Genomic DNA, 63,386 nt, shown 5'->3' on the forward strand with positions numbered 1-63,386 from the left:
AAAGAAATAGAAACAAATTATATAATTCTAGGAAGGAAACCTTATCAAATCATACTATGTTCAAAAATATGTATATGTTTATATTCTCTATCCCGAATTAGGTCAAAGGAAATGAGTTAACATATTTTAACCCTTTTATAGTACATTCACTATTTTGGGACATATAAACAGCTTTATTATTATTATTAATTAATGATAATTTATTTGTAATAATTGTACTAGCTAAGATGTAAGAGTTAAATATAATAATAATATAAAGTCTAGTAGTAAGGCTGTTATCCTGACATGGATTTAGTATATGTCAGTACATGTCGGTATATGTCAGTATATGTCGGTACATGTCAGTATATGTCAAATGTAATGTCTCAATAAAATATGATATGACTTCTAGCAATATCAAGTGTCTCAACTAGTAAAAGACTATAATGACCTCATCCTATCAAAAAACCACATCTATATGCAAAGAATGACTTCAAGACAGATCAAGTATCAAAATCACATTATTCTAAGGTGACTTTCTAAATTTTTGACATAACTTAAATAGCATATCAAAAAGGATGGTGGCATGAGTAGCCACACGCATGTGATAAGCATATGATTACATTGTCCTATAAGTATCCTTGTGTGGTAGAGTTAATAGTCTATTAATGTTTATTAGTCTAGAGCTTACTAATGGTTTCTATGCTAGGTAAGTAATGATGTTTACTAGAGCTTACTAATGGTTTCTATCCTAGGTCACTGTGGTAATTACTGATGTTTACTAGTTTTAAAACTTACTAATAGTGATTATAGCAACCAGTCATTATCTTACTCTAATGTTCTCGTAAAGTTTTGTACTAAAGAAATGATAATTAGTTTATCTATTATAGTTTAGTTTGTTGTCTCACAGATATGTTTACGAAATTCCATCAAAATATGTAAGAACACAGTGATGTCTATCATTGTTTATGGTTATGAATGACAACATAGCTTAGATGTCCATTGAAATGGAACGAGGATAGGAAAAAAGAGGAAAAAGGCAAATAACTCTATACAAAGGTGTGATAGAGAGAGAGATGTTATCAATAGCACACACACGATCGAGTGAGCACTTATCAACTGTAATAATCTACTTACGCAATGTAAACAAAACCAGATAATATAAGAGTGATTGTACACACTAAGTAACCTGATCCTGACCTCCCCCTTACAACTAAGAAACATTAAAATATATCTTAAATTAATGCATTAAGTTACAGCTGCAATTTAAATCCAAATGTCAAAAACTAATTAATATAATTAACAAATATCAGTTGAGTAGCATAGCGAGTCCTATACTGAGAGGTCATATTGTCCCTCTCTTTCTCTCTCTTTTGTGGATATGTTTGTTGCAAAAAATTGCTGTGTTTTGACTAGTGAGTATCAGGGCTTAGTAAATAAAAAACGAAAATTGTTAGTAAATATTTTAACGGTTGAATAAGCACACATAGTAGCAAATAACATATAAAATATATTACTATTATGTATACATGTAAAATAAAAAACAAAAAAAAAAGAAAGACTTTTTTCTTAAAAGGGATCATATATCAGTGACACAAAAAGACTAGTGATATCACCTGATATTTCCTAGAACTCATCACCAGCATTGATTGACACTTAAATTGTGTTAAAATGTAAGGTGACAAGTGGTAACAATTGAGACTATTCAAGCATATCTACCAGCTTTTAAGATTTTGCAGCTAATGAACTCTTGCAAACAACGCAAATAATCCAGGTAGCAATATTATAACGCACACATATTAATATATATAATATTACATAATGCAACTTGCACTGACTAACATGTAGAAAAAGACGGTATACTCACCTGTACAGTACCTATTGTCGATTCACGACAGCTGATACTCTAGATGAACGCAAATAAACACTACTTTTTCCTGCTGATCGAGTAAAGATACAAGTGTCTCTTCATGATCTCACAATTTTAAAACTTTTGAAAAGCACCACGACCACGCCAAAATATTAATTAATTATTATAATTATTAAGTTAATAATTCATTATTGTAATTTTAACCCTTTGTAGTCTGTTGCCATAGCAACAACAGCAGGATTTGCCTTGTACAGTCAATGGAGGGTGAGGAAGTATCATTGTAATGAATCACAAGAAGATGTTAACAGTGAAGGTGAGCTAAATAGTTAATATTTTAATAATATAGTATTGTTTTTGTCAGTTTTTGAACACAGTGAAGTGGGCAACAGTCTTGAGAGTACAGTAAACTCTGATGATGATAGCACCTTTACAGTCATAGCAGTCAGGAATCTGAGGGACAGACTACCTCTACTTCATTAAATGAAGACAATTTATCTAAAATGACTAAACAAGTACATTTGTATACATGTATTTGCACTAACTTTATATTGTTAGGAACAAGTAGAGTTTTTAAAATTAACATCTCGCATTAATCAACTTCGTAGCAAATATGAACGAGAAAGATACCAGCTAAAGCAAACTAGGTCAGTAATGGTTTGTAGTAGTAATTTATTTACATCATGTTAGTATCGTGTTAACATTATATTAACATTATGTAGGTAATTGCGTCAGTATAAATGGTAATATCATGTTAACATTACATTAACATTATATGAATAGATTTGTTAATATGGTGTTAATATCATGTTAGTTACATCTCTGACTAATTTTTCAACCCTAAAGGGAAGAACTATTCCAATGCAGAGAACATATCAAATACTTCAAAGGAATGTCAAGAAAACGAGACAACTCTAGAAACTTTAAATGAGCAAGGTTACAAGTAAGTGTATGTTTGTTTACATCTGTCATGTGACTGTCATGTGATTCTTTACCGTCTCTGAGTCTAGTTAATCATCGATTGGATAAAATAAGGCTAGAATTGTCAACTGAGAAGAATGTTGAGTATGACTTAGAAGAAAAAATAGCAAAACTGGAGTAAATATAGTTTATTATTTATTAAGTTAAGTGTATTTTGTTAATAGATTAGCTGTGTAGAGGCTCACTGACCTACAGTCGATATGACAGTTTGCAGCCATCACTACAAGAAAAACAATGTTTTCTACAACAACAGAAGACCAGACAGGCTATGATGAGAGTCCAGAGTCAAACTAGACAACTAATAGAGGCACAGAGAATGGAGACAATGAAAGAAAAAGATTTGCAACATTTGTTGAAGATAAAAGAAGACTTAGCAAATATTTCTTTAGAGAAAACTAACCAAGCTCAAGAAGATAGTCAAAAGTTCTTACAAAAGAGTTTTGCAAGGTTTGATGTGTAGAATTGTTGACTTAGATCAACATGTCGTGTGTGCGTGTCTCTCTCCTAACAGTGACTCTTTTGTCACTCATTATTGTATATTTCAGGAGAAAAGCCAAAGATGAGATTGAAAAGGAGAAACATCAGAGGTATATGGAGCAAAGAATGAAGGCATTGCTTAGTTTGAAGAAGAACATTGAGTCTAGTCAAGTTAGTTGGACTACGAGGATTTACAAGATACTTCTCTCTCTCTCTCTCATTTAGAGTGCACTTCAAGCTCACAATTACTGGAGAATGAAAAACAAAGGAGAATAAAGATACAAGAGAAGGAAGAAGAGAGAAAATTATTCTAGAAGGTGGTAATCCAGATGAAGTTTTGCTACGAAGAAAAAGACTTCGCCAGCTAGAGAAAGAGAAACAGTCAGTTGATAATGACAATACCATATTTTATTATAGTGAATGTTTGTATCTCTAGAAACTTTGAACAGAGACAGAAACAAAAACAAGTATGATTCCTCCATTCATATCTATAATAGTTACATGTTAATAATTGTCATTGTTAAGTATTTGTTTCTAGGTTTGATATAGTGAGTCGAATTGTTGAAGAGACCAAGAGACAGGAAAAATTGAACAAGAAAGCCTCTCAATCTCATTGGCAGGGAAGAATGGACGCCAACAACACATCAGGGAAACCAAAGGAGGTCATTTTTGATTACATTTTACTACATTACACTTAATTATTCATCCATTAATTACTATATTGTTCCATTAAATTGCCTGTACATCCATTTATTTAAACCACTACACTCAATGATTCATCCATTAATTACTATATTGTTCCATTAAATTGCCTGTACATCCATTTATTTAAAATTACACTCAATTATTCATCCATTAATTACTATATTGTTCCATTAGATGACTACTAGAAAAAAGAAAAAGAAAATAGAGAAGATAGAAAACTGTTATTGGAAGAGGACAATGATACTTACCAATCATCACCATTCCACCAATAGAACCAGTAGTAGACCAACCAATGACTACATCAGTAGACACTATGTATGTTATAATATTGACTAATAATGTCTTAACTGTCTCTAACAGTGAGAAGACTCTCTTACAACCAGAGATACCAGGTCTATGGGAGAAGAGAGATATTGATAATGAGAACAACAAAAAGGAGACGCACAAACAAACAAAATGGAAAAAAAAGTATAACAATAAATAATAATTGTTGTCCATCATCACTCCATCCATCCATTTGTCCATTCATCCATCCATCCATCTGTCCATTCATTCATCCATCCATCCATCCAGGCTATTATGGAGAAGACTCTTAGTAAATTGAAGAAAAGTGTCATAGTAACACAAGTTGCAGCTGGAAAGGAATTCAAGGTCAAAATAACTCTACAATAAAATATATTATTTTATTATTATTTATTTGTTTATAAATTAGGGACAAGGATTCTCAGTAAACCAGAGGAGATCATATTTAAGTAAGTACAACGTCCATCCATTCCATTATTTATCTATTCATTCAAACTTTATACATTCATCTATTCCATATTAGGATTTTGACGTGGGAAAGGTTTTATAGAAAGAGAGTTCAGTTAACAATGTATCATATACAGTTAACCCATATCAAACTCCATTGAAGTCAGTGAAAACTTGAAAGATTTTATTCAGATTGGTAAGTCAAATAAATGCTACAATATTTACACAATCTTTCATTCTCAATTAGATTTAATCCTCCAGGGAGCAATGTCAGTGGTCTGACTTGTCCTATGATGGTGACCTTTGAACCTAAAAATCAACAAGATATTGTAGGATCTATAGATCTATTATCACAAACTGTCCATTCTCTATATCTGTAGTTTGTACTACCAAGAAATGTCTGGTAACTAGCGCTATCTGTCTATCCATCCATTTTCCATCTATTGATCCATCCATTCATCCAATTTTAGGTATCCATAGAAACACCACAAATTTCATTTGTTCAGTCTGTATGGAGAAACAGTCAAGAAATCTATCACAGTTCATATATAGGGGGTTACCCACACAGTTCACACTCGTCCCTATACTAACACACCATTTTCTCATCAAACGGTAAGATACCTTAATCTATTCTCTCAGAAGATAAAAAATTCCATTATAAATTACAAATACATGTACAATTATACATGCAATTGATTACAAAGATCATAATAAGCTACCCATTTAAACAGGGTAGTAAAAAGGGGATCCCTGGAACTTATTATTTGTGGCCTGCAACCTTTCATTCAATGACTATGTGTTGTCCCCAGATCACCCCAGCTGAGGCCACAGAACACCTCTTTTATTTAAGTCAATTTTTTTTCGTTATGTATTGTGGGACAACCAACTGCTTTAGAGTATGAAATCATTACCAAGAGAGGAAGTGACAAACTTTTATAGTGCAAATATATAACTACAATATTCTTCTTATGCCACAGATGCACACTAATAACAAACTGCATCTGTACTAACTTTAGTTACAAACAACCTTGCACTTCATAGAATAGTCACCAAACAACCTGTGCACTTCATAGTCATGGACTTTAGATAATAAACTTATCTAAACATTTCTTTACATGATTAGGCAATAATAAAACTACATATTCATTAAAATACAATGGTCTCTGATATAACTAATGCAATAGAGTTTATTATAAAGATTTACAATAGATTTTATGCTTACAGATATTAAGATAGTAAAGCTTTTATATAACAAAAGGGGGATCACTCGGGCTTTAAGCTTTTATATAACCAAAAGGGGATCACTGGGCTTTCGTAGGGTTTTCTGCTTTTTTTTGTGGATTTCAGTTTTTTAGCTGTATCTGTAGGTAGTTACAATTGCCATGTGACTGCTGACAGTCGACGCCACAAACACAATTTAGATTACATGTACAGATACCTTTTTTTTACCTTTAACACAATTTTGGATGGTTTATGTGTTTTTTTGGTCCCAGCTCTCCCCCAAATAGACCTTCTAATTTTTGATTTTTATAGCTACTGCCAATTTTGTTTTCATGCTTGTGGGTTTGTTTGATATGCTATATTTAATGAAATTCATGATTGATTCCCATTAGTGAATATAGTTACAGACATGAAACAATACCACCAAACTGCTATAATTAAAAATATAGAGTTATATTTCACCATACCAATTCCTTCATCCAGTCATCTGTCTAGTCTTAAATTTTAACACGAACATTTTCATTTTACAGACATCCCCAACAAACCCAGACAGTTCCATGGTCAATCTAAAAACTCCATTATCCAATGATAGTCAAGGAATATCTTAAGCACTGTAGAATATGCCACAGATGAGAAGTTAATATCATTGGGGGCACTAGAGAAAAACAGTCACTCAGTCAATGATTAAACTCACTTATACCAGTAAAGTTCAGTTTGATAAAGAACACAAAGAACTGGGAAAAAGAGAGAAAAAGTCGTGGAAAGGGTTCTAAAATATCTACTCCAGAACAGGCAATGGATTAGGAGACACTAAAGGAAGTATCTCCTCCCTCTTCATATCTAAAGATACTTTTCAGACTATCAACAGAACAAGGTGATATACAAGGTCTCTACTCTAACTGAACTACAGGATGATAATACTGGTCTCTAGTACCAGAACCACAAGATGATACATTAGTTTACTGAATGATGATTCACTTGTCTCTGTTGGTATTTGTACCTAATGACGACACCTGAGTGACAGTGACTCATACTATTAGTATGGAGTCTGTAGAAAAACCAGCAAAATGTCTTCCTATTGCTATTAACTGTAGGAGAGGTAAGAATTGGATGAATGGATCAATGGATAGATAAATGGATGGAATCAATAGAGCCTAGAGATGGATATAATATGTTTGTAGGATGGACAAATTTAATATCAATTTTTACAGATTGATAAAGATGATCTTCAACCTTACACTTCTTGTACAATTGAGCTACAATTCACTCCAGAGTTTACCGGAGAGTACAAGTCTCAATTTAAACTGATCACATCTGCTGAGCCAGTAAAAAATACGATACCCTTTAAAACTAACAAATCATTATTACTTTGATAGATTATCCATTACAGCCACTGGTAATGGGATTGTGTACCTATTTATACTGAGAAAGAACGGTACACTAAATTTATTAAACCTCTAAAGAAGCTGTCCTTTTTTTCTAGTCATTAGATCTTAAAATAGGTTAGTGACAGACTATATCAAGACTCCATTGTATTATTAACAGGTCTGCAATTATGTATAGGGTATTTTTACTCAAGAGGTGGAAACAGACAGAACAGACAGTAACATTACAGATAGACAACAGACAGCCATGAAATAAATTTATATGACTGTTCTATATACAGTCTTTATACAGTAGTACTTAATGATATACTTTTTCACACGATCTACTGTAGCTCTACAGCTAGCCTTCTCGTTCCTCCTTCACTTCAAAATTATATGAGATATTACCAAGACATGGTCTAGTTCAAGCTGAGTCATCATTTGGATCTCAACTTAAGTTCCTTCCTCACCGGCTGGTATCTTTGATGATGGAGAGATGTTCTTTAAGGAAGACAAACCTGGATTTCTACAAGTTTAAGCACCTATCAGCATTCATGTAAACTGGACAGGTATGTAGTATAAGACATTATGGATTATCAAGCCCACTGGTTGGTTGCCTATATTCTCTGTAGATACACACCAGTATTATTTACAGTGACTACAGTCCGTAACAGACTCAGATATTGAACTATCACAATCAGTTTGGGAGTTGGATACTGCACAATATATGAGTCACTAATAGCCAGTATAGAACTTACCAATAAGAGCTGTCTACCACAAGACTTGGTTTTGGTTCATCTACCTAGGTAAGTTTTTTTTTTAAGTGGTCAATTACTATTCAATAAGTTCATGGTAACTTTTAAGATTTAATGCTTTTCTTTGTCTAAAGGGATTCGGTACAACCTAATGATGGATTTGGTACTCTCTTACCTCATGAAACTATGTCTCATTGATGTCATTTTTACTCCTGATCAACCATATCAAATATTCATGTGCATATAATCTGTAAAACTGAATCAATAAGTCAGTTCATATAGTAGGAGCTATAATAAAATAGATCATATTTAAATTTTAATGCTTTCCTACTTTAAATTACAATATCAATTGTTTGGTGATGTAACAGTAATGTTCTATAAATAGTATCATTCTAAATTTTAGCATTTAATAAACGACTGACAATAGTTTTATAATACATATCTTTTGACTTCTAGACATAATGTATATACAGTGTTTAATAAACTACTAATAATTATAAAACAATTATTATGTACCAGAAATAGATCTGTTACTTTTTTCAATAGAGATTTCAAGTTGTCCTGTAATGGAATTGGAGTTTCTACCAACCATTACAACTTTCTCATTCAGCTATCACATTTGCAGCCACACCCCTTAAATGGCTACCACAGTGGCACCACATTGACATGTCATAAACCCTCCACTATCTCGTACAGACAGGCTGTTATAAGAGGCATGGCTCCAACACAGGGTCCGCGGATGTTTGAATTTTTTGTGTCCCCCCCAGGTTTTTTACCAGTCCCTCAGTATCTCCTGCTGGGGAATAGTCAAGCCAGGAGAGGTATCTATTATAATAGCAACATTCAGTATGAACCTCCTATAAGGACTTCCTACTATAAGGAATTGTAATCAACATCCTGATTATGATTTTACTAAGATAATATCCCTTTAATTAGAAACAATTAAATTTTGATGTCCCCCCCCGCCCCCCCTTATATTTCAATGCTTTGAGGGTTTCATAGTTTCCACAATCATTGTAATTATAAATAGTTCATTGTATTTAAATTATTACTTCCTATTTTAACAAATACTTCCTATTTTAAATAATACTTCCTATTGTAAACACTACTTCCTACATTATAGTTGGTGATAGTTGATGTATCATTCCATCCTTATATCAATCCTCAAAACAGTACAAGATAAAGGCGTTAAATTAGCTGTTAGTTTAGCTGAGAAACTAACTAAAGAAGAGAGAATATAACAAGGGAGGAAGAAACCATCAGGTAATAAAATGTAATAGCTAACATTATAGGTACATACAAAGACCCACATAACACTAGAACTATAGGTAGAGTAGTGTGAGTTATTGATTTATTAAATATTATGAATAGTACTATCTAATACTAGAAAATTAAACAAAACCTTGTGGATCAATGACTTAGTTTGTCTAATAGATGCCAAGATTAATTTACTATTTCTCTTTTCCGAAATCTCAAAGGGTCGTCAAGGGGCAGTCGATTGAGTAATAATGCAACTTTAGCCTCTAGAATTAAAGGAAGTATGGCTTCTTCCAGTGCTCCCAGAACTCATTCTCAAACTCAAGGACAGAATGATGAGATTGAGGATGAATCAAAGATTTCATCACTGCCCAATCCACCCTAATGACAGGGTAAGTACATAACTTACATTTATTGTTCAACAAAACAATTTCATTGAATTCAAATGTCGTGGGAGAGTCAGAGTTTTTTTAAACGGATTATTTTCCTAATCAGTTCACAAACCGATAAGTATAGGAACGTGTTTTTGCCACAAGAGAAGTGTAATAGACTTGTATTACGTATATTGATATCACGAGGACAAGGACTAAAAATGTAATTCTTTAACATCTTTTGCGTTGTCATATATCTCTAGGAAGGTACTAAAGGTTTAGAGGGATAAGTGGATCTGGATTGACCATAGTATATATCTCCGTCATTGTAGTCAATGGATCGGCTTCCATGGATTCCAATATATAGATCCATCTTCACTACATAATGATAATTGGCAGGTCAGGGGGTTACATCATCTCATTCATGTAGTCGTGAAAGCATTGGCCAAAGTTCACTCTCCTAAATTCTCCATCATTAGGTCCTGTCATTGTTGCTATATTATAACTAATGAATGTCAATAACACAATGTGTTCAAATAAACTTTTACTTTCTTCATACTCATCATTTTACTTTCATTTCTTGGAGTTCTTATTTTCTTTAGATTGTTATTTCTTCTCCAGTTCATTTATAACTCTCATTTCTTCTACAATATAATAATTCATATCAGTACATTACCAGAGTCTAATATTACCTGTTTATTGTTTGAACTAGTTCCACTTAGATATTTAGCTGTTAGTCTGTCAGCAGGGATTCTTCTTTGATCTTTTTAAGAGCCTCTATTAACTACTACCAGCTGACATCAGGTTTAACTTTCAGCCAGAGACTATCATTTTTGTCTTACACACTCCTATGGCATTTGTTGCAAAATATGCTCTTCAATTTGATCCAATTGAGCTATATCAAGTCTTAAGTGTATACCCAATGAATGCCAATCATTGACATTCTCTATTTAATGCACGAATATCTCTTATGCCCCGGTTCTGAGTCCACAAAAATGAAACATAAATTATTGTAGAAGTTCAGTTAAACATTAACATAAGGTAGAACTAGTCTCATTAGTAGCCAGATCATTCCTCCTATGGAAGAAAAGGGTCTGACTACAGAAGATAGAAATGACTAAATTTAGGAGAAAATTGTGATACTTAAATGGATGACAAAAATAAAATTAGAAGTCACTAATTATTAAGAAAGAAATAGGTCTTACTTTTCACTTTTTCAGACAGCCCAGTTTTATGAAAACTATCCCTACACATTCAATTCCTTATCGTATATGGTAATTGTTTATAATATACATGTACTGACATGTAAGTTGTTGTAATAGAAGTTTCATGTATAATGTATTTAAATAAATCAATAATAATAACTCTAACATAATGTATTGATTGTGCTATAAGCTCCCTCAAATAGATACCCAGACACACTAGTCTCATTTCTGAGACTATTTATAGTAGTGGATGTGGTAGTCTGGGAATGAGACTATGAACACCATAGACATCAGAAAGACAATGTTCCCTGGTTTTTGCTTTTTAATCTTTAGAATCTTCATTTCTATTAACTCATCCCAATATAATAAATTTATCTTGGAATACTACTACCTTTAAATCATTATGCTAATTATTGTTATCTTCCACTGTAGCTACTCAAGATCTCTTAGAATCAGACATCGGTCTTCAATAAATCAAGGTGATCATGGAGCACATAAGAATTAAATATGCATTAGCAATTAATTAGGTATGGCTTGTAATAACTCCAAACTCATATAATACTCAAACAATATTAGATATATGAATCAAAAGATATGACATCACCTGTGTTCATTTTAAATTTAATACCTATTAACTTTTTTTAGACTTAGGATTCAACGGTTACAAATCACCAGTGGATTCATTTTCATAGTAGGCTTATTTACATAATGTAAATGTTAAGTTATGGAGGGTGTTTTGACACAAGAGAGTGTAATTAGGAATAACCACTGTATTACGATAATTGATGTAAGAGGGGACAAAGACTATAAATGGACATTGATTTAACATCTTTCGGCTTGTTATATACCTCTATAGAGGTACTAGAGGTTTTTAGAGGGATAGTGGGATCTGATGACCACGTAATATCTCCTTCATTGTAGTCTAATGGACCACTTTCCGTGGAGTTACATTATCTAGATATCGTTACTGTCACAAGTCAAGGGATGGTTCGTCTTTTCATTCGCTAGGTTCCGTAAAGCATTATGCCAAATAGTTCACATCTTCTCATTCTTCATCATTAGGTCCTGTTCATGTTTGATCTATATACAATGATTCAATATACAACAATGTGTATACAAATAAATTACTTTCTTCTACATACTTTGACATTTTCCCTCAAGTTCTTCTATCTTTACTTTCACTTGTTGGAATTCTTTTTCTTTTAGATTGTAATTTTCTCTCCAGTTGTATTTATAACTCTCATTTCTTCTAAAATATATAATTCATATCAGAATTACCATAGTTAATATTACATCTGTATTGTTGAAATGGTTTCCATTAGATATTTAGCTGTTAGTCGGTCAGCAAGGATTCTTCTTTGATCTTTTTAAGAGCCTTTATTAACATATACCAGATGGCATCAGGTTTAACTTTCAGCCAGAGATCAAATCATTTAGTTTTACAACCTCCTATGCCTATGTTGTAAGATATTGCTCTTCAATTTGATCCAATTGAGCGATATCAAGTCTTAAGTGTCTACACCATTAGCCATCCTTGACATGCATCTATAGCTTCAAGAGAGACTCTTAGCTCTGGTTTCTAAATACAAAGAAGCAAACAAATCAATTTAATGAGAGTTGGTCTTAATGTATTACTGATAAATGACCTATGATAGAACAAATACAACAGAACTTAGATCTTTAATATATTCCTGAAAACAGGACTAATTTTAGTAGGTAATATTAATAACATGATTTATTTTGACAAGACATACGTACTTACTTTTCAGCCATCTTCTTACGGTCAGCAATCTATACAATTAATGACATTCCTTATTTGGTTTATCCTAATAATTTGGGGAATAGCACGAACAATTCCTTTATTTGGTCCATAATAATAATATCCAATGTAATTATAGGTACAGTTACAAATTGTATTTATCTATAGAATGTATTAATGATTATATTTGTTGTTTGATTACTTCGATCTGATTTGTGGTGTGAGGCATATAACAGGGTAACTGAATAAAATTGCGACATGTTTATTCCTTTTTATACAATACACTAATTGAAGGAAATGGAAAATTTCTACAAGTAGGATTATAAATAATCTTTAGACAAGGTTTTTTTCAAGTAGGAACAATCTATTTGAATTACACCACGTTTCCCCATCAGTGACCTTAATGGGGCAAACTATAAACTTTGGTAATGTAAAGGTTGGAAATATATAATAATATAAATAATGATATAATAGTTAATATAATATAATATTATAATAATAAAAATATGATAGATATAATAATATTATAATTTAATATATATAATAAAATAAAAATAATATAATAAATAATTAATTAATATGATATTAATATAATATATATATAATATAATAAATTAAAAAATATATAATAATTTAATTTTATGAAATATTAGGGAGAAAATACAAAACAAATCTTAAAAAAACATTCACAAATCCGAAGTTTGTTAATCAAAATGAAGACAATACTTTTTTGTTCATTTTACTCCTTACACTTGTCTTGACCTCAAGAAGGTTAAATGAGAGCACTACGAAATTTGTTTGGGGCCTTCACTCAATATACACATTTGCTCCAAGCATTTGAAAAAGTAAATAATTCTAAATAAAATTAATCTAATGTCTTTATTAGTAATGGGAATCTTAAAATTCTATGGAATTCCTAACGGACTACTCTTATGGAGAAGGGGTTGTCCGTAGTGGAGGGTCCAGGGATGGTCCCCATTGTTTTGGGTCATTTATGATGGGGAGATATGCAGAAATTACAACTGTAAAATCGAAATTGTATTTTTTAAAAAATGGGAGGCTTTGACCCACTAACGAAAGGGAATGAATGGAGGATGGAGGAGGGGAAGGGAAAGGAAGAAAAAAAGCCCAGGAGAATGGGGAAAATGAAATTAGGCCCGGAGGAAACATATAATAATATTGTTAGAAAAGGGAGGAAAAACTTATTTAAAATAATTTTGGGGCCTAACATGGCAACCATTGACGGAACAAAACCGGAAAAATTCACCGGTAATTTTTTAATAAGGGTTTAGTAAAAATAAATTATTTTAAATAGGTTCCAGGTTGAAAATTTCAATTTAGCCGGCCCAATTTTTGTTCACAGAATAAAAAAGTCAAACAGAAAATATAAATCATGCTTTAATTTATTCCTCCTTTCCTTAAGCATACAAATTATGCCAAGGACCTGGAACTAAATTTAGTATTAGGGGGGAACTGGGACGTACATAGAAGACCCCGATAAGGAAAAAATTTATTTTTAAAAGGGTTTGTAAAAAAACCTTAGGATAGTGAAAAAAGACTATTTACCCAAAAGAGAATAGTATGTATTGGGAGGGAAACCCCAGGATTAGGGAAACAAGCTGACTTTAGTCCCACGAAGGAGAGATTAAAAAACGTCCATTTTCCCCAAGAATTGTTCGATTAATAAATACGAAATTTTATTTAATTTAAAAAAAGAATTTTAACAAAAAAAATCCAATGTTTCATCTTCCCACAACCACCCTCCTCTCCATTGGGGGTATATTCAAACAAGTACAAATCAAGACCAAAATAAGGAACGAAAAGTTAGATCCTCCCAAACCCAAGCCAACACTTCAAAGGGGGCATTTAAAACCCATTGTAAAAAGGGTAAAGAAGAGCACAAGTTCCATACTAATTTTTTAAACTATTGAGAAAAGGGTGATAAATAATATTAATAAGTAATGATAAAAATCATTAGCCCGGGAAGCAGGAGGACTAGGTGTAATTACCCCTCACCTAAAATTTACAGTAAGCAAAAATTTAAAGAGCAAAATTTGCAATTATTTAACCTTTATTTAGGGAGGAGGATCAAAAATAACAAATTGGATTAAAATTTAACCAAACAAAAAACCCTGGAAAAAAAAATACAAATACAAAAATTTAATCAATTTTATACACCCATCCCAACAGCCCTTCTAAAGGGAAACAAACAAATAAGGGTAAATCTTTAACAAATTACAGAAACATTAAAACCAACATTACCAATTAAACACCAAATTTAAGGAATATTAAAATAATTAACAAATTTAAATACAAGAAAGAAAGAGAAGGCAAGCAAAAACCACAAACCAAAACGGGCATAAAAAGGGGGGGGAGATTTTTCTTTGGGATATTTAAGGGGCACAGCCCGAGGGGGGACGCCCATTGTAAGGGAAGGCGGAAAACTCTTACTGGATCCAACCAAAGGGACCTTTTTCTCTATCAGCCGACGTTTAGGGACAATTAAAGGGACGACAACCAGGGAACAAATCGTTAAAAAAGGGGCAAAAACAGCGCTTTGGGAAACCAACCAACACCAAAAGGAACCGCGAAGGACGTTATCCAAGCAACAAGGGATATTGTTTAAGCATGGAAAAAATTTCCCCCCAGAGCATGGGGTAAGAAACCTTAAAAACCTTCTGGCCCTTTCACCTTTTCGGGCTGCACGCCAAGAACCCCAGAAAAAAGGGGGGGACTCGGGTTGGTCAGTTTAGGACTGGTTTATAAATAAGGGGGCCACCCTTTAAAAAAAAAGGGGAAAAGGGGGGGGAACAAAACTTTTTAGAACTTTTTTGGAAGTGTGAACGATTTTTTAAGCTTTGGGCAACAAGACTTGAACTTTTGTTTTCAAGAAAATACGATTGGACCAAACCAATGTCCAATAGAGAATTTAATAAATTTGAGCCCAAAGGGAGTAGTTTTACCAGGCCAGTATGGTATTTCGGGCTTACCAGGGGAGAAGTTTAAAAACAAAAAGGGGAAAAAGTTTCTTTGGGGGGAAAGGAAAGAGGAAGGAGGTGTACACTTTGGGCATCCTGTTTTTATTTTCCGAGGTCACGCAAAGGGTTTGGGACCCTAACTGGCACTGGGTTTTTTTATTCAAACATTACAATTTTTTTAAAGGCTTTAATTGATCCACATTTTTCGGGCATTTTGGTGGGGAAAAAGTAAGAGGGCAACTATCCAGAAGTGAAAGGTAAAAAACCAAACCCAACATACGGGCGGAACGTATTTAGTTTTGCTTATATAGCAAAGAAAATTGTAAATACCCACTTAAGTTGTGCAAGGAAGGAGGAGGAGTATTAGTTCTTTAACCAAACTTTAAAATAAAAAAAAGTTTTTCCTGAATAGGGGCGTTTGCTAAATAGCCCACCTACTTTTATGATGGTCTTAATGTAATACAAAAATAAACGCAAAAAAACCTTGGAAAGAAAAAAGAAGGATCAAGAACCCAAAAAACCCATCAAAAAGTACGTAAGTTGGTAACACCCTTAAATACCCGGTACAACGGTAGCTATTGGAAATGAGAAATTGTCTTGCAAATTGGAACTTCAAATTTATTACCCAGCACTTTTTAGGTTGGAAACACTCAATTACTTCTAGGCATAGCTTTCAATAAAATCAAGCTTACTATAGTTATTTCCCACATTCGGGATGATGATGAAGTACATTAATGACAAGTTAAAAGCCATAACCTGCTCCTCTCATTTTCGGGAAAATGATGTAGACAGTGCGGAAGTACATTGCATTTTCAGTAAGATAATGTTATTTTTATTTGCATCTATAAGAATTATTCATTTCAGGAGGGAAAAGGAATTTTAAAGGTTGGGATTAGGGTTAAGATTCCTTTTATTGACTACACTATCACCCGGAAATGATTTCTTTGTGGAAACCTTGTCATTTATATACAAATAGGAAATTTGTTAAGTTTTTTCACAAAAAAAAAACTGTAGAAAACCCCTACGCTAGACATGGAAGCAAATCTTTTTGTCTGTCTCTAATCATCCACGGTATTAAATGGATAAGGGTTCAATGGGAAACTTCCCCCTCATGAACCACTTATTTAACTGACCCCCATTGATAGGAATGTCCTATCAGAATCGTAGTGACTCAAATCACCGCATCTATAAAAGGAGGACCGTTTTGTTTTGGTTCAGGCAAAGTAGATAGATCCACTGAATAAGAAAAAGGATAAAGAAAGGGCCGATAAATGGATTAAAAAACTACATAGAGATACAGCCTCATTCCCAATATCAAGGGACTTGGGAATGAGAATGGATATCTCACATGGTCTTCCATCTAATAGTGGGGTTAGCCATAGTAGGGACATATCCTGAGGTGGGTTTTGTACCCTTGCAAACTACAAAAGGACTCGATACTGGAGTTACGACTACTACGAGGTTTAGCACATGAGACGAAGAAGAAAAAAGAGAGAGAGCTGATGAAATAAAAGATTGACATCTTTTCCTCGAAAAATCTAAACTCAATAATCAAATAGAGAGTTTTTATTAGTAACTTGTTACCTTGGCAACAATGTTCCACCCATTGTTAGTACATGTGTTGTTATGTTCAATGCCTATATGTAAGACAAAAGTGCATTCGATCATGGTACAATGTACATGTAGATATGATGCATGTAATATGAGATATGGTACATGTATATGTAAATATGGTACATGTACATGTAAATATGACATGTACATGTAGATATGTACATGTAATTATAGTACATGTACATGTGTAGTACATGTGTATATTTCTTTACTGCAAGTAACAATTGTGCTTGTATATATTCATCTAAATCATGTAGACCAGTAACATCAGGAGCACCGTCAACAAACCACTAAGTCAGCTTTAGATCCTTCAAAATGGTGAATTATTTCCTTAGCTGTGGATTCCTAGAGAACAGTCCATTCATAGTCCGAGAGAAAGGGAGCAATGTGTTACCTTCGTAATATCTCCTTGGATCTGTATGATACCTGGTAATGGAGCCATCTGTTGTAAATCTACTGCTACAATCTTCACAGTCTCATCTGTAACAGAGCTATCATATATATATTATATAAGTGTTTACATCTATTTGCCTGATCCCTTACTTAAGTTTCTCACTCAGTACTTGACTCCAGCTACCAGGAGCTGCACATAAAGTCTACAACTCTTTTTACACCTAAGAGAGAGAAATTACATCAAGAAAAACTAGGGTCGTGTTTACCATGGAAGAGATTGAATCTCTTCGTCGATATGCAAACAATTTGAAAGCACTGCGAGCTCGATAGCCTCTCTCCTTTGGCTAATCGATAGTAAATATCTCTTTTATCTTTCGACGTTTTACCCATGAGTTATATTAAATTAATGGGCGGAGCTAGCATAATCTAATTATTATGGAGGAAATAATGCTTCATGATAAAAAATTAATTAAATAATACAAAAGAATTTATAGTAAAGTTAACAAAAACACAAAATACACGTTACTATGGTAATGATAAAGTGATAACATCACACTTCTATTGATTTATCTCCTGGGTTCTTTCTGTGATAGGCATTTTTAGTCGCTCAGTTTTGTATGCCACACATATATCTGAAAAAAAAGAAGTGAAACAAAACAATATCAATTTGTTTTTTACAAGATACTTACCTCCTTACAGTCTTCAGCTTTTTCCTTCTAAAATCTCTTTCTTTTACTCCAAGTGATTTCAAAAAGTCTGATTCTAACATTCCAGCTTGACTCTTGTGATCATGTAGACATCAGGATAAGAGATAAAGAGCTCCAAATTGACAGCAAAGCTAAAAAATATATTTTTAATATGATTATATTTCTATCTTTAGAAAACTCTTCATCAATATTTACACAGTGCCCATAGGATAGCTATCATTAGTAACCTCTAGACTAGTAAACATCAGTACTTTACCACAGTGACCTAGGATAGCTACCATTAGCAAACTCTGACTGTTGAACATCAGTACTTACCACATTGGGCTAGGCTACATAATAGTAAGTGTGAACATCGTACTTACTACAGTGACCTAGATAGCTACCAGTTAGTAAGCTCTAAGACTAGTGAAACATCAGTACTCTACCACACGTGACTAGAACTACTATTAGTAGCTCTCAAACTAGTGACATCAGTACTTATCACAGTGACCTAGGAAGCTACCATTAGTAAGCTCTAACAGATAGCTACTATTATTATTAGCAAAACTTACCAGCCATATCTACTGGAATGGGCCTGTCAGGTCTAAAACTGGTATGCCATTTTATTACCGCACCACCTTACATACTGGTCCTTCATAACGTAACATTCCAGCAAATGCAACTGGCCACATGTGAAACCACCTTAGTGTAACCATCGAGAGAGAAAGAATAGAAAATGTATTAAAATGGAATAAATTTATTGAAATCACCTCTTCAAATAATCTTCAAATCATAAGTGTTATCGTCATCTCCAAAAAAAACCACACCCTTTTTCAACCCTTTGAAACTAAAGATTGATAATTGTCACGTATCCACTTTAATCCTTTATTCCTTTGGTCCACACCTCGATACCACCCCCTCCTTTCTTACGAGATACAAAGGTAGTTGTCTTCTCATTCAAATGTACAGACTGTACTGTACAATACTCAAGAACATTAGTTCTAAGACTGGTCTTAGTAGGTAGAGTCTTCAACACAATCCAGTAAGTTTAGGTACTAACATTAATGTCTGACACAAGTGTATCATGTCAGCTTTTTGTGGTTACCGTTTGTATCGTAGGAGTGATCATAAATATTGTAGGTAGATCCACATTGGTTGTATTCATAGGGTGCTTTGATGGAGTTTGGCTGGTGAGTTGGAGTCAAGATTATCCTCTTGTTTATAAAGTAAGTATTTAGATCGTCATCTATAATAATAATAAAAAATATGTCATTATCTAATGAGATTAGAAATATATTAACTGAGGTATACAGAGTACAGACAATAAAAATTTATGATAAAAAAATTCAAATCATTAAAAACATAATTTTTACACAGACTAGTATTTGTATTATTAATTTTAGCAAGTTTAAATGATCCGTAAGATTTATATGTGTCAATGTCAATTACAAAATTAATTAATTATGTGTGGCTTAGAAATTAACATTTGAAAAATTGGGAATGCTTTAAAATAGAAAACATAATAAATACATTACTACAATCTAAAGTGTCAGTAAGAAACACTACGTATTTTATAGACAAATAGTATTAAATTATTGACTTTAACCTTAAAGTCCCGTATTCTAGATTAATTATTCATAGCTCCAAATTAATACAAAACATAGTCTATTATAAATTCTATTACCTGATGATAATACTGTCCTCTTGTTGGGATTTAGACACTTCATCACACACCGACAGGAAGTGATTTCTTGACTTTTGGGAGTTGTATGTTCGATATAAGGTGAGGACGTTGATATCCTTCGTAGAATTGTGAACGTGAAAAACAAGATGGTCATCGTCATGCCAAAAATTAAAGCAGTCAAAAAGAGAGGGACCTGTGATCGTATAAACACCATGACTATCACCTCTAAGCACGTGAATAAGTCTCGAAAGAGCTTCCAAGCGCCGTACCATAAACGGCCATGAACCGTGACATCCTAAGTAGTAAAATATCAGACAACCCCGCCCACATCGTAATTAGGTTTTATGATAATAGGAATAATAATATAAATAATAATATAATAATAATAATAACAAGTGACTATTGTTTTGCTATTTTGTCAAACTTCTATAGTTTTTATCTCCTGGATTTTTCCAGCAAAACATACATAAGGTTTCTGCAGTTTTTGTATGCCAAACATAGATCTGAAAATGGTCATTTAGAAACATATCATATCTTTTTATTAACAACACTACTTCCTTACCATCTTTAGCTTTTCCTTCTAAATGTACTTTTGTCACTCCCAATGATCTTAGAAAGTTTGACCTCAAGATTTCCTGCTTTACTTTTGGGATTGATGTATACATTAGATGATTAGAATAAAAGGTCCAATTGATAGCGAAAAGCTAAAGAATGATAGACGGATCATTTAAATTTAATCTACACAAATGATATTATATTTAGTATAATATACTAAATGTACTTATCACAGTAGTGATTAGTAACCACAATACTAGTGAATATAAATACTTACTACCATAGCTACCTCCTCCTATCTTTGTGATTAAAAAGCTCTATACTATAATAAATCTTTTGATTAAAGCTCCTAACTAATAATCTCTTAACTTACCAGCCATCTCTACTGGAAATGGCCTGCTTGTCTAAACTGGTATGCCATTTTATTACAGTACCATTTCTACAAACGGTTCCTTCATAATATAACATTCCAGCAAATGCAACGGCCCTATCGAAACTACTTAGTGTAACGCATCTGAGAGAGAGAATAAGAGAATGTATTAAAATGGAATAGTTTATTGAAATCACCTCTTCAATAATCTAAATCATAGTGTTATCGTCATCTCCAAATAAACCACCCACCCTTTTTTCAACCCTTTTGAAACTAAAGATTGATAATTGTCACGTATCCACTTTAATCCTTTATTCCTTTGGTCCCACACCTCCGATGACCACCCCCTCCTTTCTTACGAGATACAAAGGTAGTTGTCTTTTCATTCAAATGTACAGACTGCACTGTACAATACTCAAGAACATTAGTTATAAGACTGGTCTTAGTATAGAATCTTCAACACAATCCAAGTAAGTTTAGGTACTACATTAATGTCTGACACAATTGTATCATGTCAGCTTTTTGTGTTAACCGTTTGTATGTAGGAGTGATCATAAATATTGTAGGAAAAACATATCATTGGAGTTTGTGGGTGCCTGGAGGGGACGGGGTTGGTAGGTGGAGTTAAGTTGAGTGTCTTCATACATACATTTTGATCACATGATTTGATGTGGATAATGACTGAAGTCAGAAAGAGTGCCATCATTGTATTTCCTCACAAATGATGCAATAAGTGAGAACCTTTGGTAATATACTCACTTTGATCCTGCATTAGCTGCAATGACAAAAGACGCAAAGTCGCAAACATTATCTTTGTATAATGTATTTATGCATAGAGTTCACACTTCACAGTATGAAATTTAAATTCTACAATTTCATAGGCTAACTACCTGTTCATAACTACATTGAAATACTGGTTCTTAGTTTAAAACTACTTACCACGAATTAAAGATACTTTTTAAGGTCACATCATTATTACTGACAAATCAGCTGGTGAGGAGTTAAAATTACTTTAGCCACGCCCTTCTTAACGAGAGTGTTAAACAGTGCATAGGACCAGAGACTAATACAGAGTTTCAAGTTCTTGTCTATCACGTGATCAGTGTCATGGTAGAAGGTGACATTATCGTATTTTCATCTGTTTATGGAATTTTATTGGTAATTTTCTTGTACAGAACATGATACAGCTAATCACACTTGTTATTATTATAGATATTTATTATTCTCCATATTGTAATTCGATGGCAGTTACGACGATGAAATTAAGACATTATAGTCAATATGTCCCCGGTGACAAATCATTAAGAATAAAGTAAGAGATAAGAAGGTACTATTACGTTAATGTTAAATTAGAAGTGGGTGTGGCCTACTTATCTTCATACATCCATTTGTCACCTATTTATCCATTATCTGTCCCATTTATCCATTCATTGTCATGCATCATTTTACTTCTTTATTTTATATTTTTCTAGCGGATGAGAGAAATCATTACCTCAGACTTACAAAGAGTTTTCTCAGCTTACCTCTGACTTTCTACTGTGTGACCACACCCTTAGTCCCTCCTCTTTTGGAGGTGAGAAAGGTATGTTTTTGTTCTTTTTTTCTTTGATAATTTTATGTTTTATATGCTATAAATATTAGCTCCCACTATGTACTCTACTGAATATAGGCTCCTAGTAATTACTTTACTGAATATAAAGCCACCTGTTTTTACATAAGCACACCATGATTACAATGGCAATACCATCCTGCCCACCTAAATAACCTATGCAACAGGAAACCTGGCTTTATCTTCCTTTGTGTTATAGTCAGCTTTGATAATGACCTCATGAGGACTCTAATGGTATTCCCAGACCAGTTGTCCCAAGAAGAGATAACTCTTTTAATATGCCACTGGTTATTGATGTTATATACAAGTCATCATAACAAATGATAGTATGATAGTGTAAAGGATTTTGAGTTAGTTGTGTTCTCATAGAGGCTGTGTTTAGTTTTGATAGTGGTTCTATTTTTATCTATTCTCATGATAATACTTTGTAAAATACAGTGTTTTGTGGTTGACTTATAGAATATTATATAAACTGGTGAGATGTTTGATTATTAGAAAATCAACATCACAAGTGAAATGTTGTTTTAAATATATTTAATACTTATTTGTTAACTTTTATTAATATTTTCATATACTGTTATACAGGGGATGAAATTCCAGAACATTGGTATCGTAATGAAATCATTTGACATCGCTGCTGAATTGGTATGGATGGATAGATGGATAAATGGCTGGATACTTATATTGTCTCCTGTAGTTAGTTGTCATGTTCATGTACTGGGTCCCCACACATCCTCTCTCTTCTCCAACGACACTTCCTCTTCCTCGATTTCTTTCTCTGTTACAACAAAGAGGTGTGATCAGTGGTAGCCATGACAACAGTGTATTGTGTGTACTGACCTCTATAAAAGTGCTAGATATGATTTAAGAGTAAGTTGTGACATATATAGGGTTGTTCTTCCTGTGTCATCAATCCATCTGTCCATCAATCCATCTGTCCATCCATCCATCCATCAATCCATTCTGTCCATCCATAATTGATCAATCCATCTGTCCATCCATTGATCAATCTATCTGTCCATCCATTGATCAATCCATCTGTCCATTAATTGATCAATCCATCTGTCCATCCATTGATCAATCCATCTGTCCATTAATCCATTCGTCTGTCCATCCATTGATCAATCCATCTGTCCATTAATCCATTCATCTGTCCATATAATACTAATAATTTATATATCTTTGAAAATATTTGTTTATAACTTTATCTAAGTTTCTATGACAACACGGATAACATATTTCCTTATCAGTTTTGTGTGTACCTAGTACTACAAGAAATACATCTTATCTCTGATAATGTAACATTAACTATAATTATGTTAACTATATATGGGCATAGTATAATAAGTTAATTGAATTAGAATACTCATTTATTGCATTCAATAGTACCAAATATAGATAATACACAGGAAATTTCTACAAGATTAGAGTTTGGATGAAGTCATAATTACATATTATAATATATACAGACTTCTGTTTATTCTGTTTATCAGCAAATACAGTTAATTAACTTATAGTTAATTAACTATTGCTGACTGATCACTTCTTATTAAGCTATTTATAGGAGTATTGTTGATACCTTTATAGATAATATAGATAGATAAATGGATTAGGAAACCTATCAATATATAATTGACAGGTGTAATTTTGATACTAAAATGACTATGTTGCTTTGATATTAATATTTCAAGTATAATATTAATAAAATATAATATTATATATATTATATATATATATATATATATAATATTATATATATAAAATATATATATATGTATGTATGTATGACAATTTTTTAATGATAGAGATCATTATCAATAGTTTCCTTCAATTTTAATAACATCCCACAATAAATGCATTAAAATTGATTTTCCAATCATAGCTAGAATTCTGTGCCAAGATCTAACTAACCATTGTATCCATAAAGCCTGCCCTTTCCTAGTAGAATCAATGCCTTGATATAATCTGGGTATTTCCTCTGTGGTTTAATCCTCAGTATCAACAGATTTCTCTCAACAGAGGGAAACTTTGTGAGGTTGCTTTGAGGTTTACTTAGATAATTTGTTTTCTCCTCTTATGATAACTCTAATGTGTAATAGTTATTATTAAGATAATAGTTGTGGGTACTTAGTTTATATTATATACGAGGATATATTGAGGAGGTGCTTCCTTTTTAGTGATTATTTCTCTGTATTACTTGTTGATTTTATCATTATTTTGTTCTCTCTCTCTCTCTCTCTCTCTCTGTCAGGACTTTACTCAGTCACATTTCCAAGAGCTTGAGAAACATTTGGACACACTCTGTCAAACGTTAGTTAGTCCTCCATTTTTACATAAATATATCACATGTAAAGGTTAAGTAAAAAAATATTAAAATTATAACCTTTCAATCATGATACAATTTGAATGATTATACAAGTTTCTTCTTTGGTACAGTACTCTTACTAATATGTAGAGTGTGTGTGTAGGTAGCCAAAGCTTTGCCTTTATAAGGTGATTGATGAAAGGTGAGTTATTAACAGTTATTATACAAGGTAGTTGAAACTCTTCTAACGGAAGTTCATGATACTATGGACCTAATGATCTGGCACTCATTTTGTTGAATTTACTAAGTGTAAAGTTCTTCTAGGATTCATTGTACTTTAATTAGCATTATTTGTATATAAAACTTGTATTCATAGTTTCTCTAGTTACCCATTTGAGACTACAATGAAAGATCTGTTTCCATGGCAACTGTACCATGATCTTCTAGGTACTATTGTAATTATAAATCCCTGGGTATTTCTGGTCTATAGAGGTGTTATAGTGTTGTGTTGTTTCTTATACATTTATGAGGTTTGGTAATTAGTCAACTTGTAGTGATGATAGCTATTGTTTGCCTCTTTTCAATGCTTTTGGGAGTGATTAATATGTATATTGTGACTTGACTCTTTAGTTAAGGACATATGTGTTGATGTTTTGTGATGGCGTAAGGTAAACTAACCCATTTTTTACATGGCTAAGTTTGTCATTTGACTGTCTGTTTTATGTTTTTGTCATTTCATTCATTGATTATCTATTATGCTTTGATAAATAATATTGCTTATTCGTCTATAATTTCATTCATCTATCTATCTATTCATCCATCTGGTCCATTCATCTATCCATTCAGCCCACTAACCATCCTTCTATTTTGTAGTATATTGTCATCACATCCTCATCGCTCTTTCACTCCTGCTCGATCAACTCCTCATACTCCTACTACACCTCAAGCCACACCCACTACATTATGGCATGAGAGGATAAGTGGAAAAGTCTCATTAGAACCTCTCATTCAAGAAGAAAGAAAAAACACCAAGTAAGACTGTAATCTACTGATCCATTTTCCACTGTTTATTGATCTATCAGTTCATCCATTCATTCAAGTTATCTATATGTATATTTTTACTGTGTTAGGTGAGAGACAAGTGCCAAAGATTTCCATCACTTCCACTACATCATCAACTTCTGGAGGACGTAGAGATAGCAAGGGTCGTCGTCCAATGGATCTTGAACTTTCTCCCCTTGTAATCAGAGGAGAAAGCCACAGTCCTTCTCCTGGTATTGTAATTTCACCTCGGACTGGGTCTCATGTTCCCATGCCAGGGACTCCAGTTTGAGATTTTGATATTGAACTAATAGTTTTTCTTCACACTCTATGTGTTATGTGACTTTATTAATTGTTAATGATTTTTTTTATTTTTAATTATGCTTCATTCATTTGTTTGAGTAATTTAACTTTTTGTTTTTAAAAAATAATTTAAAATTTTGCAAACATTCAAAAGCACACATTAGAAAATGAAGAGAACATTAACAGAAAAGAATTTAAAAAGACAGTGGGGAAACAACAATTGTAGAAAATAAAACAGGTTACTTTATAATCAAATAGCTATTAATTAACAAAATTAATTCAAACAAATTCCAAAAACTATAACAATAGGTAATGATTAAGAGTTAGTTGTAAATTGAAAACAAAATTATATTTTAATATAACAATCGGAAGTAACAGGTTTTTCAAAACAATAGTATTAATATGATGAGCTGAATTCTAATCGAAAAATTAGCCCGTTCGAGCCATGAAAAAAAACGCTCACATAGTGAGCAACAAGTAAATTATAAACATAAAAAATAAGTAACTATTAAAATGTATATAGTGAGGGTGGGTGGGGTTACTAAACGTAGGATGGGAAGGAAAATTAAATGGAAATGGTCCTTACAATTTTAAAAAAGTCCTGTTAATTAGTCACATGTAGCTAAGGTGGGTGTGGTTTGGTCGAATTGAATGCATCAGTAACTAAAGTAACTACTATTTAACACTGGAACACGGAGTTTAGGAAGGATTCAGCTCTCATATCGGTAGGACTGGCCTGTCGTACGTCCACCACATCGGGACAGAACTGAACAGGTCCTGTGAAAAGGGAAAGGGAAGGCCATAGACTTCAAGATCATGTTTGGCCTGAATATGGGTCACCACGACAAAGATACAATTTTGGGTGATAGGATGCTGGGCCCCCATGCTTGTCCTAAGCTAAAAATGACATGGGGATCAGGCTGAGGCCCTCGACGGATTGAGTATTGTTCTAGGGAATGTCGGAAATGGGTACTGTAGTCAAAAACTTTGGTTCTCCTCTCTCTCTCAAGTGGAGTACTCGGTTGATAGTATGAAGTGCCACAGAAAACCATAGTGTTTTACAGAGAGGTGTAACAAAAATGTCGTTGTCATGCATCTCGACAAGAAGGCCACGGTTCATTGAGTTGAAGATCTCACTAGCTTGGGGAGTGGGGTGCTCAGGAGGAAGAGAGATTTGCTCAGCTTCAAGAGGTCCAAAGAGAGATTCAAAGTTTGCAGCTTGGTCATCATTGGTGGGTAGCTGGAAATTGGGTCCGTAAAATAATCGACAACCTTTAGTGCACGTGATATTTTTTGCTCAATACAGCCACAGAACCATAATAAATGGTGACATTGAGTTGGTTTGGAGGAGGGGGGCTCAGTGGAGGGGAACGAGGAAGGGGTGAAGTATCTTCGAGATCCCCTATGAGGTTGACAATATCTTCATCTGTTTGTTGCTGCAGTTGTTGAATTAATAACACTTGATGTGCAGGTTGGGACTGATGCTATAGGATCACAACAGGATGAGACCGAAGGAATTCCACCACAAGGTGAACCAGAGAAGCCTTGCATTTCAGGAGAGGGACATACTTGGTTAGGGGATCCAACAGGTGAGCCAGTTGGTTCAACTAAAAGAAAAAAAAACAAAGATTAACGGGATATAAGAAAACAAAACATTTACAAGCGAATTACAAGATATTGTACAAGCTCTTTGTAAGGTATGGACTTACCAACAACTCCTCCATACCCACTGTCTGGTGATTCCTCTCTACGAATGGTCAAGGAAGTAGAATTGATTGAGGTGGTTGGAAGACAGGTCCCAAGGGACAGCTGATGGAGCAACTGGAAGCAGTAACAGCTGGAGAATATGCTTGAGAATATGGTAAAGAGGTGAGGGATGGAGTGCAGTAATATCCACCAATCTATAAGAGACAAAGAAGCCTACTGTAAATAGATTCCTAATAGCAGCAAAAAAACATGATGAAACTGTACAAGTGACATTCCAACTCCAGGCTTGTCTAACCATTCAAGGGAGATTGGGGAGATACCTCTCTGTCTGATTCCATTTGGGAACAAACAACGTGTAAGGCTTCCAAGCAAAATAGAAAACTAGGCCAAGCTCAGATTACATTTTAATATAATTATATATACTTCCTTCATTTTTATCAACATACCTCACTAGAAACACCAGTTGAAGGAATGCAGTTGGCCATTGTTGGATAAGGAAGACGAAGAGACATGTTGGGTTGGTAGTGGCAGGTTGCTGAGGTATAGGCCTCAGACTGCAGAGAGGTAGGATAAGTGCATGTTGTCGGCCATGCAGCTGAAGGGATACTTGCAGCTCCCATAATAGTTGATGCAGCTAGAGGGAGGAAGGAGTATTTCAATAGTATTATTGCCAAGCTCTTTAGTAATTTGTTAACAGTGCAAGCAGTGGCAAAAGCACTCCAATTCTCATAGCAACAACACTTAGGAATTGAACTCACCTGCAGTAACAACTGGATACCCAGTAGGATAGGGTTCAAACAGAACTGCGCAACGATCTTCGCCTTCTTTTGGGTGGGCGAGTTCTGGGGAGAACTTTGTAGACTCGGCAATCTTCTGTCTGAAGATCTTTGAGCTCGATTATGTCTTTGAGCCCATTAATGGCGCATCTGAAGTTTATCTTCCAAACAGTGGGATCGGATTCGTCGCGATATTTTCCCGAGTGTATAGCCCATTCTTTGAAGAGAGCCGCGTCTCTTTCCCGATTGTAGCCCCTTTTCTTGGCATGAATCCAAGGCACTTTAAAGATCGTCTTTTCGGGATCTAGCCATTCCAAACCGGGAAACCTCTTGCTGTTAATCATGCGAATAAGCCAGTCTCTCATTCTTTCTGGCCTTTCCGGTTCTTGTTCGTCACTGCTGCTACCTCTACCTTGCGAACTTGGCGATGCAGCTTCATTAGCCATTGCAAATGTCTGCTTAGATTCAAAATTTCTTTGCACCAAAAGTAACGTGTGTTTTTCCTATTGCTTGTCTTTCTTACAAGCAAAAAAGCTGCTTGTTGTTCTCCTGAAAACTACTCTTCTCGTATGCTTTGGCTGTTATTTATATAAACGCATCACAACACGATTATATTTCCCTTACGTAAACGAACTAGTGCGCATGCGCATACATTGTATCCGCAAATTTTCTTAATAATAATAATAATTAACGAAGGCAAATCAAACGAAATTTCATGGGCAATGAGATTGACTTAGTAATAGTAATTTATACATGTATTATAATCATACCATTGCTAAGACGTAGTCATAGCAACCAGTATCACCAATAACAAGTACTATAAAAGAGACCAAAATTATACTTTAAAGCAAAAAAAAAGACCAGTTCACAAAAAATGCCATAGCAAAAAAGAGTCCATTAATATCGGACAAGGATCTAAATATTTAATTAGGCAGCTTTGGGCCAGTTGAAGGTCCCCAAGTTGGTGTCCTCTGAGAAACAGAGGACCCTATAGCAGGGAAGTCATCAGTGGTTGTGCCAGACCACGGAGCCTGTTTTACAACAAACCCTGAGGATAATGATTGAGTTTTTTTGCTCCTTGTGCTGGATAGTTCGTCGAGTATATTGGTTAATTAGATCTTGTTCTTCTTGTTTGTCAATAACATCTTGCATCTAAGGGTAGAGAGAGAGAGAGAGAGAGAGAGAGAGAGAGAGAGAGATGGATAAGGACAACTTATCAAAAAATGAATGAATGTTGCTACAGTGATCAACAAGTGGATGGTATATTAGTATTTTACTTACATGTTCTTCTGCAGTAAGTAACAAATAATCTTTAGCATCTTCCACATTCTCTTCCAGTCCAGTGACTGTCACAATGGAGCTTGATTTGTCCTTGGGAAAACGAATGTTAACACTGAACTTTTCCATCACCTAGTAAAAAAAAGAATTGATTGAATAAATACACAATTGTTGACAATGAATTACTTTAGCAATGGCCTTTCCTTTAGCACCAATGAGTTTACTATGTACACGATGATCAATCTCTACCTCTTCAGTGATTTGCTCCTCCTGTGAAACAAAAGAATCATAGGAGAATGAATTGTGAATATGGATTTTAAAAGAAATGAATGGAATGAACAGACAGATGGTCTATTGATGTATTTGGATCACACATCTATTAGTAGTAGAGGTACAACGATTCAGTTGTTTTCATTCTGGATGGTGCCTTTAATTAAATTTACAGATTAAAGAGAAGAGCCATCAAATCTAAGGAATGAACTACATCCTAACAAAGCAAGGATGTCTCCCACATGATCTACAATGGTGCATATCAAAGGTTGACTGTTGAACCAGAAGAATTTCAAGCAGAAGCTAACATACCATTAAGAGCAACTATATAGTAGTAACGTTATAGATTAAAAATTAGGTATGACATTCCAAGCAATCTTTTGCTGTCTCAAAGATCACAAATGAAATCCTCTTAAACAATCAAACAACTTCAACTTTTTTAAAACAGTTAGCTTTCCTCCTTGATCCTTGCACTAAATAAACACAGGTGTTGCCAGGGACAAATACACAATGGATGGACGGATAGATATAATGGATAGATGAATGAATGTATACATAAATCCCTTAACTCTAGTTAATACCATAGGTATGTATATATATATATATATATATATATATATATATATATATATATATATATATATATATATATATATGTATATATATATATATATATATATATATATATTAATATATATATATATATATTAATATATATATATATATATACACACATACATACATAAAGATAATGAGGTTGTATTGAGTTCCTTTGTGTTTCCTTCTCATGAATGACCAGTTTAGTTGATAAAACATTGACAACTCACATATATTACTCTCAATATTAACATATTTAATTGTGATTCTTTCTCAGAAAGTTTATCAAGCTTCACACAACCATTGCATAAACCTTCCTTAAATATCATAACACTTATGGCTACCTCCAGATCTCATCTAGACTATCACTTTAACCTAGGGAGTAACATTACAATACGCAAAAAGATTCATCGATCATGTGCAGATGTGTTGATACAGTGATACTAGAAAACGTGATATAAAAAAAGCACAGCACACCCTGATGTGTGGATTTACGAGTATTCATGACCTGATGGGCTGGAATTTATTGTGGTGATTGCACCAGTTGTTACAGACTTTCTCCAAGCAAACACTTTGATTAAATTATAAAATTATCATACTGCGTTATCGCCACTTTTAAATATACTGCAATCAACAGGTAACATTATATTATTTAATATATCACATACCATACAATACAGACAATATACACAGCACAGATATATACATTTATAAGACAGACTATATGGGCGTGTAGGTACGCTCTATAGGGCTACATATCGTGACATGCTTTCAAATGGACTCTATAAGGTAGTCAGTGACCTAATCTACACCCATTTTTAATTAGAACTTGTTCTAAGCTCCAGTTCTTGGTCTGGTTAGCACTTTAGCATGTTGTGTTTTTAACAGGAATAACTTTCAAGTTCCAAGCATTCCTATTACCTAGTAATCAATACCACATTAGGAATTGGTGAATTTAATCTGATCAAACATGATTCTTTTTTCTATTAGAATTTACCACAGTGACCTAGGATAGCTAAGGTAGCTTAGCTATCCTAAGTCACTGTGGTAAGTACTACTGGTGTTCACTAGTTTAGAGCTTACTAATGATAGCTATCCTAAGTCAGTGTGGTAAGTACTGATGTTCACTAGTTTAGAGCTTACTAATGGTAGCTATCCTAGGTCACTGTGGTAAGTACTGATGTTCACTAGTTTAGAGCTTACTAATGGTAGCTATCCTAGGTCACTGTAGTAAGTACTGATGTTCACTAGTTTAGAGCTTACTAATGGTAGCTATCCTAGGTCACTGTGGTAAGTACTGATGTTCACTAGTTTAGAGCTTATTAATGGTAGCTATCCTAGGTCACTGTAGTAAGTACTGATGTTCACTAGTTTAGAGCTTACTAATGGTAGCTATCCTAGGTCACTGTGGTAAGTATTGATGTTCACTAGTTTAGAGCTTACTAATGGTAGCTATCCTCAGTCACTGTGGCATGTACTGATATTCACTAGTTTAGAGCATACTAATGGTAGCTATTACCATGTGTGGACATCAACACATAATACATTATGCTATTAAAACTGTTACCAGATGTGAGTGTTATTCCATTTAAGTTGTTCAGTGGGCAGAACAAAAAGTGATAGCTTGCTTTAAATGAAGACCTGGTGACAAGAGATCTTAGAAACCAAAACAACCACAAATCACCAAAACTCAATTAGCAAATTAATTATCCTTAAAAGTCATCTTTCCTAACCACAGTGAGATTGGAGGCAGTAAGACTAACTATAGCTAGTGTAGTTTAGTAAACTTCACAGCATTTGTATATTATTAAAAGATAATGTTTGTTTTACCACTCCCTCTCATCCTAGATTAAGACATTCAAACACTCAGGTGATAAATTAGTATTAATCAAATTGAAAGTGCTTTAGTTGCACTAAGCATGAGCACATTATCCAGACTATTAGGATACCTAATATTAATAAGTTTAGTCTGATATCAGATACCAGTACTTACCATAGTGACTAACAATTTGAAGCTCTAGACTAGTGAACATCAGCACTATGACATATTAATTCATCTGTGCACACATTACATACTTCAAACATTATGTTTAGTGCCAAGTGAAAGAGGAAGCATGGCTTTACTAGGTAGTGATATTACTCAAGCTAGCTATCCTAGGTCACTGTGGTAAGTACTGATGTTCACTAGTCTAGAGGTTATTAATGGTAGCTATCCTAGGTCACTGTGGTAAGTACTGATGTTCACTAGTCTAGACCAAAGGATGAATGCTCAGGTGTTGATTATCTGAGGTAAAATATAGCCAAGATAAATGTATTATTGAGTTTCGATTTGAAAGGTCAAATTGTTATCTGACTATGGCCACTAGATGAGAATGTCACCACTTTCTCTCCCTTGAGGTATATATCATACATAAATACATCATACTGTGTATTATATAATATTATATAAGTACATATAAATTATCTTATTGACAGGATATTAATGTATGTGGTTCGTTGGGGATTTTCAAATAAGGTGATAAGAATGTACATGTAACACATATAAAATACATGTATAGTCTACATGTATTTTACGAAAAAAGAAAGCCACAAGATTTGATAAATGGCATGTTATGTTATGAGGTAAGCCTTAAAGGGTAATCTTAGATGGATAGATAACAGGATGAATGGATGAATAGGGAGGATCAAAGAAATGGATCGATACATGAATGATTAGATAAATGGATGTATGTACTAACCAGTTCACGAACAATCTTCAAGATAGCATCTTTAGCAGAATGTACTTGATGCTCATATCCAATTATGGTGATCTCATCGGATTGGGCGTGGTCTTTTTCAGGCAGCTGTATATGAACTCCATGATCTTCACGTATCTTGTTAATAGTGGCCCCACGACGACCAATTATATTTGGATGATACTTAGGATTAACCTTGATCACCTCTGTGTAACTACGAAGTTCCTATATGCAAATAACAATGACTAAACAAATTATAATAAAGATACATTGTTTAGATACTACATAATTGAAGCCAAATATAGATCATAACAAATTCCAAATTACTTTTATCATACTAATATGTTTTAACTAATTAGTTCCTTTTCCTCCTCATTAATGGATACCTTTTAATATCAGATCAACTACTCTACATACACAAAACGAAACAGAGATTCACTTCCAGATACATTATGACGAAGCAACTTCTCTATAATAGGTTAGTTACTACGACACTGACCTCAAAACATAATTACATCATTGTGATACAAATCTCCCAAAATAGAACCAAGATATATATAAAAACTAAAGTTCCATACATATGCACTTACTCGTTCTTCCTTTTCAGCCTCTAGTTCCAAGACACGCCTCTCCAACGCTTGCCTGGCATCATCACAGTTTTGCACAGGGCCATGAAGAGTAATCTTGCTCTCTTGTCGTTCCAGAGGAGGGACTTCAACAGAGACACCATACTTGTCAGCAAGTGTGCGTATTTCTTGACCTTGAGGTCCGATAATAAAACGATGAAACATAAAAGGAACAGCTACATACACTGTAACTGGTACTAGATCCTGGAGAATAGATATATTTAATAAATGGATGGATGGACAGATAGATGAATACTGAATGAATGGATGAATAGATGAACAAATAGGATAGATGAACAGATAGACAGATAGATGAGCACTGGATAAATGGATGGATGAACAGATAGATGAGCACTGGATAAATGGATGGATGAACAGATAGATGAGCACTGGATAAATGGATGGATGAACAGATAGATGAGCACTGGATAAATGGAGGGATGAATTGATAAGTAAATGAGATATATTAGCACAAGAGAAAAGTATTAACAAAATAACAACAAAGAGTCATTATATATTTAGTAAGAAATGAGAGCTAACAAAAGCCCCTTTGTTCACAGTTACACTATATTATGATATTCATACATTGTTCTATATAACTATGAATATACTAATATGTATACACAACTATTGTTATTAACAATATTCATGAGGTTGATATTGGGACATAAAACAATAGATGAAGTCATATGTTTGTGTATCTATTAAAGTAACTATCTGTCAATCCATGTATAGAGATAAAATGTTACAAATTTAGTTTACAATATTAGTAATGGTACTATTATCAATAACAACACAAGTTTTTTTTCCTCTTTCCTATTGAATCTCGACTAAAAGTATCATAACTATATAATAACATTGTAGACATTACCTTATAAGGCTAGGCACAAGTATGAGGCTTTAAAAGAGGCTTGAGTATGAGGCTTAAAAAGAGGTTGAAGAGGTTTTAAAGTGGTGTGAAGCTTTAATACAAGTATGTGACTCTAGAGGTATGAGTATGAGGTTTTGAGAATGAGGCTATGAAGAACAGTATCTATCTATGAAGATCCAAAGACAGAATATATCTATCAAGAGGATGTTTTCATAAGAACTCCCACACATGATTAACCAATAAACTATCATCACTCTACTGTAGTTCCTTGAAAGTTGACTCAACATATCTTAACAAGATGGTGATTTTCCTGTTCACAGAGATGTAAAACAGGAGAATAAGGATGTCATAAAGGGTATCTGATAAACTAGTAAGACTCTTGTTTGCAGAGACAGAATGGTGAGAAAATTAAAGGAAGGGAGACATGACATGTCCATATATAGACAATAAATTCAGCGGATGCAAAATGTCGACACACCAAATGGATGTGTGTAATAAACAAATAGATGAATGCACAAACAAAATGGATATATGCAACAACAAATGGATACATGCAAAAACAAAATGGATATATGCAACAACAAATGGATACATGCAAAAACAAAATGGATAGATGAACAAAATGATTATATAGTCATAGTATAGTCATAAACTAGAGGCAGATAAAAAAATGGAGGAAGAGTCATCACAATATGATACTATTATCAGACAGCATGCTATCTAATCCTTGTGTTGTTGTTCTGACAGTTGCAGTTTGATGCATATCAGGTATTTTGCAATAACTTTTAGAGGATTAGTTAACCACAATTTAAATAACAAAGTAATTCTAATTATATTAGTAATTCAATTTATAATGTCGTTTACAATAATAACTTGAATCATTCCTGCGTAACCATTAGCAACAAGAGTATAATATATCAATTCATCCATCCATTCCATCTTCTGTCCATCCATATATCCATCATAACTCCATACAGTAATCCATCTATCCATCCACCTATCAATCTATCCATCCATCCATCCATCCATTTGTACATTCATCCATCCATCTATCTATCTATCCATCCATTTGTACATTCATCCATCCATCTATCCATCCATCTATACATCCATTTGTACATCCATTTGTACATTCATCCATCCATCCATCTATCTATCCATCCATTTGTACATTCATCCATCCATCTATCTATCCATCCATTTGTACATTCATCATCCATCTATACATCCATTTGTACATTCATCCATCCATCTATCTATCTATCCATCCATTTGTACATTTATCCATTCATCTATCCATCCATCAAATGTTTTGCTCAGTTGTAATTTCTATTGGTATGTCATTCACTATTGGTATGTTTGTGCTGAGATGATTTTTAACTAGAACAAACAGTTTATTGTGTACATTTGACCAACTAGACATATCAAAACGGTTTGTAATAGATTATGATGATGTTATTAGGTGAACAAGGAGTGTTTTGCTTATTTTAATATATTACTGATCAATCATATACCCTTTATGAACTAACACTACATCAGTTATCATATGATTTATCAATCAATTGTATCTCATGTAGTTATCTATAAAACATTCTATACAAAAGTAGTGACTCTCCATCCATCCATCATTAAACAATCCATTCCTTCTTCACAGTTGATTACTATTTACTATAGTATATTTCAAGTACACATGATACTACATCCTGTTACTGGTATTCCCCTCTGTGACCTTTGTAGACTAAGTGACTACTAGTATTATTCTTAATAGTAAGTTCACATTTCCTTATACAGTGATACCATACTTGGTGTAGTAATTATTGTTGGGAAATATAAACCTGATATATAATAGGAATGATTTAAATATTAATGTTAAAGAGATTATAGTTTACTAGTTCCTATCATAGGTCACTGCGATAAGAGCTTACTAATAATAGCTATATTAGGTCACTGTGGTAAGTACTAAGTTTGGTGGTTATAGAACTAATTTATCCCGTGGTTAGTACCACAAAGATGTGACAATTTCTTGATTTGGCATCGAGAATGACTTGAGTAGAGATAACAAATGAACATGTATATACATTGGCAAGAAATAGTTGATAAAAGCCATAACTAAATCATAATAATAACAAAAAAGATACCAATTTACAATTACAAACAGCCAAACATATAGGGTTAAACAAACAATAATTCACACGCAGACAAATACATCCTGATAAACTCAAACTTCATGATCTCATAACCACATACTACATACTACTAGTAATAAAAATGGATTGTATAATATAATATAATATACAAACAGTCTAACTGGTATTATAATAATACATACTATTGACAGTCTTTATTGGTTAATAAGTTAGGGAATGTATCATGTATCATCATCCTTTAGACAAAACATGATAGAAAAGTTCAGCATGGAACAGGATGACGCCCACATTTTCCTTACATTATTACAATAACTGGTGCATGCTACAGTATGTTATAATTGCATTCTTTAGAAGATATCAATTCTGAACAAAATGATTTTCTAGCAGCTTAGAGTAATATTAAACATTTATACTATATTAATCTGTACCATTTACACACAATAATAGTTACATCAAATTTCATATACCTATATTATGTGACCAGACTCAAACCAAGACATCTATTCCTATATTTCCAAAACCTGATACAGCATCAACACATTTATTATATTTTTAATTCTATATGTCTTATACCACAACAATAACATATTGTATTTAGGGAAAGAGTCTGGGAATGTAGAGAGAGGGACACATACACACCCACCACCCAATTTATCTTAGGCTTAAAGTCTCCATAGTACTACAGTATTACAATAATACTGTGTGACAGACCAAAGGGGACTTTTCCTCTATTACTAACACAGCATACAACAACTACATTGGGAATGATGTCTCCACATGTAATTATAGGAATACTATCATATGTGTCATCATGAGTCACAAAGTAACTGAGTCATTAGATATAACAGAGATAATACCTTTTCCTGTCCATTACTATTAAAATCATTTTGTAATGTATGCATGCAATACAAGGAGAAGAGAGAGGAGAGAGAGAGAGAGAGAGAGAGAGAGAGAGAGAGAGAGAGAGAGAGAGAGAGAGAGAGAGAGAGAGAGAGAGAGAGAAAGAGAGAACAGAGAGAGACTTCCACTTTGCTTATCTGAACATCATTAGTCCCAATATTATTGTCCTGATTATAGGGTGTTAGGGTATCCTTTATGACATAAACAAGAATATCACAAGTGGTAACAGTATGACCTTGTAAACTGAACCTATTACATTTACAACATTCACAAGAAAAAACAATTCTCAGAGATATTACACAACAGGAGACCACAACAAGACACATGGGGATTTCCTTCTCACCTTCACAAAGTCCCATGAGGAAGTGGTGGGTGTGGTATGTTTAGTTTATTAAACACAAAAAGTTACTTATAACCAGTTAAACATACATCAATATAAATATCAGACAAACACTAATGAATCAATACTAGACAATGTATTATTCTTACCAATAGTGCTTTCTTTTGCATTGTTACAATTCTCCAATCTTCCAGAAATAGTTATAATATCACGTGGATCAATAGCTTGCTGCTCTTCTTCTTTGTCATCAGCTACTTCTACATTCTCAACTCCATCTTGTTTCTCCTCCCTATTTTCAGTGACAGGTTTATCATCCTCATCCTAAAATAGAGATGATTTAAACATTTTAACAAGGGAGTAGTACCTTGACAGGAACGGATGGGGCTTGGGCTTCTTGACGGCTCTCACGGTCTGGGAACTTAATGGTGACATTATGCTCTTGAGTGATGGCTTGAACGTTGATACCTTTGGGACCCATTACGTCACGATGATTTTTACGAGGAATGACACAATCAATAGTGACTTGGGCTTCCTATAAACAAATGAATGAAATATTTACTGAAATGGTTAAACACAACAGATTCATAAACGCACAAAATGGTATTTATTGTAAGATAAAGTTTACCAGGTCTTCAATGACTTCAACAATAGCTTGTTTAGCTCCTTCAACACATTGCTTAGCACCTTTGATAAGAACTTTGTTACTTGTGGATCCAGATCGCGGAAAGACGATAATGACACCACCATTCTCCTCAGATATCTCATGAATGAGCTAAAAAAAGAAAAGTTGCTGGATTGATGAAGAAATGAATAGATGAGATGCACGACAAAGACATATGATTACCATAACAATTTACTATTATGAAAAAACCCAAGGTGTTTTACCAATGCAGCTCACATAACAAACTATACTATATCAATGTACTACAAATGTCACAGCAATGATGACTCATTCTCCTTACAATATGTGTCAACTATACTAGTTGGGAATGTGACACTGATAAGGAGAAGAGTAAGTTATTATAACAAGTGCTATGATAATCAAAGCCATATACATAAAGAATAAAGGATTTTTATAATATGTTACAATAAATAGATTCTTGACAAAATAGATACATCTCATGTTTTGTATTTGAATTAGCTAATTTAACATTTAAACAAATTAGAGAAATATTATAGCAACACCAAAAGACTATCCAATATCATTTAGTTAAAAATAATTTTATCACACAATAGGGGGTGGTATGTATATGTTCCTTTCAAAAAGAAAGTCCCAGTATGTAAAAGTACCCAAAAGGTCATCCTTTCATTCCTATAAGTTTGTGGTTAGTGTTTTCTCAAGGAATAGTCTTAACTCTATAACTGTCCCTAGTTTGTGCTATCAACATGAGGAAAGGAAAAACAGAGGTGTTAAAAAGAACCAAAAATTTATCTCATGTGTCAATCACTATAGCCACTGAAATCATGATGTCATAATAGATTTACAAGTTATGAATATATAATGAGATGCTCTCACTCAAGAATAAACTATGATTATTGATAAGGTCCCATTTGAAATCCAGTCCTTTTGTCATTTTTAAAAGATTTGATACTTCATTTAATATATTATCAATATTATGTTGATAGTTACTTCAAACCATATACAATAGCAGATTTAACAAATGTTATTGTTCTATTAACAATCAGTGTTATCAAAAATTATCTAAATTTACTTAACTAAACAACATTTTAGAAGTACTTTTTCATTTATATCAATGATATCATTAATAAAGTAAATAGAAGTTGTGGGAACGCTGCCAATGTTTAGTGAAACCATAGCAATGAATGGACACTTGATTATTGTGGTTTAAAAGTTGAGGAAGTCCTTGTACTTTAATCCACCACAACCAGTACATCCTGTTAAGTGGGTGGAGAAGAGTGACTAATGGAAGTACCTAATTGTCCACAAATGAGGAAAGTGGCCAGTAAAAATACAATTACTAAGTGGTGTGTAAACAGCATTGTTTTGAGAGAGTTAGTGAGAGGGTGTTAGTAAAAGTCCCTCATTGAAACATTATTGAGGCAATGATTGATAAATTATGAAATTATTAACCATAACAAATTAGGAATGGAGTTCATCTTGATTGCTCATCTGTGACTTATTTCCCTACTATCAACAAATTATTATAAGTTGTACAAATATATTTATTAAGTTATTTATAAGATTATTAAAAGTATGAGTGCCGACAATTAAGAGATTGTGGTTATGAGATGTACAACTGTAAATATGAAAGTGGTTTTGTCATTGAAATCGGACATCTCATCTCATGAAATTAAAGCCATTTTGGAGAAAGTAAAAACAGTCATCATTAACAATGACATCTAAAGTTGCATGTATTATTAATAAATAGTCAGTATCTTTTATCTGTCTGTGCAACTGAGGGGATTAAAGCTCAAACATTTCAAATGTGTAATAATTATGCTAAAATTTAAATATGGACTAAATTTAAAGAGTTGAATTTTGCAATAAATTATAACAGTCAAAAAATGAACTATATTCCATTACAACTAAGCAAAGACCAAACTATAATTAATAATAATAAGTCACTACATTATTAGAATAAATATCAATCTCAATAATTTAAATAATGCCCGCCTGTCTCTGTCTGTCTAATTATCATAAGAGTGTTTACGTCAGTTGTTTTGTTACAATAATTGTGTTTTTTAGTTTGTCAGTATTGTTTCAAACATTTCATTATTAAGTTATTATTATCAATATTGAATAGACAAAGGATACTAAATAAAATTATTATGGTGTTAGTATCGACAATGTTATTTGTTAAAAAATAAACTTAAACACTTTCTGTTTTTCTTGTTTGGAATTCTCAGTCAACAACAGTTAGTAATATGTCAATTGTGGTCTAGTAGCAGTTTTATTTTTAGTTAATAGAGTGTGTAGTCTAGGGCTTACTAATGGTAGCTAATCTATCCTAGGTCACTGTGGTAAATACTGGTTTAGAGCTTACTAATAGTAGATATCCTAGGTCACTGTGGTAAATACTGGTCTAGAGCTTACTAATGGGTAGCTATCCTAGGTCACTGTGGTAAATACTGGTCTAGAGCTTACTAATGGGTAGCTATCCTAGGTCACTGTGGTAAATACTGGTCTAGAGCTTACTAATGGGTAGCTATCCTAGGTCACTGTGGTAAATACTGGTCTAGAGCTTACTAATGGTAGCTATCCCTATGTCATTGTGGTAAATACTGATGTTCCCTAGTCAAAATTTACCAGTATTGGTAGATCACTGTGGTTAGTACCAATGATCATTCTCAAACACACAATACAATAGAGAGACATTATATACAGGTACAAGTAAGAACTATATGGCCACAAATTGTAGAGAAAATAAACTGAACTAACCACTGGCAAATACATACGTTTTTTAGCAGCTACAGCTGCAACTATAATTCAAATTTATAACAAATAAAGTAATATAGATAGGAAGGAGTGGGAGATAATATGCTTAAAATGTTGAAAATAAAGAACCCTCACCGAAAGTCCTAATACATTTAAGTTTATCAAAATTTCATTATGTGATGTGATAATAAAACAAAGGCTGTCTCTTAAACTGATTAGCTGTCCGCAAGTCTATAGAAAGTGAAGCGGGTCTTTGTAATATTGTTACGATTATATTAGTGTGGGTGAAGAATGCTGGTAACACTTTTAGTTTGGACGTGTTTGCGGTATAAGTTTCTAAATTTTTAGTTGTTTTTGGTAACTAATAACGTGTGGTTATAGCGTAGACGGACCAATTGATAAGACATTATAATTTGTGTATACTATATTATACTTTTCCTTTTCCTTTTAAGGAAGTTTTCTAGTTGACAGAGGCAGTAACAACCTCCCAAATGATAACACAATTGATAACATGAGAATTTGTGTTCATAAATCATTTTTGGGTGATTTAGACCAACTATTACTTAGTAGTATTGTGAAGAAGGGATACTGTTGAATGGATAGATGTATGAATGAATGGATTGGTGAATGATGATTAAGCAATGTTACAAACCTGTCCTCGACGTTGTACAAAATATCGATGGTATTTGGAATCAACAGATATTTCCTCTTGTACAATATTGTCCTGTAAACAATACAATATTGACATAGTTCATCTATCTATCCATTCATCTATTCATCATCTATCCATGCAATCATCCATCTATCCATTCAATCATCCATCTATCCATCATCTATTCATCCATCATCTATCCATCCATCTTACCAATTCTTTAATCAATTTTAACAAATGTTCTTTAGCACGTTCCACATTTTCTTTAAGTCCAATGACAAGTATACAATCTGCTTCATCATCGCTACCTTTCTGAGGAAGATCACTCGAGCACCATACTGATCTCGAACTTTACGAATCTTAGCCCCACCCTTTCCAATGAGAAACGATGGTATTCTGGTTTGCACTTCAACTCAACAGTGTAATTCTCCACAGCATGTTGTACAGCCATTTCTAATAACATAGCTTTCGCTTTAGAAACATCATCCTTAGGACCATGTAGACGAATATCATCACTGTCAGAGTCACTGTAAAAACAAGCTTATTAAATATTCATAGTCCACAAAATGAGACTCTATTAATTACTATGGTTTCAGTACGACATAAGAAAACAAGCTCACTTAACAATAATTAATTACCTTGGTGGGAAGTGAATACGGATGCCGCCACACTCTTCCATAACAGAGCGAATGAGTTTACCACGAGGACCAATGATAGCATTGTGTTGTTTGTGAGATATTCGAATAGTCACTTCAACAATGGAAGCCTATTGGAAATAATATATAATTATATATGTATTATATTGTTTATTAGTACTAATGGTAGCTGGTTATTGTAGTATGTATTGATGGTATTGATGTTCACTAGTCTAGAGGTTACTGATGATAGCTATCCTAGATCACTGTGGTAAGTACTGGTGTTCACTAGTCTAGAGCTTACTAATGGTAGCTGTCCTAGGTCACTATGGTAAGTACTGATGTTCACTAGTCTAGAGGTTACTAATGATAGCTATCCTAGATCACTGTGGTAAGTACTGATGTTCACTAGTCTAGAGCTTACTAATGGTAGCTGTCCTAGGTCACTATGGTAAGTACTGATGTTCACTAGTCTAGAGGTTACTAATGATAGCTATCCTAAATCACTGTGGTAAGTACTGATGTTCACTAGTCTAGAGCTTACTAATGGTAGCTATCCTAGGTCACTGTAGTAAGTACTGCACTAGTCTAGAGCTTACTAATGGTAGTTATCCTAGGTCACTGTAGTAAGTAGATGTTCACTAGTTTAGAGCTTACTAATGGTAGCTATCCTAGGTCACTGTGATAAATACTGATGTTCACTAGTCTAGAGCTATTGTATATAAATGATATTTTAAATTATTACCATCTGTTTTTCGATATCTATAATTTGTCGTTTTGCTTTATCAACATTTTCTTTACGACCAGTATAACAATGACGTCACTGTCAGAATTTTCTTTTGGCATTTCAATTTTAGTATTAGTTTCCTCACGAATCTTCTTTAAAGTAGCTCCACCCTTTCCAATAATATTGCCATGAAACTTCTTGAATATCTTGACTTCAGCTTTATAGTTAGAGTCAGCCTAACAGATAAATGGATGGACAAAAAATGAACAGATAGACAGATGGGTAGACTAATGGATGAATGAACGAAAGGACCAAAGGAAGGAACAAGATATCTATAATAAACTTACAATATCCTTAGCACGTTTCATTAAATAAGTAGAACATTTGTCCACTTCCTCAGTTGGGCCACGTAAAGTAACATGGTTGCTACGACGACCAGGCTCAGGAAAGGCCACATGGACACCAGGAAATCGGTCGCGAAGCTCTTTCATATTTTCTCCATTCGCTCCAATGACCATCTTGTGCCATTTTTGTTCAATTTCAATTGTCACAGAGGTCTCATTGGCCTATAGAAACAATAATGTAAGCATATTATTATTAATAAATGAACATATCATTATAGTATATGCCTTCTAACTACAGTCATCATTCTATATCAGTACTATAAAATGACACACACACACACATACGCGTGCACGTGAGAGCGGTCCAGACTAATTGTCACATTTCACTATTTTCACATACCAGTCAATAAAACAATTACTCTAATATAGCACTATATTGTTATGGCATTACATTAAAATATGTTAAACCCTTACCAGTTTAGCTGCCATTTCTAGGATCATCTTTTTAGCAGCAGCAACACCCTGAGGATCACCTTCAATACGAATAATGTCACTTCTTTGTTTATCTGAAGGAATACTGATAGAAGTACAAGTTTCCTCCTTGATCTTTGTCACTAAGAGAGAGAGAGAGAGAGAGAGAGAGAGAGAGAGAGAGAGAGAGAGAGAGAGAGAGAGAGAGTGAATTCTACAAACATTATCTATTCAAGGTACATACCATTTACACCTTCTTCCCAATGATGTGAGGATGGAATTTCTGATCAATATGTACCTCAGCATATACCATAGTAGCCATCTAAAGAACAGTAATGAATGGATAAATAGCTCACAGTAATGGATGTATAGATCATAGTAATGGATAAATAGCTCACAGTAATGGATGTATAGATCATAGTAATGGATAAATAGCTCACAGTAAATGGATGGATAACATGTTCATACTCACCAATCCATCAGTGAAGTTCTCCAATGACTCTCGTGCTACCTGTACTTCCTCTGGAGGTCCCTCAATAACAATGACATCTCCTTCATTGGGAAAGTTAACTGTCACATGAAGGTCCTGTGTAATACTTTTAATATTTCTCTCCTCCACGTCCAATAATGAAACGATGGAGCCACGAAGGGGCAGAAACTTCTTCAGAAACCATACTGTTAGCCTAAAGGATAGATGTATTAATAACTGAACGGATCAATAGACAAATGGATGGATGAATTAACAATGGACTGAGGGAAAAAGAGAGAAAATATAATCAACTATACTTTGCCATATACAAGAGTAAGAGCCTCTCCCATTTTATCTTGTGGGCCTCGTAGTGTGATTGTTGAGTCTTCACTAGATAACAGAGGTACCTCTACATAGACACCTATTAAAGATCAAAACACAAATGTAACTACTATAGGCAACTTGTATAACCTGTTTAACTGGTAATAATAACCAGTCCTTACCTGTCTTTTGTAATATCTCTTGCACTCCTTGTCCTTTACGACCATAGACATATCGATGTTGTGTCTTACGTACCTCAACAGACACTGTTGAATAATTCCTTTTCTACAAGTAACCAATCATATATAACGCATGCACAATGTCATGGCCACACCCACTTACAGTAGCCTGATGAATTTGTTTGATTTGACTAGTGGCAGTTGCCACGCCTTCTTTTTCTCCAGTAATAACTATGTCTGATTTACCAGAGTTAAAAGGAGGGACATTGATACGAGTGCCAGTTTTCTCCATGATAGAATTAATAGTACTGTTACTAGGGACCACAGATAAAAGGATGGAATTCAGAATCAATAGAGAGAGTCTCCTTAGCTGTTTGGCCTTAAAGGAAGGGAGAGAGGGAGGGAGGAAAAGAGGAGGATTAAGTAAGAGTAAAGAGGTGCTAACTAACTGCATTGACACATTTCACACACACACACACACACACAAACACATTTCACATACACACACACATACCAGATCATCAGAAAGTGACTTAATTTGTCGCTTAGCTACTTCAACTCCTTCTTTGTTACCACTGATACGTATAATGTCAGATGAATCATCAGATCGAGGAACAGTAATCTTAGTATTAGAAGATTGTTCCAATTGTTTGATATTGTTAGCCCCTTTACCAAGAATCATACGATGAAACTGTTTTGGTACATGAAGTTCAACAGTAAACTATAATAAAATAAGAAAAGAAGGAAAAACAAAAAATACTAAAATTACCTAATAATTATCTAATCATTAATATTTATTATTATTACACTCATCCAATGAACCAGTGTTTCATTGTATAACCTGATCAATAAACCACTGTTCCATTATACTGCTTATCCAATGAACCAATGTTCCATTGTACCACCCACCCAGAGAACCAGTGTTCCATTATACCAACTATCCAATTAACCAGTGTTCCATTATACCACTTATCCATGAACCAATGTTCCAATCCATTGCACGACCCACCCAGTGAACCATTGTTCCATTGTACCACCCATTCAATGAACCAATGTACACTAAACATTACACCATTAATTATCACATCTCAAACAGTATCCAATGCACTGTACAACTATTATCTTACTTTGGTATGAAGTTCAGTCATAATCATTTTCTGAGCCTCTTTCACAGCTGAAGGACGACCAGTAACCATAATGGTCAGACTAAGATCCTTCGATTGATTCATCTCAATTTTACATCCAGTGCTTGCCATGATATCACGAACAACAGTAGCTTGCTGATTCTCTCCTCCAAATGCTGGATCACTTGTTTTGTATCGACGTTCTTCATAAGGTACACGAAATACCTGTTCAGTAAAAAATGACACATTTATTAACAAACATCCAATTATTGTGATTTAAGAGTCACATTGTTTAAATTCTAAATTCTGATTCCTAGATGATCGTAATTGTAATTGCAAAAATCCTCTTTAAAAAGCTACTATTGAAGAGTTAACAGAAACAATAGTTCAGTTAAAAGTGCTTAATAGAATTATAAAGATAAGAAAATTCACTCTGTAATCTGTATACTTGACAATATAGTTATGACTTATAGTACAAGTAAGTAGTTGTGTATGTCAGTAGGTATAGTTTTATTTGCTTCCTTTATTTGCAGCATACAACAATAAAATAAAACAAAAAGTTATTATCAACATACTGATTATTATTTACATGTGGTTCAAACTATTTTAGGACTTCCTGGCAAAGCGTGTTAGACGAAAATATTTACTATTCCAAAACATTCTAAGCAAACGTACAAACAACTCTATTGACTAAATTCTCATGAACACAACATTGTTAGACAAAACTGTGTTCATGTAGTGTCTATGTATTTAGACTAAAATGGATTGTTTAATGTTTTATATCTAATTAGGTAGTCTAACAATCCCGCCATCTATCATCTGTCCATTTACCAATTATTTCCTCATTTATCAATTTAACCATTCATCCATTATTTCTTTATTCATCCGTTTGTCTGTCCGGATGTCTCTCTCTCAATTTACCTGAGTTATAGAGGAGGTAGGTATAGACTTAATAGGTCCCCAGGAAGATGTAGAGGGGATAGCTGAAGAAGATCCTCCAAGAGGTGGAAAGGCCTCGGCATATGTAGGAATTGTGTCCCCGTTTTCCAGAGTTGCCATGACAACTGAGATGCCTGAATAATTAACTAAGCCAGAAACGGATACAAGTCTGCAGAACCACCTAAGAGAGAGAGAGAGAGAGAGAGAGTTAAGTAATATTTCATAAGAGAGTTAAATATACAAAAATCTCTTAATATGGTATTTACAGATATATTATATAGCCTATATGATTATCAAGTGATATAAGTAATCACTATGGTAACAATATCTCTATTTAGTTATATTGATTGAGTGAGTGTATGAGGGCAGCTGCATTCTGTGATGGGTGTGGTTTAAAGAACATATACATTTGTAATTACGATCTTATAAAATAAAATAAAAACTTTCTGTGCTCATTCTTTTCTTTGTATCATAAAGAGAGTGAATGAAGTAGATATTATCCACACACAGTTGTTGACAGACCTTCCATGAGCTCAAACTTACTATATCAGAGGTGGTTCTGCTTCCAATAGGCAGTCCGGGTGTTTTCACTATAAATTTAAGATATATCCACTCTGTCCGGAACTTAAAATAGTCCACAGTCCAATATGATAGTCCAATTAGTAGAAAAGGCAGAAGTTTGCCTGGGAGTCAATGTGACCTATTGTGTGTGTCTCGCCCAATTGTATTGTCTTGTGGGCTAAACGGACGTATACGATGGAGTATACGGTAAAATAATTATAATAATTTTTACTAACTTTCTAGCCCCTCCCCCTAAAGTACTTGAATTAATAATGAAAAAAATTAAAATAATTATACTTCAGTGATAATTGCATATATAATAATAGGAGAGGAAATACCTCACCTTACAATCCTATGTATAAATACCTTTTTTAATAAAGACTCTTCTCAACTCGGACTGAGTATATGCAAAATTTATGAACTTATAATACTTGTACGTGCATAAAAGATTCACACTCTTTAAGTTGCTACTAATATATTGCAGCATCAATTTAGTCTACATTTACCACATCTGATCTCTATTATGCTAGATGAAATGTCTTGCTCAGAGACTTTTGAAAATAAATACTGTTACGCACTTACGCTGCACATTGTAAAAGACCGTAGACCCCTTTAAAGCCTTGCTAGACCCTAGTATTCTAACTTTGTATTCCATTATGTTGACGTTTATTCTCCCAGTTTATAAAATACTTTAATATATTAAAGTATAACAATGACACTATTGTATAATTCTGCTTTTAAATGCAAATAATCTGATGCTATTTAATATTTAGCACTATCCTTTTAACAGATAACATTTTCTTAATTAGTTTCTACAAACATCCTGTTAACTAGTTTATGTGTATATAGTAACCAGCTAATTTGGCCAATGAACTGTGTTGTTATTGTAACACAGGAAATTCCTCAAGTTAGCACATGTATAATCCAATATTAGAATATATTACATTAGATCTAATATTGTGCTTGTATTATTACTGTTATAATATGTATTATAACTATATGAATACACTCTATTAACCACCTAATATAAATGAACACTCCCAACTTTGTCGCTAACAGGAGATTAGATCTTGAATAAAAAATCAACTCTGTGAAGTGGATTGTACGAAATAACGATAACGAAATACCAATACTGATCTTAACAATGCAGGTAAGAAGAATATGAACAAAAAGTACTATGACTGGTTCTGTAGTATTATAGACAAAACTAAAAAGAATGAAGGACTTTTAAATAGCTTTTAAATCACATAGGGGGATTAAAGCAATCATACCTGTGTTTATACATATCTATTAGGCCCAATGGTCTCACCAACTAGAGCTATCATAGATAACTTAGTCCTTTATTTTAACTCCATTTTACTAGGCTGTGTGTACATGCAGTTAGCATGAGCACAAAGACTTCCATTAACTACCAATAAGTAGTATATCTGTAACTAATTCTGTAAAAAACTTAAATTCAACAATATAGAATTATTACTTCTTCAAAGAAGGATACCATTCTTGATACGTCATAATTACTAGTTTGTAAATGTACTTGTTTATACATGTACATTTGTAAACATTCCAGCATTTTAAATTTGATAGCTATGCATATTTTTAAAGTATATTAAAAATGTCAGGGGGCAATCCAACACTATTAACTAAAGATTTCACACATCTAAACACATTACTTATCAACCGATACCAAGTTTAATGGACGTTCTTCGGTTCTTGTCTTTGTGGATTAGATTGTGTAGTTTGGATAACTCACAATATCTGTATATTGTACATGAGGATATGTATTTCTCAAGTGTATAATTATAAATTATGTTATTTAGATTGTATAACTTATGGATAATAGATCTATATTAATGTCTATATGATATTCTTTTTATTTACTGTATCTTATTATCAGATTGTATGATACATCGTATAATATTGTAGCTGTGTTTGCTTAATTAGCATATTGATTGTTACATTTTACTCGTTGTGTATGTTTAAATAAAGTTTTATGTTGAAAATTGATTATAAAGTTAGTAATTTGTCAGTATTTGTGTAGACCATAATTAAATAATCAATATTAGAATATTTGTCATTTATGCACACACATGTGAAATAGATTATGGTCAATTAAATGAAATTAGTTTAAATTCATCTAATAATTCAGTTATTATTAGTGATATTCCATGAGCCACATATTAACGACACTATGCCATACATATTACTACCTACAATGAAACTTGTCAATATGTTAATGCCATTTTTTTTTCATTCTAGTCCATTCATGAAATACTAAGTGAAGAACAGATCGCTGAATACAGAGAGGCTTTTGCCCTCTTTGATAAAGACAATGATGGTACAATATCAACAGAAGAGCTTGGAACTGTCATGAGATCACTGGGTCAAGAACCATCTCACAGCGAGTTGAAAGATATGATTAACGAAATTGATGAAGATGGAAATGGGTGTGGTTGATTTTCCAGAGTTTTTAAAAATGATGGTTAAAAAAGCTAACTCCAGTGACCCTCATGAAGAATTGAAAGAAGCTTTTAAGGTTTTCGATAAAGATGGTAATGGCTACATATCACGAGAGGAGCTGAAGGATGTCATGAAACAGCTGGGCGAAGAGTTAAGCAATGATGAACTACAGGAGATGATCAAAGAGGCAGATGAGGATGGTGATGGTCAGGTCAATTATGAAGGTATGAAAACACATGGAGGATTGAATAGACAAACAGACAGTAACAACAGGAAGACCAATGGATTGATTGATAAACAGAGAGACAGATAGACATATAGATTAGATTAAGAGATAGACAGACAGACATATAGATTAGATTAAGAGATAGACAGACAGACATATAGATTAGATTAAGAGATAGACAGACAGACATATAGATTAGATTAAGAGATAGACAGACAGACATATAGATTAGATTAAGAGATAGACAGACAGACATATAGATTAGATTAAGAGATAGACAGACAGACATATAGATTAGATTAAGAGATAGACAGACAGACATATAGATTAGATTAAGAGATAGACAGATAGACATATAGATTAGATTAAGAGATAGACAGATAGACATATAGATTAGATTAAGAGATAGACAGACAGACATATAGATTAGATTAAGAGATAGACAGACAGACATATAGATTAGATTAAGAGATAGACAGACAGACATATAGATTAGATTAAGAGATAGACAGACAGACATATAGATTAGATTAAGAGATAGACAGACAGACATATAGATTAGATTAAGAGATAGACAGACAGACATATAGATTAGATTAAGAGATAGACAGACAGACATATAGATTAGATTAAGAGATAGACAGACAGACATATAGATTAGATTAAGAGATAGACAGACAGACATATAGATTAGATTAAGAGATAGACAGATAGACATATAGATTAGATTAAGAGATAGACAGACAGACAGACAGATAGATAATGGGCTTGTATTAAAAGTAATTTGTATTTATAATAATATTATAGTTTATATTATTACTTGCTTTGTGTACTTACTGATAAATACATTTTATCATTGTTGTCCTTTCATTCTATAGAGTTTGTCAAGATGATGAAATCAAAGTAATTATTCTCACAGTAACTGTAATACCAGTACCTGTTGTAGTGTAGTGTTTGAGTTTAGTAGTGTGGAGTCTTTTATTATTTATTTGTGTCTTAATCTTGATATTTTAATACACTTTTGCTATTACTGTTGTTTTGTTTATAACCCTTCAAATAATTTTGTTAGTAATTGTCCATAAGATATCAATATGATCACATGTGAAGTAATACATATCAATAATAATTATGTTGTTATTTTTAGTCTTTGGTCAGTAATTATATCAACAATCTGTTTATTTTGAGAGAGTTTAAAGAAACTTTTAAAATAAACTGTTCTGACAATTGTAATTATACATACCACAAGATCACGTACCACATACTTACAAACATGGTTTCTATGGTAATTCATGTCTTACACTTTATCTTTATCATGTGTAGGAACAATTTTGTCATTGGGGGGGGGGGGGCACACATGTAAACATGTAACATTTTAACATTGTTCAGTTTAATAGTGAAGTATTTCAAAAACAACCAAAATAAAACCTTCTGTTGTTTAGACTGACAAAAATTTTTGAAATGTTTTTACATAAAATGTTCATCTACAGGTGTAAATTGTATTATGAGGATAGGGATTGAAAAAGTGGCTAATCTAAATCAGTTGATTGTGAAACCATCTCACATATACCAAAAATATTGGGGGGGGGCATGTGCCCCCCTGTTCCTACACCTATGTTTATATTGTACAAAATTTAGTGTTATAAGATCCTGCTCATAACATAATGACGTAGATCTCAGATAACCTTTGAAAGTAATACATGAAAGTCGATGCAGCTGTTAGTTTGATATAACCACAGGCTATCATATAACAGCACATACAGTAGGTTTAGTTTACACAAGCTATGCTGTAGTTCAGTGTAGTTGTTTTATCCTCCATACCATTATAATACATTGATTTTACATGCTGGATCCTCAGCAATATTGTTGTCATGTGATCATGACTTGTACTAGAGCTCTGTGACTGATGTAATATCAATGAACTATGGTAGATCTCAACTATGTCCAATATATTGTTGTAGAATAGTTCAGTATTTCTACATTCAGTATATGAATTGCATGGAGTGTAGACAATTACGCAGCTGAATAAACAGCTGCAAATGAAAGAACAAACAGATTATTATAGTTGTTTGTTATAATGAAACTAAAATTTCTCTGCTAAAAACATTGACAATTGCAATGCTTCTTTAGTAAATGAATTAAGTTTCTTTACTTTCTGAATTATGGAGTCATCATTTGGGACAAAACCCTGCAAATTCATTGCACGACAAAGGGTTAAAAATGACACGTGGGTTGTTAAAGATGGCGAACCTACTTGATAATGGGTGGAAGGAGTAGCAGAACCAGTCAACACCAAAATAAAGTTTGCACTCTTGAAATGTTATGTGATTTAGTCTGTGTCATTGTCGTGATAGCAGTATTGACCTTCATAGCAAAAAAAGTGATCTCTTAGACACTTGAAACAAACACATATTATAGGAGAAGGCATACACAGACCACTGTTGTGTTCCCATTCATCCTAACAACTGGTATTGTTGGCATTAAATATGGGAGTTCCTAAATTTTATCGATGGATTAGTGAGCGCTATCCCTGTCTGAGTCAAGTTGTTAAAGATTACCAAGTGAGCCAAACGAGAGTACACTGAGGGCATTAAATAGAATGCAATTGTTCAGTACATCCATATTATGTTATAGAATGTAAACTAGTTAATCTTTTATGTGATTTTAAAAATAGGATAGAAACCAAGAACAAAGCAGCTGCCTATTGTTATAAACTATTGTTAATACAAACAATAAAGACATAATAATAATCTGTTAGTTAATAATAATGAGATTGTTCAATTGAATTTGCAATGGTTCTAATTTTTGTTTGTAATTTGAGGATATAATTATAATATAAAATTAAAATTTATTATTAAATTAATTATTAGATTATATCCCTATCTTAATGTCATTATTATATATGGGTATTACTCTAAGATGACAGAAGCCTTGTAGTATAACAGTAACTTAATTGAAATTTAAGAACCAAATAAGTTATAATACCTTTAGATTAGCAGTTGTTGTTTTCAAAGGTATATCAATTTGCCTACTCCCCCCCCCTCCCTCTCTCTCTCTCTCTCTCTTGTTCTCTCATTCTCCAGATACCTGAATTTGACAACTTCTACTTAGATATGAATGGAATAATCCACACCTGCTCTCATCCTAATGATGATAACCCTTCATTTCGTATCACAGATGATAAAATATTTAGTGACATTTTCCATTATTTAGAAGTATTATTTCGTATAGTGAAACCACAAAAGGTCATGTTTATGGCCGTAGATGGGGTTGCCCCTCGAGCTAAAATGAATCAACAAAGAGGAAGACGATTTCGATCAGCAAAGGAAGCTGAGGATGTTGTCAGAAAGGTATGGTCATGTGATCTTCTTATGTCTATCCTATCTTTAGTTACATGTGTATTGAATTGTTTTTTCAATTATTATATTGTTTATTCCTTTGTCTTGTAGGCTATTTCTAAAGGTATCGTTCTTCCAACTGATGCTCAATTTGATTCTAATTGTATTACACCTGGTACTTCTTTCATGGCAAGGCTTAACGAACAATTAAAGTATTTTATTAATCAGAAGCTTGCTACTGATCCAGCATGGCAAAAAGTGGAGATCATCTTGTCAGGTCATGAGGTAAGAGACAGCTGGTTTTTGTATTGTATGTGGGTGTGTCTTTTAGGTTCCTGGAGAAGGTGAACATAAGATTATGGATTATATCCGATATAGTAAATCTCAACCTGATTATGACTCAAATACTAGACATTGTCTCTATGGACTGGATGCTGATTTAGTAAGTGAGAGAGAGAGAGAGAGAGAGAGAGTGTGAGTGATCTATATTTTCTCTCAGATCATGTTAGGTTTAGTGACTCACGAGCCTCATTTTTGTCTGCTCAGAGAAGAGGTAAAGTTTGGAAAGAGTGCTAAGCGTCAGACATCAGTTGATGCAGTGACTTTTCACCTCCTACATCTTTCAATTTTAAGAGAATACTTGGACTATGAATTTGCTTCGCTAAAGGTGAGCTGTCTCCATACATCCATGGATCCATTCATCCATTGATCTTATCCATTCATCCATTTGTTTGATTATGTGTCATTCTTCCCTCTACAGGACATCTTACCCTTTCCCTATAATTTGGAGTCAATTATTGATGATTGGGTACTAATGGGTTTCTTTATCGGCAACGACTTCATTCCTATCTCCCTAATATGCACATTAGACAGGTGGGTGTGGCAAAAGGTGTGGTTTATTATGAGTGCCCTTTACATTTTTTGTAGGAAGTCCTTCCTTTTTTATATCAAAGATACATTGAGACATTACCAACTCTTGGAGGTATAACTCTTTGAATGTCCATTTCTGTGTTATACTTGTCCATTTTGTTTGACTATTTGTCCATTTTATAACTTTGTCCATTTTTTGTCAGTTAATATCTTCTGTTTTTATTATGAAGGATATCTCAATGAGAATGGTAAGATCAATTTGGCAAGGATGGAGAAATATCTTGAGGCACTGAGTCAGGTTAGTCTGTCTATCTGCTCACATATACATGTACACATAGTTAATAAATTAATGTTAATTATTGAAGGCATGGAAGACAAGAAGAGTTAAAATTATAATGTCAAAGTAAAATTTGGTGGGTAATGATGCACCTGGCTTATCTTTCTTTGTTGTTATTATTACTATTATTATTATTATTATTATTACTATCGTTATTATTATTATTGTTATTATTATTACTATTACTATTGTTTATCACTTTATTCTATTAATTCATATAGTTTGATGATGACTACTTTTTGGACTTGATGACTGACCTGAAATGGATGGAAGGCAAGAAAAAGAAAAGAAAACAAAATGGAGGACAGCAAGAGATAAAAACAACAGAGCCACAAGATATGGAAGAAACAGAAGATGTAGATGATGACTTTTTGTTTGGCGTTTAAATGACAATGATGATGATATTGAGGACAATGAAGCTATCAAAAAATTTAAGGTGTGTGGTTAAATTTATGGATAATATATAAATTTGATTCTCTCTCTCTTTTCAAACACACACAGAGAGATCTTGGAATTCCTAATTTAAAGGCATATTTCCAGGAAGAAGATGTAAATAGAAATGATCAATTTGTTACTGATGTTACTGCTATGAAAGCTGTCTACTATCAAGAGAAGTTTAGAATAGAGAAAGTTACTGACGAGAAATTATCAGAGCTGGCAAAGTGTTACATTGTAGGAATACAATGGGTCCTGAGCTATTACTATACTGGTGTACCATCATGGAGCTGGTATGGATAGACAGATTGATTGATGGATGGATGGAGTTCAGATGGTGGACAAGCATATTATTAGACTCTGTTGTTTTGGTTGTTTAGGTTCTATCCCTTTTCATTATGCACCTTTTGTTTCTGAGCTCAAGAATTTCAGTAAAATTTCTATAGAATTTGAATTAGGTTCTCCATTCTTACCATTTGAGCAGCTGCTAGCAGTATTACCTGCTAACAGTCGGTTCCTGCTACCTGAAGCTTATCGTGTAAGTGCTACACACAATATTAATATAAGACCCATTGGTGTTCAGAACCCCACCTGATATTGTTTGGACCCTTTATCATAGGGTCTAATGGTGAATGAAGATTCTCCAATATTGGAGTTTTATCCTGATACATTTGAGACTGACTTGAATGGAAAACAACATGAATGGGAGGCTATTGTCTTAATTCCTTTTATAGATGAAGTAAGTGCATGTATAAGACATGTACATGCTGTAGTTGCCATAGTAACTTCTGATACTGCCATCATCTTTTTAACCCCTTTCAGGAACGTCTTTTACAAGCCATGAAACCTTGTAGTCTTCGGTTATCGGATGAAGAAGTTCGGAGAAACTCTCATGGACCTTGTTTGATTTACAAGTATGACAGGGACGCTCCCTCACGTACCTATCCCTCCCCTGGCCGACTCAATTTCCTGATGTCCAAAATTGTAAAGTCAGGTACTGGTGATTTTTTTAAGCCCCATCCCTCATCTCATTGTGCTAGATGTGAAGCCTTGTCTTCAAATCCTTATCCGCTAAATATCAAAGACATTGTTTGGGGACTATGTCCATCAGTGAAGTTAGATCTCTTCTTTCCTGGATTTCCGACTTTGAAGCATGTACCTCACAAGGTAATGAATGAATCAATGTATAGGTTATATGGACAACACAAAAAACAAATGGATGGATGGATGGATAATGGTGTTCCTCTTTTCTATTTCATTCAGCCATTTCTTGAAGCTAGAGGTGTTAGAATATTTCAAGCTGCTAGCAGAGGTCAAAGTATATGTTTAAATGTTCTTCCACAGCAACATCTGAATAAGGTAGCTGTGCACCAGTGTACCATTACCATTATACCATTATTACATCCAGTGTACCATTATACCATTATACCATTATTACATCCACTATACCATTACCATTATATCATTATTACATCCAGTATACCATTACCATCATACCATTATTACATCCACTATACCATTACCATTATATCATTATTACATACCACTATACCATTACCATTATACCATTATTACATCCAGTATACCATTACCATTATATCATTATTACATCCATATACCATTACCATTATACCATTATTACATCCAGTATACCATTACCATTATACCATTATTACATCCACTATACCATTACCTTATACCATTATTACATCCACTATACCATTACCATTATATCATTATATTATATATTACATTTATCATTTTATTTATTCCCTGTTCTTATAGCCAGTTGCTGATATCGCTAAAGAACTGGTTGGGAAAACTTGTTTTGTTCGTTGGCCTCATCTCATTGAAGCTAAAGTTTGGTCTCTATCTGATGGACACTTAACATACTTTGATGACTCAAATAAATATGGGGGTGGAGCTAAAGGTCATAAAGTGAAGATCTCTGAGAGACAATTAACAGAAGAAGAGATAAAATTATGGCAAGATGCTGTCATGTCAATCACCAAGGAGTGAGTGATTTGAGACAGAATAATAAATAAATAAATAGATATTTGTAGATATAATTCTGTACGAGGGATTGATCTAGGGGACATCAATGTGTTAGTTTATGTAGAAGAACTTCAAGGCAAACGATATGTACTAGATAAAAGTGGACCACGTAATATGTTGACTCTTGAAAAACAATGGAGTGCCAGTCCTACTCCTTACCACTACAGATAGTGGTAAGTATAGTAAATTAATTAATTGACTGGGTTCAATTTTATTTGCTGCCACGCCTCCTTTTGAAAGGTAAAGGATATAACAGAATATGCTCCAGAATATTCAGAAAAGACAAGACCACTCGAAGAACTCTACGAAGAAGGTAGCCAGTGTTTTCTTCTTCATCCTCCTTACTATGGAGAACAAGCAGAGGTGTGTGTGGCTATACTAGTAGATATATGTGCATGCATTATTCTGCTATTATTTTCTCATCAGGTAATATCTGTTATCTCTCAACAACAAAAAGTTGCTATAAAATTTAAAGTCCAGCTTGAGCCAGAGATGGAGTCTGTGATAGGTATGTGTCCATTGTAGGTTATATCTCTAATAATGTTTGTCCATTTTACTTAAATATCCATCCATTTGTGTAATTGTACCTCATCTATTGAGCAGCTGTTTGTATTTCTTATTTAGCCAAATATGGTCATCTTCAAGTATATTACAGTCCTCAAGGGCTAGTGGCACAAAGATTGGGACTCCCCACGTTGGTAGTAGCACGTCTTCTCCTCCTCTCTTATGTGTGAAAAAGGGTCACGTGACAAGTAAGAATTCAACACACTCTCTCCTCTCATCATTAACATCTTTCTTTAGTAAAAAAGAAAGAGAAAGATTTAATTTAGGGACTTGGTATAAAGTTTTCACAGCGCAACCAGGAGGTAAGTAATAGACAATAATAACCAGTCTATGATTTATATAAACTATTCTTCAGTTAATAGGATATGCTAAGAGAACTGACAGAGGATGGCAACTGTCACCAGATGCTGAGGATATCCTGAAAGAATACAAAGAGAGGTGAACTAGTATAATAACTGAATTTACAAAGTTAGAATGTTTTTGTTTAGATTTCCGAGCATGTTTAAATTCCTTGAAGAAAATCCTTCTGAGGATGTATATTATGAAGCTGATTTATTTTCCATCTGATGAAAGGTACTTACATTGTATCTATTCAGCCATCATTAATCTAGCATTGCATTTATTTGGTATTAGTATAGTGAGGTAACAATTACAGCTGTTAAAGAGTGGGTTAAAATCCCTCCCAATCTATAACTTGCAACCAGTGGAATGTGGCAGTGATACTCTTAATGAGTCACATATTACAGAAATTGAGAGAGCTGTTGAAACAATGAGGTATATATTTAACCCCTCATAACAATTAATTTTAACCCTTTATTGAACATGTGTACATAACATTTTCATTTATTTTAGACTCCAGTTAATTCTAAAACTATTTCAATGAAAATAAAGCCAGCCCTACTCTTTATGGTACTCATCTATCAGGTCCATTTATTAATTCATTCATCCATTACATATTTATCTAGTCCATTTATATTAATCATTATCCATTACTATCTATCAGTCCATTTATTAATTCCTTCATCCATTATATATTTATCAGTCCATTTATAATTCATTCATCCATTATATATTTATCAGGTCCATTTATTAATACATTCATCCATTAAATATCTATTAGCCATATTATATTACTTCAGTTCTCTCTTCTAAATAGCCTGGAGACCATCAAGGTGGTCTTATTCCAGATGAACATGCTGACTACTTCTGTTGATAGAGTTGTAAATGTTGCTAGTAATGGGGCCGTCCCCTTTGGTCTACGAGGGGGACAGTTACTGGAATAGCAGGGAGGTAATTATATACTATTTTTGACTATGCTAGCAAATTTCTGAACTATTTATAGATGGTATGGACAACAAGACAATGTATGAAGTTGTCTTTGACAAGGAATTTCTTGGGGGGATGACCCTTCGTTGTTCCAGTAATCGAGCATATCGGTTGCCTCCATCTTGCCTATTAAATCTTTCCTATGGCAAACGCTGGGAAAACTATCAAAGTCAAACCAAAACAATCTCTTCAACCAAATGTCAAGTCTAACCCTAGCTATGCTTCGGCAGCTGCCACTCCTAATTTATTTCTATGACAAACAGAGGTTTTCCCTTTAACAGGACCAACCTGATTACGGGTATTATGTTGGACAGCCCTATGTGTATTCTAAAGAGAGTCCTATGGCACTCGAAGTATGGAACAAGTACGTGAGAAAACCCCCTTCATCACACCAAAGTAATCAAAGAGATGATAAGTCAAGATGGTAGACAAATGACCGGGAAAGACAAGGACCACAGGTTATTGTCAGGAAGAAAGAAGCAAATGTTAAAACAGGTGAATTACATGTATCAAACTGTACATGTACATGTATAGTTTGTACAGGTATTACATCATAATTACATCATTAGTCCTCCTTTTAAAAAGGGCTATCATGTTATCAGCACACTGATCCTTTTTATGTTCCTTTTTCTTTTAGACAACACCAAAAACGAGTTTGATCTGATGCTACAGTCAATGCAAAAGCAGACTCCACCACAATAAACAAACTCCCCCTACTGCTACCAGTATCTCTCTAATGCGAAGATGACTTCAATACAGAAAGTATCAACTAAAACTGCTGATGGACAATGATGAACCGAGAAAAGAAAGATCCTGACCCTCATCCTTCATTAGCTGGGCCTTTACAAGCTCTTGCCAAACTTAAATTAACTGACCTAAACCAGCAACTAGTCAGACTTCTTCAATAGTTGTGACATCTGAAGACCATTCTAAATATAGTACATTCCTCTTACTAAAAATAGTGCACCACCTGTAGTAAACAAGAATCATTTTGCTCCTTCAGTCGCAGCTGTGTTTGAACTCCAAGAAAACAAGATCAGATTAAATTGAGAACTGAATGGGTCAACTTTACTAAAAATAGTACTGAGCCAGTTACTAAAACTGGTAACAAACCAGTCACTAAAACTGGTAGCAAACCAGTCACTAAACTGGTAGTGAACCAGTTACTAAAACTGGTAGTGAATCAGTTACTAAAACTGGTAACAAAGAACCAGTCACTAAACTGATAGTGAACACTCACTAAAACTGTAGCGAACCAGTTACTAAAACTGGTAGCAAAAAAAAACAGTTGCTAAAACCATCTATGAACAGTTACTAAAACTGATAAGAACCAGTTAGCCCTAGATCCCAATTCCATTAAAAACAAGAAGCTGACTTAAAGAATATATTAGGATAACAACATCCTCTACATTATCCTATGCCAAGAGGTCCTAACAGACAGTGGAACCTTCCAACCAAGGGTCCATGCACCCTCAACCAAGGGCTCCCATCATGAGGACTCCCATCATGAGGACGACTACAAACCCCCTCTATTACCTCCCCCTAACCCTCAGGTAGGTGTGTCTCGTATTATTCTGGGTCTTATACTTTATTTATATGGATTCTTACTACCTCATCACAATATGCTACATAACAGCCCATATCAGTGAGTGATAATGTTCACACCTACAGTCACATGACATTAATTTCAATATCATATGACAGTCACATTGAGCTTCACATGAGAGGTGCTGTTGTGTTAATGATGCTTTCTTTTCTATAGCCATATTATCCATATCCTATTGGACACCATGGTTACCAATGGCACCTCCTGGACCTTTCATATATTCCACGTGGTTATCCTCATAATTATAGCTTATCCAATGGGGTTACCATGGACATCCTCATAGTTTTACCAGTGAATACTCATCTAGAGGTCCTAAGCCTCCTCCAGGTTTCCTCCTTTCCTTTGAATCCCACATCTTTACCATTTACTCCTGTTACAAGTATTTGTAATTATTAGAATGGGTGTGGTTTTGAATGTTTAATGTAATTGAATGGGATGGGACAGAAGAATGAATGGATGGATGGATATATCCAAGGATTTTCTGTATGTAGGTACTAATTAAGACATGGTAGCAAGTCTCAATCCACTAAACCACACCACACTGATCCAAATGAAGAACCAGAAATAAAGAGAACAAACTGTCACAATCAATCTCACCTCTCATCTCCCTCCGTTGAAGATAACACAACATTACAAACATCTCCATCCATTTCTCCTATCAAATAGACCTTAAACATCACACACAATTGATCTAACTATTGTAACAAATACAACAGAATGGCTAAAAGATGAAGAGATAGTTGAAGCTATGCAGACATCAGAGCCTACAAATGATACTAATCCTTGTGTTGTTGGTGAGTTGTTATATCTACTTAATTTGCATCAAGCTAAACTAATAGTTTACTGAAATATACTGACTTTTAATATTTAATAATAGTTCTCTGACCCAGTTAGAAAAATATTTTTGAGTGAAATACCTGCTATTTTAATAATATTATGGTTCTTTATTAAAACGTTCCTTCAAAAATGACATCAAGACTTCACAACACAAACAAAAACTTATAAACTTGAGGGCGGGCACAAATTTAACAATCTATTACATTAGAAATAGTCATATAGTTTTTAGATTATTTAATAAAGATAGAGAGTTATATATTTACCAATTGATAGCACCAGCAAACACGTTTCTTAAGAAACCCAAAAAAGCTTTGATTTGTGAACGAGCAAGCACTAAGACCGATATAATATCAAATATTTATCTCTCCTTGTGTAATATATGAACTCAGGGATACTGGGTGTGGCTTCCTGATGAAGAGGCTTGTTGAGCAGCCAATGCTCTCTGTCGACAATCATTTATAGCTCTTGTTCGAACAGAACTTAGATACATTTTCACATGGCCATGTCGATTCATCTTGAATTCTTTTGCGCATAACTAGAACATGAGATGTAAATATAGTATAATGGCACAGCAGAGCTTATGGGATTCCATTTGTCTAAGAAACCTAGGGCTGTCCCCCAGAAAACTTCATACCTTTTCTTTTCGACACTGCAAAAAGAAACAAATTTTAACAGCCATTAGTGAAGTTGTACGATTAGTGAACATTCCCCACCCAGTACTAGTGCTGACCATAGTGACCAACAATAGTTACTAGGTACAGTACAATGAGGACATTATAGAAGAAGTTGACTTAACTGATCATAGGAGTGTGTTTATAGTTAGAAGTCTCTACAATAACTTCTCTGGATATAAATAAGTGGTAATAGTCTTGAAATTCATTCAACCAGTTTTGGTAACTAAGTATGTACTTAACAAAAATCAAAAAATCTATTAGTTCACAATAATATCCTTTTTTTTTCTTTTTTCCCAAATCCCAATGATCAATTCTATGAACAGACTACAGAAACAGAATAAAATGGATGATTTATATGATAAAATAAAA

General features: G+C 33.6%; 3 protein-coding genes and 1 pseudogene across 3 annotated transcripts; 2 read left to right on the forward strand and 2 right to left on the reverse strand.

Annotated features, from left to right (window-relative positions):
* Positions 1-14,703: 14,703 nt before the first annotated feature.
* LOC121391809 (putative tRNA (cytidine(32)/guanosine(34)-2'-O)-methyltransferase) lies at positions 14,704-18,066 on the reverse strand. The gene is given in 8 exon segments (XM_041523302.1): positions 14,704-14,707; positions 17,254-17,306; positions 17,496-17,564; positions 17,566-17,628; positions 17,678-17,784; positions 17,831-17,879; positions 17,928-18,008; positions 18,010-18,066. Coding segments are annotated over 8 exon segments (483 nt in total).
* A 10,663-nt stretch (positions 18,067-28,729) lies between these two features.
* Positions 28,730-47,854, reverse strand: LOC121391810 (vigilin-like). The gene is made up of 17 exons (XM_041523303.1): positions 47,717-47,854; positions 46,799-47,020; positions 46,186-46,392; positions 45,748-45,758; positions 45,175-45,385; positions 44,235-44,453; positions 43,164-43,291; positions 42,896-43,052; positions 42,526-42,597; positions 39,102-39,248; positions 38,841-39,008; positions 38,626-38,797; positions 34,183-34,352; positions 33,596-33,817; positions 30,177-30,260; positions 29,994-30,122; positions 28,730-29,167 (listed from the first exon to the last, which is right to left on the reverse strand). The coding sequence occupies exons 1-17, from the start codon at positions 47,852-47,854 to the stop codon at positions 28,730-28,732; spliced, it is 2,895 nt and encodes a 964-aa protein (XP_041379237.1).
* A 1,585-nt stretch (positions 47,855-49,439) lies between these two features.
* On the forward strand, positions 49,440-51,885 carry LOC121391811 (annotated as a pseudogene).
* Positions 51,886-53,461: 1,576 nt separating this feature from the next.
* LOC121391812 (5'-3' exoribonuclease 1-like) lies at positions 53,462-60,602 on the forward strand. Its single transcript, XM_041523305.1, is given in 19 exon segments — positions 53,462-53,536; positions 54,059-54,325; positions 54,425-54,598; positions 54,645-54,755; positions 54,813-54,980; positions 55,074-55,158; positions 55,161-55,186; positions 55,241-55,295; positions 55,414-55,481; positions 55,742-55,876; positions 56,061-56,251; positions 56,340-56,493; positions 56,575-56,694; positions 56,778-57,122; positions 57,219-57,314; positions 57,741-57,815; positions 58,251-58,373; positions 60,182-60,296; positions 60,538-60,602. Coding segments are annotated over 19 exon segments (2,448 nt in total).
* The last annotated feature ends 2,784 nt before the right edge of the window (positions 60,603-63,386 follow it).

Source organism: Gigantopelta aegis, unplaced genomic scaffold, assembly GCF_016097555.1.
Source record: "Gigantopelta aegis isolate Gae_Host unplaced genomic scaffold, Gae_host_genome ctg2979_pilon_pilon, whole genome shotgun sequence".
Classification (NCBI taxonomy): Eukaryota; Metazoa; Mollusca; class Gastropoda; order Neomphalida; family Peltospiridae; genus Gigantopelta; species Gigantopelta aegis.

What these genes read in the sequence shown, in the direction of transcription:
- LOC121391810 (XM_041523303.1), bottom strand. Translation starts at nt 47,854, where the DNA reads ATGGCAACTCTGGAAAACGGGGACACAATTCCTACATATGCCGAGGCC. An exon ending in ATCGTTTCTCATTGGAAAGG is followed by an intron (nt 42,598 to 42,895) that starts GTGGGGCTAAGA and finishes TATTGTTTACAG; the next exon opens with GACAATATTGTACAAGAGGA. An exon ending in AAGGAAAGGCCATTGCTAAA is followed by an intron (nt 30,123 to 30,176) that starts GTAATTCATTGT and finishes TTTTTTTACTAG; the next exon opens with GTGATGGAAAAGTTCAGTGT.